This window comes from Cavia porcellus, unplaced genomic scaffold (assembly GCF_034190915.1).
Source record: "Cavia porcellus strain 051 isolate PalLab524CR breed Dunkin Hartley unplaced genomic scaffold, mCavPor4.1 scaffold_2, whole genome shotgun sequence".
NCBI classification, from domain to species: Eukaryota; Metazoa; Chordata; class Mammalia; order Rodentia; family Caviidae; genus Cavia; species Cavia porcellus.
The window spans coordinates 63,032,799-63,104,887 of NW_026947485.1; the positions used below are offsets into that span (position 1 = coordinate 63,032,799).

The following is a 72,089-nucleotide window of genomic DNA, read 5'->3' on the forward strand; positions in this document are numbered from 1 at the left end:
TATACTACTTTATATATCTACTTTTAAGAAAAATTTTCATTTCTAATTCCTATTATATAAGACACTAGAAGGAATTTTATTTATAGTAAATAAATATACCTTTAAAGGGCTCTTCAAATTGAGCATCTTAAGTTTTCATCAGTCTTCAAAACTACTGTAAAATAATCAATTGTAATACCTACAACTTTTGGGATAATTATCAATATAAATTCTTCAGTAGCAACCCAAATTACTTTTTTTTTTTTCCAACAAGGGAAGCTGTAACTGTACTTTTTGAAAGATGAAATTGATAGCACATTAGCAATTTAATATTAACATAAAAACCCCAATTTGTTTCTCCAACACTTGCTAAACTAATACAAGTCCAAAGCCACAAACTCTCTTGATACAATGGCCCTCATTTAGTGTCTAATAAATGAGACTCTGATCTGAATCCTGTAGCATCTGCCTATCCACTCATCCATCTTTATGGGTTTACAATGTAATAAAAAATAAATATGACTTAACTCAGAGGCACAATAAGTGGTTTTGGGTGTGCTTCTGCTAGTGACCCATAAATATGGGAAGGGTAGCCACAGGAAAGAGGAAAGGATGCAGGCAGAACTGAGTCAAGCAAGTGCCTTTTACAGCCAGATGGCTGATTTCTGAATGTGATTTCTATTACAGAAAATCTGAGTTTAGAGAACTCCTGTGCCTTTTCTTCAAATTTAGTGTATCTAAATATTCTGTTTAGCATCTTAAATAATCATACAATTGAGTAGAAGAAGTGGTCAGTATCTAAATCAGTGAAGGAAAAAATTAATAACACATTTATTACCCATATTGTCACTGTGGCAAGTTCCACAGTAGCCACTTACGCATAGTCATTAATCATGTATTTTAATTAGATATAGTGATCTAAAAAGTTTTGCATATTAAACAAGAACATGTGATTGAAGAAATAGGCCTTGCCAATTAAGTTTTAGGTTAGAGCTCAAACAGGAGAGAAACATTTGTGTATTCGCTTAGGCATCACTTCTGGAAGACGTTAAGTGTTTCCAAAACACAGGGAGATGCTGGTCATCTTTCTTTTTCAGTTGTTTCATCACGAAGAATCTTTTTTCAGGTGATAAAACTCCCAAGCTAAATTAAATTGCACTCTAATCACTGGCAAGATACATGAACAAGAATAATGTGATCACAGTACTTGGAAGTGTTTGATTTATAACTATACTATTCTCTACTTATAAGACTGCAGTCTATGAGGCAAGGCAATGAATCATTACAATTGTCTAACTGGGAAACACCAAAGGAGTAAGGGCAGACAAAGAGATGAAGGGAAATAACACACATTTCTGCCCATGAAACATTCTCAATGAATGGGAATATTGTTAGTGGCACACAAATCCAGTGTTCCAGAAATTATATTAAAATTTTTAAATCTTCAAATAAAACTACAAATAGACTGTCATGCTTAAAGTTCATGAGTAGAAGGCAGATTATGCACCGAAACACTGGTATTTAAATTATTCCTTATTCAGCAAAAACTTAATGATCTACCTTTACATATTAAGAGTTTGGAAAAGCAAATTTAAGTTAAGAAAATAATTAGAAATTTAAACCCATCATTAATGGAACCAGTTTAAAAAAACACAATTGTTTAATTGACACTTTGCTAATACAAAAATAAGCATCCACAGAATGTTTATTTACTGTTTAAATTATTTCATATTTTTACATACTGTGAACAGAAAATATAGTTTACCCCACACATAGTAAAAAGAAATAAGTGCAATCTTTCAAACATTAAAAATCATAATCAAATCTGTACAACAGATAAATAAATGTATGCTCTAACAGTTAGCTTATAAAAAAACATGTATTGCCCAAAGTCATCAGTTTACTTAAAACTCTACATTTCAATCATAACAACTTGTCTCTTAACTACACTGCACATGTTTAGACTGATAAATACTTTTTAAAAATAGGAGGGGATAATAGGAAATACCAAAATATCTATAAAGAGTTTTCCAAACATTGGAAATAATATACAAAAATTAATTAGGGAGGCATATTACATGGGTCCACAGGGTAACCAGCGTCACACTGGCATAGCTTACAGAAAACAACAGAAAAATGTTTGGATTGGAAAGAAAATTTGGCCATTTTATAAAAAGAAACAATAACATTAATAATGACAAAACCCTGACATGGAGACTTAAAACATCTCTACGAGAGGAAAAGTGAACAAAGATTTAGGCTTATATTTCTGAAAAACCAGTTAGGACAAAAAATCATGTCAGGAAATATAACATTACCACATGAGTATATATAAATTAAAGGCATATTGTTTATCATTTCACATCATTGCACATATGCTAAGAAAGCAATACTGTAAGTCATTCTTGATTAAAGTATTTTCAGTGAAGTAGGAAGTTTCACGATGAATACAGGTGCAGACTTGTATTACTACAAATTTAGTTAATATCAAAACACTCAGCAGTGTCACTAGGCTGACTAAAGTATCTATAGTCCTTATTGGAAAAGTAATCATTTCCCTGCCTTCATATGTTAACTTAAAATCATTTATAAATGGTAATATACAGTAGAAAAGACTTCACATGCAGTCCTATATGATGCATTCTGATTCATCATTTTTTAAAGTATTTCACATTGGATATGTACACTGCCAATATATACAACCAAACACGTTCAACAGACATCACTAAACTGTCCTCTTGCCACACATTTATATTTACATAAACATTTATATCTCCAGATAATTGTTTTTCTTCCTTTAGGCAAACACAAAGTAAGCCTGAAAAGTTTAAGTTCTTTTAGGATTTTAGCAACTTAATGTCTTGACTTATCTTGAATGGATGATAAGACAAGTAGTCCACAAAAAAATGCAGCTATACATGCCAACCTTCTCAAGAGAGATGAGTTATCTTTAGGAATAAAAATCAGCGCCAGATCATTAGTGATCTGAGAAATCTCATGTGCCACGCAGACGAAGATGAAGGTGCTGATGATGATGTTGAGCACGGGGTTTCCAGGGATGAGCACCAAGATCCCCCTTGTGTCTGCGGCCAGCCATATGTGATACTGGCAAATGAACAACTGGGAAAAACAAGCACTTGAAGTTAGGTATGTGCAGAGAGTCTATTACAAGTCACAATTTTCCTATTTAGGTACCTGACAGCACAGTAACATTTTCCAAAACCATCTGATTTTGTCTCACTCTTGGCCCTGAAAAGTACACTGCAGAATTTACTCCTTAGAACTCATATCTTTATTCAGTTGCTCTTACAAATGAGGCCAAAGAAAGTAAAAAGTCTGATTTGAGAACTCAATGAAAAATTTGGTTTCCATATTTTAAAAGACAACTTAGTAAACCTCATAGTCTATACTGTACGGTGTTACAATATGAAATCTACTGTTTTAACACATTCTATTTTTTTTTTTTTTTTATCGGTACTAGGGATCAAACTTAAGACTGCCTGCTTGCAAGGCAGGCACTTATGCCACTGAGCTAAATCCCCAGCCCAACATTCTATTTCAAATAAAGAAAAAAAAAAAAAAAAAAAAAAAAAAAAGAATCAACATGCATTATGTACAGATACAAACCCCCTATAATGAAAGAAATCACTATGTATACCTCAAATACACTGATAAACTAAATTAAAAAATAAAACAACAAAAAAAGCTCAGACTAGACAAAATAGATTTTGAAGTCTACCATTTAAACTGATTTTGTAGATAAGTTTCATATTATATATCTCACACAAAAGATAATAACTACCTTTCCACAATGTCCAGTTATAACAAAGGTGAATTTTATTACAGTAAACTTCAATAATCTGAATTCCAGTACAGGGCATTTAATTATGGAGATAAGGAATAAATCCGAATTTCCCTAGCTTCATTTCATTTACATCTGGTCTAATATTTTTCTCTCCTCCTGCATCTTGGTTATGCTCAAAAGTTTAGCACAATGTGAAGAAGGTTTTGAAAGTCACACACATGAGGTTACATAACAGAAAGTGCATAATCACTGTACTGACCTCTAATGAAATTCTTCCAAACCAAGCAAAAAATGAACTGTAAACTGACCGAGCATATCCAGGAATGTTCCTTATTAGGATGAAAGCCAAAATCTAAGGAAAAAACATGAAATATATTATTAATATATTTATTAAAACGCATTTTTGTGTGAAGCTTTCCTTCAAGTGGTAACTTTCTTTCTATTCTTGAATTGACACTAATAGGATTTTTAAAATAAAGTATAGGCAAGCTTGTTGTCTTTGCTTAGAGTCTAACCAAACCAACGCAGGCAGAATGTTTTATGGATAAAGGAGAAAACAGAAATCTCCCCGAGTCTCTGAGTAGTAAAAGCTCCCATCACTTAGGAAGCAAAACGTCATAAAATCCTGTTACACAATTTTGCTCCTCCATAAAGTCTCTGTTTAGTCAGCAGTTACGCTGTCTCTCCACCTCCTTCGAAACTGTCTTCCACTGAGGGCCATGTCAGCATGGGAATGGCACAGCCCGCACACCTGCTCAGCGCGGCCTGGCAGACGATGCCTCAAGCTGCATTTTCTCTCCAGAAATGTTTACCTCCAGGAAAAATCCCCTATCCTTTTGAACAGGTGGATCAATCTTGCATTTTCTAAACTTCTAATTCATAACCTCAAATCTCACATCCACTACCTAGTGTTAGTTAGCAAAGAACTCTCCTTAGAACCCTCATGCCTTACAAAGAAGCAAGGCACTGTAAAGAAAAGTCACCATGTTTACAATTCTCTTTCAAAAACTATGTTTTTGAAATGGATTGGAAAACATATCTGTAATTCTGAGAAAAATCCACATTCAGTAATCACCTTGTTGAAAGACCTAGGAAGTCTCTGGGATACATTAAAGGTAAGTTTTCCACAAGATGTGTGGATAACTCTATCACTGGGAAAAGGGAACTGAAGTGAACTACTTAGGTATATTCAACTCAGTAACCCCATGGGCAACCATTTACAAGTGGGCAGGGTAAGGGTATCACTGACAGTATTTGCAGCTCCTTGGATGCTCTGAACTTTTACAATGTGGGACAATATGAGACAAACTTCTTCACTTCTTCTGAAAAGAAGGAGCAGTTGACAAAACTAGTGCTTGCTTCAGTTTATGCTCCCAGTCCATTCTTTTCCTCTGCAGTGGAGCTCTGGCTCTCCCACAGGAAGTAACTCTGAGAACATGAGTGGGTAAAGGCTGGGATGGGGAATGTGAAAGCTAAGCCTCAGGCACGCTTCTGAGAGTGGTGCGCATGTGCAGCCACCCTCTTCCTTTGCTGGCCTCTGATCCTCTGTATTTGTGCAACTTGAGTGCTAATGTTTCCCTTCCACCTGATGACTCCCAGAAATGGAGTATTTGAGAGGATGCACCAAAGCTGCTGTTGTCCACAGGCCTCATGAAAATCTAAATGAACATAGCATAAAGCTTAAAACTGCTATGAATTTAGAGTGTTTGGAGAATTTATTACTTGCCTGGGTGCTACTGAGTATGGCGCAAAGACTTTTAAAAGAAACAAACTAGTCCCTGCATTGAAGAGAAGTGACTCATCTCTCAGACTTTCACTTATAAACTGTGGCTTACAAGACCCCTCCTCTGATAATCAAGAGGAAGAGCTGCCATGTGTGTCCAAAGAAATTCCCACACTTGCTGCAATGTTGTGTGGCATCCTGCACCGAGGTGCTGTAACTCTGGCCACCAGTTATCACCTCACACTTCCCTGGCTCTACGGTCCATCAATGTGCCACACTAGTCCATTCTGGGGCTTTATTTTTTGTGTGTGTTTTTAGACAGGGTCTTGCTATATAGTTCACGCTGGTCTTAAACTCACCAACTAGCTCAGGCTGGCCTTGAATTCTGGTAAACTTTCTTCCTCAGCCTCCTGTGCTGGGATTATAAGCATGTACCACCACATCAAGCCAGGGTTGTGTTCTTGTTGCCTACTGTGTCTTTATCCTTCTATTTTTGGTTAATTTCTTTAGGGAAATCCTTTCTGATCCCTGGCTGCCTTCCTTTGAGTTTATCCTATTCTTGTAAATCATTACACACTTTTACACATACTTCTGTAGTCATTGTATAATTAGTAACTGTAAGAAGAAGGTAGAGTAGGAACTACACCTGATTTGGCATTTACTGAGTCCATGATATAATATCTAACTCAGAATAAGTATCAAAAATTTCTAAAGTGAATAAAAAGATTTAAATGACTGTTTATTTGTCTGTATATCTCTATTAGACTTATAAACTTCTTGAGGACAAGAGCTGTATCTTAACACTGAGCTTCTTCTTCCTGGTATAATTCATAGCACCTAGTAGATAATAACTATAATTAAATAAAGAAATAAATTTAAAGAAATAAATGATTAAAAAACCAAATATGTGAAAGAAATTAACATTTTCTAAGTCACAAATACTGAGATAGATCATTTGTGAACATCTAACATAATCTTTAGAGACAGATTTTTTAGTATCCTTATTACTACAGAGGCTTAGACAATGAAGTGACTTGCCTACATATTCTGGAGTTTGAACTTAAATTTATCTCTAAAGACTTTGTTCTTTTATTGCCAGGCTTGGTGTCACATGCCTGAAAACCTCAGCACTTAGAAGGCAGGCAGGAGGACTGGTGTGAGTTCAAGGCCAGCCTGTGCTACATAGCGGGACTCTGCCTCAAAAAACATCCACATCCCCCCAGAAAGATTATATTCTCATCCAAATTAAGAAGCAACTGGGGATATAGCTCAGTGGTACGAGCACCTGCCTGGCAAGCGTGAGGTCGTGAGTTCAATCCCCAGAACAAAAAACAAAACAAAACAAAAAAAAAATCTAACAATTTCTCTAAATCAAGATGGTTACCTGTACCACAGAAACGGAAGGGTGCAATTCATTGCATTCTGATTTGTTCTTACAACTGCTTGCCCAGATGGAATAGGTCTAAAACAAAAAAAGGATAGGTCAGTTCACAAAACCAGTTAAGCCTTCATGGAAGTAACTCTCACAATTTCTTAACACATTATGTTCCACAATGTAGCAGTACTTTCACGATGCTATATAAAAAGCATGAGTATAAACTGCAAGTTTGTTCCTCGTGGGTTTTGTAGGCTTAACTGCCCACACATAAGGGAACAGAAGTGGTGGGAAGGGGAACAGCATTTCTTCTTTTTGAAAACAGTGATCATAAGGCAGTGAGGACTCTTCTCTCTAACACTTTCCTTCCCCTGGATTTTTTTTTTCAAATTGGTAACTTTGAAAATTACATTTCCCTTGAACTCTCAGTTACTCTTCCTTTTTAACCTACGTATGCATTTCCTTTAAATCTGTGTCCAGTTATGGGCTGACAGTATGACCCAGCAGTGGAGCACTGCCTAGCACCAGCAAGGCTCTGGGTCCCCCAGTACCACAAAACAAGCAAACAAAGAAACGTAAAAAGGAGAAGAAAATGAAAGAACTCATGTCTAATTAGAAAGTAAAAAATTAAAAAGGAGAGATTTATGTATTAAAAGTGAGTGCTTACATTCCTAGATCCTAAAGTTAACTTCCATATCACTTAAGATTTTAGAAAACTAGAAAGTTATATTAAAAACTTACCAAGAAAGAAACTACTGAAACAAACAACAGAAAGTTTGAAATTTTGTTTGAAAAAAGAGGTTCACCCTTTCCTTCAGAAAGTACTTGGTGTTTCTGTAAAGTCAGATAAATGAAAGCAAACAGCATTCCATGGAAGACTACCTGAGAAAAAGAGAGAAAATTTCTTTTTAACAGTTACTTTCAAATACCAGCAAAAAATACGTTGTTAATGAGGGCTGAATTAATATAAGAAAGTGGGGGCTGGGGATTTAGCTCAGTGGCATAAGCACCTGCCTTGCAAGCAGGCAGTTGTGAGTTCGATCCCCAGTACCGATAAAAAAACGAAAAAGACCAAAAAAAATTATATATATATATATTTATATATATAAGAAAGTAAGTTAAAAGTGTAAGGTTCAGAGTTTATATGAAGAACTTAAACTTCAAGAGCATAGTTTCAAACAACGAAATAAAGCAAATGACTTAGAAACCACTGGCAACAGACAAGAAAACTCCTCCCGCCAAATACGAGATGGAGCCAACTCATTTGAAGCAGTCCCAGTGGCAAGTGAAGTGGCAAAGCTAGCGTAGTTTAGTTTAGTTTACTTTAGTTTAGCTGAGATACTGGAGATTGAACTGAGGGCCTTGAGTACGCTAAGCATATGCTTTCCCACTGAGCTACTCTCCCATCCCCAACAATTTAAAAATAAGAAACTCTCCCAAAGTCACGTGATACAAATTTAAATATGCCCCCAAAGTGAAAAAAAAATTGATTTTTTACTGATCCTTTCAGGAAAATAAAAACCATACCACCTTCAAGTCATACATTTAAAAAGGGATATATGCATACAAGAGTGAAAAAAATAGAGCAGAAGAGTATGAACTTTCTTTAATAAGGACATAAATACAGATGTCATGTAAATTACCACTGCAATGGACTGAATGTTTGTATTCTCCCAAAACTTATATCTTGAAACCTAATTCTCAGTGTGATAGTTTCAAAGGTGGAGCCTTTGGGAAGTGATACAGACATGAGAACAGAGCATTTATGATTGGGGTTAGTGGCCTTTCACATGAAAGAGGCCCCCAGATGGCTCCCTTGGGCCCTCTGTTATGTGAGGGCAGGGCAAGAAAACCGCCTGTGAACAGGAAGCAGGCCCTCGTCAGATGCCATCTCTATCAGCACCTCAGCTTGGGTTCCCAGCCTCTGGAATTGTGAGAAACACATGTTAAACATTTTTTTCTTGTTTATGAGCCACCTTATCTATGGAATTCTCCTAAGTATCCCAAACAATCTAAGATGAGCATATCGTGGTAGAGTTCTCTAATGAGACCAGCAAAGATTTCTTTTATTCATGCTTTTTGGAAACTAGTATGTCAAAGAAGAGTGCTAAGAAAACAGTTGTCGAATGAAAAAAAGAGATGAATCTGAGAAAAAGAGTGAAGCAGCTGATAGTTATTTAATGAGGATTATTTTCTAAATGCTGCACTAAACAGATCTTTTACATATTCTCAGACAACTGGGTCTTAATTATCTTTCAAGATGAAGTTCATAACATACTATTTCTTCTTTGTATTCATCTACCACCAAATCCACATTACAGTTTACTATCTCATTATAAACAGTAATCTGAAATTAAAGATTTGAGATTGTTAGGCTTAGAAGATTGGTGGTATGTCTTCTTTCTCTAATAAATATTTCATGATACCAACATCTAAGACACAGAGAGGGCCTCAATAAATGCTGTTTTGAATGGATGAAACATATATATCGCTATAAGTTAAGACTGTACAACATTTTTACAATATTTTCCTGCTGATTGTGTGTGTGTGTGTGTGTGTGTGTGTGTCTCTGTAGGGAGTGAGTAGACTGTTTTAATTTACTAAATCAACAAGTTTCTTTATTGTAAACCAAAATAAAAATAGACTTAAAAATCTCCAAGTCATCTTCTAACAGCGTAATTTAAAATGGCAAAATATTACAAAGTAAATACATACATAACGGTCTAACCTCCATCTGAACCACCATTCATATACATTCCCTTGCAGTTCAAAACACTTGGACAATGGCCAAAGAGAAAAGATCTTCTCAAACGCACCCTGTGAAAAGAAACCCAGAAAAATTCAAATGATAATGAGTTAATGTCTGCTTTGGAATTCTATTAAAAATCATAGTTTTCTAAAGTTAAGATTGTCATTCATAATTTGTAAAAACTATTAATTTCATTTAAACTGTGACTATATCTAAATTTTTTTAAAAAGTAAATTTATCTTATCAATGGCCAAAAAATGACTAAGTTTTTTAAACTGACATGCACTTCACATAAAAGCTACTGAGACTACAATACTTTTAAAACCTTAGTAACTGGAAAATTATTTATATAAAGTTTAAAATCTAGTATACAAGCCACCTAACAATTACTAATCAAAAAAACACAATTACTTCAGCAAATATGGTATCAATATCCTAAAGTGTAACTGTTAAATTATAGTTTTTCTTTTTCTGAATGTTCATAACAATCTCTAATTAAGTATTGCAGTTAACCAAGTTTTCTAAATTAATCACCTTAATCAGTCATACACAAGAGCCATTACCAGCCTTAGAAATAAAGTTTATAATTTTACTCTGATGAAGTTAGTGAATGGTACCCTTTTATTAATCTGACCGCCTGGAAAATCTAGGGATGAAGGAACAGAAGTCTTGAGTACATTCCTGCACATTAATGAAGTCTTTCAAGGAACAGAACAAAAACTTCAATTTCCAAATGAAAGAAAGATGACAAGCTCTATTAAGGAAACCCCCATTGATACACTTAGTACCACAGCATAAAAAAGTAACATCATGGGTTTTTTTTTAAAAGTATTAAAAACCAAAGGAAAATAATGAGAAGTTTCTACTTGACCACAGAAGTTAAAATGCACATAACACATTAAAAGAGATGTTATCAAAATCTATGCCTCAGAAAATGATTCTTACCAAGAGTTGCAATCTAAACTGCTTTAGATCACACACACACACACACACACACACACACACACACCAGTATGAATAGAGGAAATATATATGTAATAAATTTATGATCTTGTAGATACACATTATCTGCAGTATATCTGTGACACACATATATGATGTCAAGTTTTTACAGGGCCAGGGATATAGCTCAGTGGCACAGTGCCTGCCTGGCAAGCATGAAGTCATGATTTTGATTTCCAGTACAAAAAAAAAAAAGCCCAAAACAAAACAACGCAAAAGCTCTACAATTTAGAACTTCTTTTCTACTTAAGGATTTACCTTTTATGTCATCAATAAATAGGAATTTACTGAGCATTTGTTTTGGGGAAGAAAGTGGGATGTGCAGGACTCTACCTTCTTCATGGCTGCCCAGTGGGCAACATTTACTCAGAGTTGGGGAAACCTTCTTATTCCCTCTGCTAACTCACTGCTCGGCATCCCTTCTTCCCTCAGAAGTGCTCACAGAGCATTGGGAACCTTAGCAAGCAGCTCTCAACTATTAGTGGCCACTACCTCTTATACATATACTGGGTATTTGTTTTCTTATTGTTTTACTTATCTCCCATAAAAACCTGAATGTTATGCAGAAAGAAATGTTTTAAATACTTTTAGGTTTGCAAATAAGTACCCAAGCCAATAAAACAACCTTCCTAAAACAGCTTTAAAGAATTACATGTATACATAAAAATACTGCTAGGGCATTTACACCTGATATGGCCATGTAGCAGGACAGTATTGGAGACACAGGGAACCACAGACCACATTAACACTATGGGCCAGCAATGGCAAACTTTTAGAGCTTTCAATGATACCAAACAGCCTGCCTCAGCACACGTGCCATAGGTTCGCCACCACTGCTACAGTATTCAAATTAAGATATTTTGCCATAAATACTACAGTACTGAAAAATATATCTGCCTAATAGATTCGACCAGCAGGTAGCAGATTGTGACCCTGCTAGCACCTCAGAAGGTCTCAACCATCAGATTAGGGGAATAAGAGGTCAGAGGTAGGAAAATGACTCAAAATTTATTAAACATGGGACACATGTACAAACCTCTCTGCAGCTAAGTTGGTTTTACTATCTGCCAAATTTTTACTTTATGTAGTTATAGAAATATCAAGTAACAGTTTGATGCAATGAATAATGCACAAACTTAAGTTGCAAATTCTGTCAAGAGAATTCTGATCCCCACTTAAGAGTAGTATCTCATACGAGGCATTCAATAAACATCTGATTGATCAAAGTCAAGTAAAATGGATCTTGAACAACTGCCAGAGGAAGAGCTTTAAATTGCTCTTACAACAAAAACAGTGGCAACAAAAGTAGATAGGTCTCAAAGAACTCCACTGGGTAGTCAGTTACAGAGTGACATTTTCATTATAGTCATTCAAAAAATGAAATTTAAAAAAATCCCTGACTCTTCTCACATCCTGTAATAGATTTGAACTTTAAAATAGTATAAAATATAGGTTGAAAAGACTGTACAAACCTGAGAATATGCCAAAAAACATATACACAACAGCAAAAAGGCTAGCTTCAACAGTAAGCCAAAATGCCAGAAACAATTTCCTAAGAGAGAAAAAAGTTTACTATGAAATACAAATTTATATCAGAAAATACACATAAAAACTCTCTAACATTTTTTACATCTTGAAATATTTTTTACATCCTGAAGAGTTCTCAAAATAATTTAAGGTTTTCTATAGGGATAAAATAAAAAAATACACAAGTAGTATAAATTACAAGTGAAGCAAAAGGAATAAAAAGCAGAGAATTCTTGCTAGGAATGAGGCAACAGTGTATAACTGATACTCTATACGCTTGCCTGCCGCACAGCTACTACACATATGTTTAAAAATATCTCTCAGATTCACTTATACCAATTTGTTATTAAATGTTACAGCAAAATACAGAGAAACATGTTGAGTGCACTGCTAAAACTCATGTACAACCTAGGCAATCTGTTTAAAATTTCAAGAAGAGTTTAAATTTCCTAGTGGGTAAGATTTCACCATAGGACATGTCTCAACATATACATATTCTAAATTATGCATTCAAAGCTTATGCCTGTTGACTCATTAATACACTGGTTTTGTGATGAGCAATTCTACTGCAGAGGCTTCCACAGACACAGAACAAGGATAAGGCATGGATCTCTACTCTTTCCTGAAAAGTTACTTGATATTAAAATGGAAGTCAATGGAAAGATAGTTTTGATATATAATATTTGGCTGAAAGCTAGGTACATTCTTAAAACTAAAAACTATTTTCCAGGAAGGGAAGATTTCATCTAAATGATACGACCTTGAAGAAAAAAAGCATATATCTTTATGGACTGAGGTCTTACTTTGAACACTGTAACAGCTATGGGAACTTTAAAAATGATAACCCTTTGGCTACTTGCGTTCCTTACATAGAACAGGTTAATAATAAATAACTGCTTAAAGAGTAGTCCAGAGACAAATTCTATTAATGCTTTTAACTTGGAGCTGAAAGCTATTTTGCAAGTGAACATTTAAAAATCAAATACAACAGAACTGCAGCAGAACACAGGGGCCTGAAACTTTGGGTTTCTTTCTTTTTTCCAACTACACCCACCTCGGGCTCTATACAAGACAGTGTGAAAACTGTTTCAATTAGTTAACATGTGAAATTGTTTTGAAAAGTTTAAATTTTAAAAAGAAAAAACGCATGTAATATAAACTACTATTCTGCAATGTTATAAAGGTATTATATCCTCCATGAGAAACTTAACTACAACATTTAGAAATATAGCTTAAGAACAAAACTCAAAATGTCAAAACTACACATGAACTGTATATATCTCTAAACAAAAATCTTTAGCAGCAAAAACAAATTAGTACATTGAAGGAATATATTTATTAACATTAGTAAGATAATATATTTACCGTTTGCTTTCTTTTGGATTATCTGTGGCCATAAGGCTAAAGTAACATATATGACCATAAACCATACAGTGACCAATGGTACAAAGTAATAGAATTGATAAGGCCGATCCATTACTATACATAACACCACTACTAGGAAATTGAGACGAAATAAAACCTATTAAAAAGGAAAAGAAAATGACTTTCATTTCAGGTTATATGAAAAGCAAAGACAGCTTTTCTTTGACAGAGAACTAACATTTAAGACTCAAATAATGACTACAAGTATATTTTACTAATCCTAAAGTTATATTTATTCTAGAATCACTGTAAAGAATTGAATATAAAATATTTGTGCATCATAATATTAACTAAATCTCAGTCAAGTACCTGCCTGAGGTGTCCTCTAGCTATACCTACCTATACCTATACCTGTTAACTGTTAGGGGAAAAACTGCAAACCTCCTTCCTAAGGCTGCAGTTTACAAGCAGACATTAGGTTACCCCAAGAAAGGGTTTGATGTTCACTTATATCACTGAGATTAAACTGAGAGTTGTCATAGACAACAAAATAATGTTACTCATAATCATCTTTGTAACAGTTACTTCAGACATCAATTTGAAGCCATTCTAAGAACATAGAATTTGAGCAGATTTATATTAGGGCTGTACTATGATCTTGGGAAAATCATTTAATTTTTCTGACCTCAGTTTCCTTATTCATAATTAACGATAATGAAGAGGTAAATAAAGTTTAGAAACTGCTCAACAAAAGATAAAAAGTTAATAAATATTAATCATCAGAGAGAAAAAAAATAGCATCTTATACTAATCCCAGGTAATTGTTTACATCTACAAAACTTAAGACAATCACAAGTGTTGTTCCTTTTGTATCAGTGCTTTTACAATTCATCTAAATTATATTTTCCTCCCATCACTAATAAACTATATATCTCAGTTACTAAATATAGAAATACAATTCTGAAGTGTTATTTCATAAATTCAAATTACTCATGGTTTTATAATAGTCAAATTTAGGTTTGGCACAGAGGAAGCTGGATGGCAAGAAAAAAAAAGTAACAGAACACATTCCCACCTGGCAAACTCTATGAATTCCAAAGTCTCCCTTGATCCAAAAGTATGAGAAATGTCCATACCCTGTCTGAAACAGATATGCAGCAACCAGAACTCTAATGTGCATGTACACGGGCAAAAACTGTTGACAAAAAATAAACAAGTTAAATATATAATGGCACGCACTATACCTTTAAATATCGTAACAAATACACCAATTGTCACTTTCATTTTGCATTAGCTCAGTGAAAAGATGGACATCACAGAAGGCATTACAAAACTGTAGACTTAGGAATCACATAGATTTGGTTTCACATTTTAGTTCTGCCAGTTTTTAGCTATCTTACTTAGTTTCAGTTCTCTAACAGAAAACGAGACTAGAATCTTTTTCCTCAAAGGGTTCTTAAGAAACGAGTAAGTTGTGCGGCACTTTGCATATTACCTTGCACTCAGAATTCAATATATGATAGCAATAACTATTAGTCACTGTATGTTCTGATTACTGTGGATTTCAAATTTTCCCAATGAGAAGATAAAAAAGCCCCACTTATTGATAAAAGTCAAATAACTATAATATTTACTTAGCAAAGACTGTATTTGCAAAAACATATGCAAGCATAATTTAAAAATTATTTCTTTCCATTCTTCTACATGAAACAATCTTGTTTATACTCCTGTATCACTGCCTTCATCATGATCAAGCTGCTTAGACCACTTATTATGGTATCACATCTTCATTTCCCAGTTGAAATATAATACATTTTGAATTTACATATTAGAAGAACCACTGGAAATGCTACATCATTCTTAAGTATTAATGCCTGTAATTTTAGAACACTTTCTTTCCACCTGTCCACTTACTGATTGTTCAGATGGATATTCACCATCTCCATGGCTTTTTAACATGATCCTTTAAAGGCTCGTCAGTGTACTTACCCAGCATTAACACTGCTTATGGACACAATCCCTTTAGTTTAATGTGTCTTCCCCATGCAAGATTTTGCAGGATAAAACAATGAAAGCCAACACCTTAAACAGCCTCTACTGCACTCTCAAACTTGGGCTCACAGCCACCTGCTCCATCATTGAATTACATCCCCAGTCCTAGCCATCTATTCGTCTATCCATCTATCCACCTATCTGTTCATCGGTCCATCTGCCCGCCCATCCATCCATCCGTCTACCTATCCCATCCATCCATCCATCCATCCATCCATCATCCATCTACTTTCTCTCTCTCCCTCTCTCCCTTTCTCCCTCTCTCTCTCTCTCTCTCTCTCCTTCCCTACCTACCTACCTACTTACCTATGTATAACTTTTACTCACTAAGTAGCTAAGTTGCCAAGGCTGGGCTTGAATTTGTGATTCTTTGCCTCAGACTCTAAAGTAGATTTTATGAGGCCTTGACTGTACGCATCTTTAGCATGGATGTTGGAACATATCTTTCTTTTTTGAAGAAAAATATTCATGCTGGGAGAAAACAAAACCTTGAACTTAGAATAGATCATAAATTTTGCCCCGTTGCCTCTATCTACTCAAATTTACAGATTCTTGACTCCTGAACTGGTCCTTCATGTGCTTCCTTGCCAACTACCTTTTGTTTACCAGTTCATTCAGCTCCGGAAGGCTTTTCCTCTAACTGTATTTTGTTTATTCAAATTCTATTGTCCTTCAGAGACCAGTTCAAAACTTCATAGCCCAATTTGACTATCAGATGAAAACAATTTCTCCTTAATTCTTATACCACCAACAATCTATGTATCAAACACATGGTTTGATTTATTACCTTTCATCATAGTTCTTTTTTTCTATAAATGTCTTTTGTTTCTATCTTCAGTGAACATGTAACTTTAGAATCACAGACATGCAGGTGGCAAATATAGTACTGAAATAACTTCAGAACTCACAGACACTCTATCTTTATTTCATTCTTGAATGAAATCTAAAATATCCCTTTCTTGGATTATCTAATCATTTTTTTTAACAGCAGAAAATATCCAGACCTCCCCAAAAATCCATTCCATTATCAGATAATCATTAACTGCTAAAACTCTTTTTCATGAGAAGTTGAAACTTACTATCTGTAAAAGCTACCAGCTACAACCCTCTAAAACATTACTGTCCAACAGAAAGAAAATGTGAAGCACAAAGGTAATTCTTATAAGTGGCTATCAAAACATTAAAAAATTAAAAGAAACAGATGAAACTAATTTTATTACACATTTTATTCAACTCAATATAGCTAAACTATCATTTGAACATATAAATAAGATGTTTCACATACTAGGTTTTATAAACTTAGAAATAATTTGTTAGAATTAATCATACTAAACCTGGGGTACTTCACATGTACAGCACATTTCAGGATAGCTATACTTCAAGCACTCAAAAGCCAAATGTAGCAACTGGCTACTATTGTGAAGAGTCTAGTTCCACAGTCACATGTTAGAGTTAAATCATTCTTAAGTTTCTCTACAGTTCTGTAAGTCTTTGAAATCAAGATGTCAAGCCCCTATTAACTATTTATAATTACTTTAATCACTCTCCATGACACCTGCTTGGGATGGGAGTACAAAGTTGGGCTTGGTTATTAAATTAAACAGTAAATGTAATTCACTTAAACTGAATTGAAAACTATCACAATTTTCAAGTTTCTGCCAATGCTGCCTGAATACGAAAGTCATGTACTATTTCTCACTTTTAATGTTAAGGTGTTTTAAACCAACAGAAAAGTGGTACAATCAGTACAAGAAATAACTATATATCATGCTGAAAATGTTTGAAGTGTGTTGTTAAACATATGACAGCACTCTACGTATGTCACCATGTAGTAGTTCCTAGGAAGAAGGGTACTTTCTGATGCGACTATCATTATTATGTCTGTAATGGTTGATACACTGTGTCAACCTGAGAAGTTTAGAAATACAACTAAACCACTCAGCAGGGACCCAGGATCCTCACTTTGTAAAGGTGCTGAGCCTGTGCAGGAGGAGGGCAGGGAGATAGTGTGAGTGCTGCACTTGCCCTAGGGAGTGGCGGCCTGCTTACACTGTAAGGAAGGAGAAGAGGCTTGTTCTCATTTTGCTCTTGCTGCTTTTGCTGTCTTCTGCCACCTTAAGCTGTTGCCCTATGCCATGCCACACTGCCTGAGAGCCAGCTGATTAAGGACTGAAACCTCTACAAAACATGAGCTAAATAAACCCTTCCTTAATTTTGGGTATCTGGTATTTTGTCTCAACAATAAGAGAAAAATAACCAAGACAATGCCCAAGAAGTTAATATGAATATGATAGTATTTGTTCTATAGTCTATATTTCAATTTCTCTTATTACCCTAGTGATATCCTTATGACTAAGATAAGTTTTTTTGATCTAAGAATGCTGAATCAAAGATCACACAGTGCACTTAGTTGTCATAGTTCTTCAGTCTCTTTTAATCCAAACTACTTTTCTTTTGTCTTTCATTAGTAAAATATTACTTACAAAAAATTCTCACATTAAAAATGCATTTTGAATTTTAACTTCATTTATTTAGTAAGTAGGCTGATTTAGAGTTCTATTCATTTTCTAGTCCCCCAAGTTTTCACTCACAGCCTTTCATTCAAATCTGTTTGTAAAATTTTTAAGATATAATGCAAACAAAATGAATAACTATAATGGAACAAAACTCATCTTCCATATATACTAAATTTGTTGCTCTATTCATATCAAGTTCATAGGAATCTAAGTATACTTGATATAAATTATATTTTAAAAGAGTGTTTATACATGCAATAGAAATCTGCCAGACCATCTTCGTTATATTTTATTCAGAGTGCTAAGACTAGGTAACTGGAACAATAATGGTTGTTGAAAAGTTTTTAATAAAGTTGATTTCTCACCTATTCAAGAATTACGTTCCAAAATATGTTAAAACCTATACTAACCATATTTTGCCAATATAAAGACAGGCAACTTTCAACTACAAAATCCTGCAGAGCACAACAGGGACGTGTTAATTAATCATTACAAGTGATCTGTTAATGAAAAGTATAACCATGTAGAACAGGGATTGAAAAAAATTGTAAATTAGGATGTATCACAACGCAGCAGACTATAAAGATATATTAGGGTAGGCGTGGTGGGGCGTGCCTGCTATCCCAGCACCTGGGAGGCACAGGCAAGAGGATCACTGTGGCTTGAAGGCCAGTCTGGGCTACAGAGTGAGTAGCCAACCTGAACTATCTAGTGAGACGCTGTCTCAAAGTACAAAACAAAAAAAGAGGTTATATTAAAACGTTAGGTTAAAAGAATGTTAAATTGGAAAATGATTCAAATAGAATGCTAAATTGTCATCACTGTTTTATAATCAAAATCCTTTCTGGAATCACTGCATTGAGTAACCTAATTTGTCATTAATCTTTTTCTATCTAGTTTTTGAAGTAGTAGTATCACTCTTTAATATGTCAGCAATTACTTTTGTCTCTAAATGGCATGCTCTTAAAGCAAAATTCCCCTCCCCCCCAAATTAAATCACTCTTCATTCACATGTCAGAGATATTTCTAAGACTCAATATTAATCTTTATTTACTTCCAAAGACTCTCTGGACTTATTCTATAAATTCTAAGTGAGGTTTCTAAATGAAGTGTTACCACTTCCATCTCTCCTTGCTTTAGATCCTTACTGTCTTAGCTCAACAAAAAGTTCTCAAAGTACCTAGCAAACTTTCAGCTAAGATTTCACTGTTGCCACAAATACATATATCATAGCTATTAATTTCAGTAAAAATTACACTTTACACTTTTGTCTTCTGCCTTTCAAACTATCTATAAAATCAATAACAATTTTTGAAAATAAAAGAAATAATTAAGAACAATTTGTTTTCAAAATTGCAGAAGTATCTGGACAACTCCAGTAATATATTATTTATCTTCTTAATTAATAAGAAATTTTTAAAATACTCTTTTCTAGGTACTCTTATTTCAACTTATCACCAATTCCAAAATAGTTCATAGATATATGCTTTATATAAGCAAATAAAGGAGTAAAACAATTTGATTGCTTCCAAAGTATGACTCTCTTAAATTTTTAAAACCTATTTTATAGAAATTTTACATATAATATAGATGGACTATTACAAGTCAGAATGAATACACTTTTTTCTAAGTCTGTCATTTCTATGATAGCCACAGATCACTGAAAATCCCTGTGTAAGACTCTTAAGGAAAGAAAACTAGACTAGGTCCAGAAGGTCCTGGTTGACCAAAAGCAGATTCCTTTATGGTGAGAGGAGAAAATAGCAAGGATTGCACACACTACCTGGTCTATGAAGGCAGTCCATCTTTATCTAGATTTTTCTCAACATGGGGCAAGACAATTTTAAATGTTATAAACTTTAAAAATATAAAAAGTTGGTTAAATTTCCTAAATTACAGTGAAGGGTAGAAATATAAAATATAATAATCTAATTTGATTTAACAATCTGTTTATTGGAAATCACTTGTGACCTACAAAGTTTCTTGATAACTGCAAATTAGCTGTTTAACAAGACAATATGAAATAATACCTTTAGATATCAGCTAGTTCTACTACAGTAACATTAAATAAATACAAATCAATTATTGACACCATTTAAAAAGAAATTTCAATTTGTTTTAAAATGACAGAGTCTCAAAGACTTGAGAAGACAGAAAAATTGGGTCAGAAAAAGAAGAATCTCTAATTGGTACAGAATATAAAATACAAAAAAGCCAGTGGCCCTAAGTAAACATTAAAGTGACAATATTTCCTATTTTTCTGAATTTAAATGTATAATACTCACTGTACTTGCTCCAGAGATGTGATAAATTAAAATCACAAGCTGCATCCAGCCTTTCCATTCATCTGTTTGTTCTCTATTTAATACTTTAGTCTGCATAAAGGAACCAAAATCTGTTTCAAACTTTATCAATTATTTGGACAGCACATATTAAGTGTGTTACAAGTTTTCTTAGTGTATATATATATAAATTTATAAAACTAATGTTTCTGCCAAAGAAATCCTGGTGGTAAGGGGAAACAGTTAAAAATTGTCATTTAAAAGATACAACAAAAAAATTTTAAATATAGCATGCATTTGAAAAACAACTATAAGCTAAATGGGTTTTTAATATTTAAGTTGACCTTTATGGTTTTATAGTAAATATCATTAAAACTATGACAGACTTGAGTATAATTCTAAAATTGGCATTGTATAATTTTCCTTAACAAAATTTTACAATTTCAAGTTTAAAAATAATCTTATATTTATCTTAAATTTTATTGACAGAAAAGATTATAGTACTACAGTTGAAATTTTCCCTAGCATACTCTCACTGGAGATGAAGAAGTGATTAATCATCTGTTTTTGAGAGTTATTTTTACAATAGAATTAATTTCAGTTAGTAACTCATGCCTTGAAAACAGTTTACACAAATCTTCTGAGGAACAACAACAATTCTAAATTAGGAAATTCAGAATACTAAAAGTGGTGGTCACATCACTGTGTAAGTTCCAATATGTGTGTGTATATGCCTGGCTGCTAAGTATTTAAATATAAAGTACATTTGTGTATACATTTAACATGAGTTTTACTTTATAAAAGATAATAAAACCATGATAAAATCAATAGTGGTTCCACTTTCTATAGTCTTAAAAGTTATGACATGTTTTCCACAGGTAAAACTTTCCAATTTTTAAATAATTTTCATTCAACCCTTTAAATTTCCTCATTTCCAAAAAGCAACTCTTTTTTTTCTAAATTTACAGAAAAAAAGCAAAACAAAAAAAAAGGGTAGAAATAATACAGAATTTCAAAAAAAAAGTTAGAGATCACTAGTTGGTAAATTACATATTGTAATCTTAGAAATACAAAAAGAAGCTCTTAAGAAGCTACTAAATGAAGTGCAACCACAAAATTCCTACATCCTTGTCTATTTACCTGATTGTATATGCTGGCACAAAACACAATACTTTTTAACCTAGATATTATAATGAGACAAAAAGGATAAATAGACTAAAAAGGAAATGATTCTTACCTCCTTAGTACTTTCATTGTAAAATACTCCCAAAACCAAGATGTAGATAATTGGAATAAAGAAAGATGAATGTGTATAGAATTTGTTTTCCTTCATAAACAAATTTGCACGGTCACACATATAGAAGTATGCCATAATCAGGCCAAGTTTGCAGAAAGACTGTAAAAGTATTTCTAATGGAGATAGGGGTATATTGGTGATATTTTTCTTTTCCTCTCCACTTTCCAAATCACTACATGGCTTATTCTTCCGATGGCGATTACGATGAATTATATAAAAAATTATATATCCAACAATAGAGAAAGTGAAAAAACAAGCGGCTAGCTTCTGTATGAGAGTAAGAGAAGGCCGAGGCTGACAACAGGAACCATCTACGGGCTTCAAAATCTTATTACAATACACGTTCATGAGGATCATTGCACTCTGTGAACAAATCAAGTTATTTGGTTATTATCTTGTCACTGATGTTTCACATTCGATTTTCACCTGTGAATACTGCTGAGTTTTTGACACTGAAACCAAAATGCTTTTGTATTTTTTGCAACAATTTCCCAAACACTCATGAAAATAATGGTATTCTTTCAAACTATAATAGCTATACTAGTTCAGGGTAATTCAAAATTCGAGGGCTATAATCCATAATAAACTCATTTTTATAAGGTGATCCAGAAACAATACTACTACTACTTTGAATGAGATCTGATATGATTCTATTCTTTAAGAAAAAGAAAACAAAACAAAATAGGATTTTATTGAAATTAATGGACTGTGACCTCTGGTTAAAATAAAAATACTGACAGATGTCAGGGACCAAAGAATTTTAATTTGCAGACTTTCAACAGAGAAGATACCAGGATACTTAAGATAGAGTCCCAATCTTTAGATGTTAACGAAGAATGTATAATAATTTCTATTACAAAATTATTAACTCTTTTTTTTAAAATTGGTACCGAGGATCGAACTCACAACCACATGCTTGCAAGGCAGGCGCTTATGCTGCTGAGCTAAATCCCCAGCCCCCAAATTATTAACTCTTATCTAATACTATTTATGCTATGCCTTTCACATAGGTTGTAGCTTATAGAGACCATTTAGCACTCTATAGTCTTAAGATTTCAAAGTTAAATAAAATTTAGTATCAACATGGTTTGATTATAATAAAATTATTCTAAGAAAGCTGTCAAGATTCTGTCTAGTTGAATGAAGGTTCAATCAAACCCCAGTTTTGAAGGCCACAAAATACCCAACCACTCGTATGTAGGTTTAGAAAATCTCATCCTTTTAGCTCTGAAATTGCAGGAAGTGTGATGCCTGGCACTTCTGCTGATCCTTGCCCACAAATTCTACCACAAGTTTCTCAACCCAATTCCACAGACTCCACAAAGCCCCAACATAAATGTATGGAGGACTGTGTGCACACACAAACATGGTATTTTTCCGAAGGAGAGGAATAGAACCACTGTGTGTGTGTGTATGTATGTGTGTGTGTGTTTAACCACATACCCAAAGGACATATGTGACCATCAAAAAAGTTAAAACTAATACTTTATAAGAGAAAAGCAAAACACCAAACCAAACCTAATCTGTTTTTCTATGTGGGAAAATGTATAATTACTCAGTTCTCTTTCACATCTAATTCCTCTCCATCAGCCAACATAGATTTGTTCATTATCTATTTTATACCTTAAGTAATGCTGAGCTATAAGAAAATACAAAATTATTTTATGTGCTAAAAAATGTGCTGTTCACTAAAGTTTAATTTTTTTTCCACTCAGTATTAGAGATTGAACCTAGGATTATCTGCATTGATCTACATCTCCAGCCCTTTTATCATTTTGAGACAAGGTCTTACTAACTTGCTAAATTGCCTAGGCAGGGCTCAAATTTGCAATCCACTTGCCTGAGTTTTCCAGGATGCTGGGATTACAGGCATGTGCCACCACATCCAACTAAGATTTAACCGTGTGAGTTTAAGGCAAGGAGAACATAAAGCAGTTTCAAACATGAGTTTGCAAAAGACTTACACCTTTTATATAACTTTTTTCTCTTCAAGTATATCAGATTCTCATTTATATTTTCAGCTAGATAACAGAACACAAAATTATTTCCATATGATGTATCCTTAGACAGAGTAACTACGAATGATTAGGATTTTAATAAAATAATGTTGTATAACTTATGACTATAACCAATTGATATAATACCATCTACTGACAGAGATAAGAATTCTTACAGTTTCTCTGCTTGATTCAGGAAGATGTAAGCCATCCAAAGATTCCATGATGGTTTCTTGAGCAATTAATTTGGAAACACTGAACATCTTAACATTTGACTTAGAATTTTTGGTGCTGCTATTCAAAATACTGACTGCAGCTTCATTGTAAGCATCTATCTTCTCATTAGTGATCATTTTTCTATTTTCACTTAATAGATCTTCATAAACAGGATCTGTATGTGAAACATATTTTTAAAAATATATTTTAAAATTTTCTGTTTGTAGAAATTGTGACCATACATATTAGTTAATAATAATTCATATTTTGTTTTTGTTAAGATAATACTGTGTATCCCAAAATTCATTTTCACATAAATGTGGCCAAGGTTTATAACATATTTCTTATATTCAATTTTGGAGTCAATCTATCTTCCTCAAATTTAAATAATCTATATCCCTTCTCTATGTACACAGCTTTCGGGGAAACAATTTTACATTAAAGCAAGTCTTAAGTGTTTAAGATTTTTTATATTAGTAACAAGAAGTTAAAACTGAATTATGGAAGATTGCCTAATAAAGAACAGCAGCTAATCATTTTTTCTTGTCCTGTCAATGCTCAATTTTATAAAATCTGTTCACACAATTTGAAGATAGTAACGGTTGATGCCTATTCTTTCATTACATATTAGAAAAATTTAAATCTTTTTCTCACTTTACTAAGAAAAATGTTAACAATGAATCTGTGAATAAAATAAGGATTTTGGAACAGATTATGATCACATTTTTTTTATTCTTTTCACCTTGATATTCAGCTTGGAAATAATCATAAGAGTTTCTGACAAACAACCAGAATTGCTAACATAGCTAAGACATTTCATATTGTGTTAGACATAGTGCTATTCAATAAATTCCTGAAATGAGTTGACCTAATGTCTACATTCTGTTAAAGAATTTCATTACCAAGCAAAAACTATGTGGTGTGAATTTAAATATATTGTCAATTTGAAAGTATATTTATTTTCAAAATAATTGCAATATCCTTAAACAGACTTATTATTTCTCTATATATGCTTCTTAAAACATAAAAAAATCAGAGGTAAAACATTTTGTTTGCCTTTAGGATTTATCTCTTTGTTACATTCTGTCTGTTGAGATTCCTTGGAGGATCTTATCTATTTTTTTACTTATTATATTTACCATTCTGCTCCTTAATTTAAAAAGGAAGTAGTTATTTAATCTTAGAAACCTTATTTCAAAGTTTATTCTCAAAATCAGTAAGTTTGCTTCTTGAGAAAAAGACACTAAAACCCATGCCTCCAAATATATACAAAATGACATATTTTCATTACTCTTTCCTTACCTTGTAAGACCCAATAAACATCACTAGTCTTTGCCAATTTCTCTAGAAGTGGTGCTATGGAAGTAATATTCATTTTATATTGAGAAAGTGCTTCATTGCTGCCATTGTGAATCTTGATGGACCACTAAGGGGAGAAATTAAGCATTAATTCAGTGTTTATCACAGAAAAATTAAAGTATATGAATTATTATAACAAGTATTATTTTAAGATAATTTCTCTCTCTTTTAATCAACATTAGAATAAATTTTACCCAAATTATTTCATGAAATATATAAAGGTAGTTACAAAAAGCTGCAATGAAATCAGACTTCCAAAATCAGCATTTAAGAGTACATAAAAAGCCAAATATAAAATGACATTTAACACAAAGTTTTCTAAGTTCACTGAGATCTATTGTAATTCATCAGTCTAATTATAAGACAAAGGAATTAAATATAAATACAACTAAAAATCCTATTTAACATAAATTAACTTGTTCTTATCATATCCATAAATGTGAGACAGAGATCATTATACAGGATAACAAATAAGAACTTACTGTGGCAGCTCCTGCTACAATCACATGGGGCTTTGCAGCAGAATCCTAAAGGAAGAAAAATATTTAGAATCACACTATATTCAGTTCAGTAACTGAATACAATATAATTTACTTTTTTCCCCCCTTAAAATGTAAGTTCTTTTTTCATTTAAATCATTTTAAGTTTATAGAATTCCTTACTGGACTTCTGATATTACAACATAGACATCCAATGTTTAAACTTTCATATTGCTGCAGGGTTATACCATATGATATGGCACTTGTAAGATTAATTCTTTTGTGTTCTTACAAAATACAAAAACAGTGTGAAAATCCAATGTGACCTAATATTATCCTGAACGCTGAACAAACTGCTTGAAGCTCTAGTGTATTAAGTTGGTCAATCAAGAGGCAGTCAGTGAAGCCTGTGGGGTACAGCAGCTGTAAGTGTTAAATAAAACACAAGGCTCTTTTGGGAAAGCTATACCTAACATTTATTTAACAAAATAAATTGATGACAGCTACAAATCGCATGCAGAAAAAAAGGAGAAAAATTCAGCAGTTGTAAATTAAAACATTTATGGTTATATTACAGTACCAGTTATATTACTAGCATAAAAGGTATATGTTGGGCTGGGGATGTAACTTAGTAGTAGAGCATCTGCCTAGTATGTGTGAGGCCCTAGGTTCAATCCACAGCACTATGAAAAAATAAAAAATATTTGTAAAAAAAGGATATGTGTAAATATAGCATAATAATTACATAGTACCTGGCAGTTTACTAAGCATTTTCTCTTAAATTGTCTCATTTTAATAAAGATTGTTACTATACTGTGAGGCAGGCAGATATTAATCGCACCTTCTAATACAATGATTTAGAATCAGAACAATTAACAGGGTACTGGGACGGCTTAGCAGATATGGTCAGAACTTCAGTTTCCTGACTTTTTGAGTTCAATATACTTTCCATCACACTGAAAAGCAAATATTATAATAAAGTGCCCAGGGAAAAAAACTGACCTAGATTAAAAAAAAAAAAAAATCAAAACAGGGGTTGGGGATGTAGCTCAGCGGCATAAGCACCTGCCTTGCAAGCAGGCAATCGTGAGTTCGATCCCCAGTACCGATAAAAAGGAAAAAGAAAAAAAGAAAAATCAAAACAACCAATATTACTTTCTAATTCTAAAGGCAATACACATTCTGTGTAGAATACTATCAAAATAAAGAAAAATCATAAAATAAACCCATTTTCATTCAGAGATGTGTCCATTTCCAGAATGGCATGCTTTGGTTTGACACCACTAAGAACTTTTCAATGAAACAAATTGTTTTCTGAAGTTTGTCCCCATGTTTAGGCAGCTCCCTCTCTCTCTTCATCGTGGCTAATATATCCACTACACAGATTCCCTCCTCAGCATGAAGTCTAATTTGCAAACTTCCAAGAACAAAAACTGTACCGGACGCGTGTGCACCCGCCTTCCTGCCTCCATCCCATAATCTCATCCATCTCGCCTGTTTCCCTCGGACAAGGCAATAAAGAAACGTGTCCCTGTTCCTGTCAACAGAGAATCCCCTTCTCCATCTTGATCCCCTCACCTTCCGCTCTTGGTACTGCAACCCACAAATAACCTCCTCTGACTCTCAGAATGACAATCTTACTCTCTTTCTCTACTCCTCTTTCTTCACTCTTGATTATCCTCCGGGTTCCTTCAACTCAGACTTACTTTCAGAGTACCGCTCCTCATACCCTCCCCAACAGAGAGTGCCTGTATCTCTGAGCGACCATCACTCTCACTAGACAGATTCCTGGGGTTTGAACTGGCTGAGCCGTAACAGTAACAGAAAAACTGAAATCTGGACAGTCTGGTATAAGGATAATCTGCCCTGGATTTGGAGTGGTGGTAACGGCAGACACTGGATTATACTTGCTCTTTCTCATGAGGTGCTAAAATCAGTCTAGAAATAGGTGGGCATTAGTTTAAAAAGATGAGACAGGTGAGTGCTGGAAGGCAAAATGGTGGTTACTTAAGAGCTTTCAAAATTTGGTTTCTCAAAAACAGGGTCAATATTTTCAGATACAGACCTCTGTCCATACTTTGATACATTGTTTCATAGAACCATTAACTTCTGGGTGCCACAGAAAGTCCTAAAAGAGAGGTTATATTTTGAAAAGTCAAAAGTATTCTTATTTTGATCACTCAAAATAAACATTAACATTCTCTTATAGACTACTCACTTAAAAGTGAAATACCACTTTGTCTGAGACATCTATTTTTTCCCTTTTATACTCCACATTTTAGCCATAGCAATCTTTTAAAAAGTTACAACTGATTCTGTCCCATCTCTGTTTAAAAATACAAGGACTGTGAATTGCTCTCAAAATAAAAATCCGCCTAATCTTTAAAACTGCGAAGTGTAAAGAATGTGTCCACATCTGTTTCTTCTGCCCTTCCTCCTGCTGCTTTCTCATTGTTAAGTTCCTTTCTGGTTCTTTCAGCTCCCGCAAAGTTCCATGGGCACCCCAGCGTCTAGTGCTTTGTATGTATCATTCCTGCTGCCCATAATATTCTCCCTCTTCTGCTGATGTTGGCCAGTTCTACCTATCCTTGAAGCCCTGGTTAAAGCATTACTTCTTTAAGGAATTTCGATTCTTGGCTCTGTATACTCCTACTGCCCTACTTTTTCATTTCTATCATTTATCACCCACTGTATGTGAATGCAGGGAATGATAATGACCACAATTCCACAGCTGATCCCCACTGAATACTCACTGTGATTAATTCAGAAAATACGCATATATTACCTTATAGACATTAATCCTGAATGCATATTGGTCCCAAATCATCATATGAGGTTATTTTTTTCTGAATAAATATTTGGGAAACCAAATTTCCTATTACACAAAGCAATTTACATAAACATTTATTCCACTCTTATTACCTGCATATATTCTTAAGAATATACTAACATCTGTTTAGTATATACACAGCATTAGCTCAACCACAAGTAAATTTGCAAGCGAATGAAACTTCAACATTGTAACATTTATTTTACTAGGATATGAGCTTACCACTTTAACTGAGGCAATCTTGTCTTCAAAAGGAATGTTTTCATGCTATAACAATAAAGGAGATAATAGAGAAACATAATAGATTAAACTTTTGTAACTAAAGCTCCCTTTAGTTGCTTTTGATTTTTATGTACCATATCTCAATTACCTACACATTCACTCTGAAAAGAAAAAAAAAACTAAAAGAAAAAAATTAAATTAGTTGTTTATAGTGATTTTCAATATCTAACATACGTTCAAACATAGGAGATATGTGCAGATATATGAGCACGCCTACCTAAATTTTCTTTCTGCCAAGCTTGCCATGACTCCAATTCAGTCCTAGTATTACAACCTATGGCAGAGACAGACTGCTTCCCTACAATGCTTGAGTTCTCTCCACAGAATCTGGGCTACAGGACTAGTCCTAGGCAACACAAAATGGCTAGATGTGATATGGGTGACTTCCAGGTTGAATTTCTCAGGCAATTCTTTAGTTTCTGGCTCATCTGATGCAGAGACTGAGAAAGCCAAAGGTCCCAAACTACACCAGAAGCTGGTAAAAGTTCCAGTTGTGGGAATATCTGAATGATTCTGAAGCAAGCGTGTTGCCAACCCATCTAGAACATGTGGCGCTAAGTGAGAAGCTAGTTCTGTTTGATGCAGATTGTAGAATGGTTTTTTGTGGTAGAAATATCTCATCCATCTTACCAGCATCCTGGTATTGGTCCTGACCGAACAGGAATGGTATATTACAACTCTGGCTTAGAGTAGCTTTTACTATGAAGTCAGTTGGTGAATAGTCCATTTGTTAAATTTTGGAGACTGTAAGTGTTCCATGTGAAGAATGGAAATTCTATCAGAGTTAGAAATTCTAGAAGAGGTACAAGTGTCAGTAAACAATAAGAAGTTAATTGTGTTTCTAAAACTAAGGTTAAACTGTTTTCATTAATTAGTCAGATAGGTAATATTTACATTTAAATCTCAATGAGATCGAGTTTGTTTTTATCAATAGGCTAACTTTCTAGATTTTTGTTGGTTATCCTAAAGCATCACTTTCCAAAAGGAATCTTGGGACCATGAATTTAAGGGAGTGTAAGTTCTGTCATCTTAAGTTTCCCTGATCAAGTAAGTATGGGAAATTCTGCACCAAACAGTTATAAGTTATATGACAGAGGTGCTCTTTCTTTCCTATCTCCTATCTTTTCAAAATTTGTCCTGAAAAATAGCATATACTATAAATAACAGTTCACTACATGAACTTTATATTTTTAAGTCTGTATAATTTAACTCACTTTCATTTCCTTTATTATTTTAATGTAACATATGATAAATAAAAATTCACATTTACAAAATTATAAAACACAATAAAAGGTAAATAAACACTTATGAATCCATGATACAAACTAGAGTGCTCACAGCGCACTGAATTCCCTGTGTGGTCCTCCCCGCATACTCCTGGCTTCATCCAAAACACTACCTTGAATTTTGTTTACACTTTGTTTTTTTTCTTATATAGTTACTATCATGCATATATGTGTCCTTAAATAATATATTGACTTGCTTCCTAATAATTTTGAAACATTTTAAGTTTACAGTAAAGTTGACAAATTAATATCTAAAACTCTTTACCAACTGTTAACATTTTCTATACCACCTTCGTTTCTTTCTCTCTTGTTCTTTTTCTCTCCATACACATAAACATACATTTTCTGTTTTCTCCAACTATGTAAAAGTGTATTGCATATATTCTAACATTTGATTCTTAGTTAAACGTCTATCTCCTAAGAATGTAGACATTCTTCTAAGTAATCACAATACTATAAGCCCACGTATGAAATTAGATATTTATATATTATCGCATTTAATATACATAGCCCATATTCAAATTTCCCCAGTTTTCCAATATATCCTCTATAGTTTTATAACTTACAATCCAATTAAAATCAGGTATTAAATTTAGTTGTCAAGTTTCTTCACTCTCATTTAATCTGAAAGATTCTTTGATCAACTTAATAATATATCAAATATTATGTTTTGCTCTTACAGCCTAGATCAGTTGATAACCTACACCACAATCTAGATTGTAAACCTTCTTGAACATGTCCCTTAGTACAGGGTAGGAGTTTCTCTGGTAACAGTTCCATAGACTACATGAAATGTCCACATTCACGTGATATATTTTAAAAAGTTTAGAACTCCATTGGAATTGAGATATGCAATCAATTTTTAACAGCTTTATTGAAGTAGTAAAACTATGTTTGCATATTCATCTTATAATCTGCTACCTTATAATATCTATTACTTCTGGAAAAGTTTCTATAGATTCTCTGGGCTTTTCTATATAAATAACTGCATCATATGGACTATTGAGCAAGTTATTATCTATCAATTGATCTGGTATTTTGGATATTTTGGTTGGTCTCAAACTACAATAATCCCCTGCCTCAGCCTCCCAAGTGCTAGGATTACAGGTATGCGCTACCACTCCTGGCTCTGTATTTTTCTTTTCGATTATTGTATCTTTATCTCTCTTTATCTAGGACTTCTAAGATTATGTTGATTAGATACAGCAATAATGAACACCATTGCCTTTTTCTTGATTTTAATGAAAACATATCTAGCATTTATTACGGGTATATCAGGTTCCAATATGCAGTAAACTACTCAGAAGCAAAAGAATGACACCAGTTCTGTGATACAGGATAGAGGTGCTTATGTGGTCAGAAAAAGTTCCACGTATGTTTTAAAAACTATACTCTTTAACTTTAGAGTGTAGCCTCTAAATTATTAAGCTATAAGTTTATAAAATGACATGTTAATAGCTTATATGCTTACCAGTTTTATCTTCTTGTTCTATCATTCATTGAGAGAACAGTGGGAAAAATTTTCCTACAGTGTGGTGACTTCAACCTACACTAATTTTTGTTGTTTTCAAAGCTACTTTATTAGATGTCTACAAGTTTATAATCTTAGTGATTTGACTTTTTCTTTTTCCATTAGAAAGCAGTGTGGGATATAGTTCAGCAGCATAAGTGCCTTCCTGGCAAGCATAAGATCCTGAGTTCAATTCCTGGTACCAACAAAAACAAACAAACAAAGAAATTCAACAACTTAAAAAGGGCTGAGGATTTAGTTCAGTGGCATAATTGCCTGCCTGGCAAGCTTGAGGTCATGAGTTCAATCTCTGATACAAATAAAAAGAAAAAAAAAAAAAAAAAAACGAGAAAGCAGCTTTCTGGATCCCAGAAAATACTTCTGTCTTACACTGTTTAAATAGTTGTATTTTTTCATTTTTAATTAAAACCTTTTAATGTTCTTTTGACTTAGGTATATTGTTAGTCTATTTATTTGAGAGACCATCTTGCCATATAGTTCAGGTTGGCCTTGAACTCACTATGTGGCCCAGCCTGCCTCGCACTTGCAGTGAGCCTCCTACCTCAGCCTCCTCCAGAGTGCTAGAATTATAAGCAATGTGCCACTACACTCAGCCTCAGTACGTCTATATTAAAAGCAATCTGAAAATCTGTGTTTAGCATTTATATTTACAAGTGTTTCTACATTTTTGCTTTTTGATTTGTTACGCACCCATATATAATTTTCACCTATGCATAGTATATATAAAAATAGCCTTTCATGTATAAATGATTGGGGTGCATGCATATGTGAAATATAAGTGTGTATTTGGCACTAGATTCATATTGTGCTGTGCTTTGTTTTTGAGACAGGGATTCGCTATGCAGTTCAGGCTAGGCTTGAACTGGCAGTAATCCTCCTGTCTTACCTCCTGAGTGGTGGTGAGATTATGTACATGTGACACCAAGCTTGGCTGCTGATGTTTTTGCTTCACTCTTTTCTTCTTCTGGTTTGGAATCTGCATATCCTAATTTTACTGCTTTAGTCTTTACCCTTGATTATATCTTTAATGTAACTTAACAGTAACTTAAAGAACACAAAGAGGTCATTAGAACATTAAATTGCATTTTTCTTCTAACTTACATGCTATAAGTAAACTGACCAGTTCTCTAGTGCTGACTCTTCACTAAGGACAAAATGATACTATTATTTTACACAGCTGCTTGGATTTATATACATGCCTAATTACTATTGTTTCTTGTATTTCAGACTATTTTTCTGAATATTTCCCTTCTTGCTGATAAGCAGTCATCAGAAACTCTTTCTAATGTAAATCTATTTGGGAATAAACCCTCATATATTTTGGATCTCTGAAAATGCCCTACATTTCAAAAACAGATAACGTTTTATCCTAGGTACATGACTATAGGCTGAAATTTACTGCCAACATCTCTCAAAGGCCCCTGGGTTAAGCTTGGTCCGGGTTAAGCACTCCTGGGAAGTGGGAGGAATTTTAAGAGGTGAGGTATAGTGGGCAGTCTTCAGGTCACAAGAACATACTCTTGAGAGCAACCGTGTGACATCGCTCTCCTCCTGTCTCTTTTGCTTCCCAGCCAAGAGATGAGCCAGTTACTCAACCACATGCTTCTGCGCTGAGGTGCTCTTCACAAGCCCAGAGCAAAGGAGGCCAGCAGCTCACAGGCTGCAACCTCTGAACCTTGCCAGTGACAGAAAGATAACTCACTCGGTCTCAGCACTGTCCTCCAGCTCTCAGTACTGCTACCGAGAACTCCGCTGATTGAAAGCTCAGTCTCTACCTATGGAAAACAGAGCTATTAGCACCTGCCTCCTGATGACATGAACCTCATCACCTGCCTACCGCCACTGCTCTAATCTCCAGCTTTGCCTCATACTTTGTGTCTTTTTTGAGGAGTGTCTCCCATTTTCTCAAAAGTTCAGAAATATATCGGCAATACTTTTCAAGAACCAGGTTCTAATTGGCTTTGAAACAGAAGGGGTCTCTTGGGTATCCAGTCTAACCTATAGCTAGAAGCAACACAACACTTTACTGCAAAACCACAATTCTTTACTGCAAAAGTTCACAAGTGTAATATCCTCAACTAAATTAAAACCACCTAAGAGGGAGATAGGATAGCAGCTCTGCCCAAACATTTGACCAGAGTTTCCCACAGAACTAATCCTCCACAAAGTATAATTTGACAATATCCACCTATAAAGTCTCTTAAAAAAAAAACACACGATATAAAAAAGGCAACCAACTCAAAGAATTACCCTCAATTCCATTCTACCCAAACATTCCCATACCAAGACTTCCCAGACTAAAAGCAAAAAACAAAACAAACAAACAAACAAAAAAACCCCAAATTTTTACAATATGCCAGACTATCCTAGGAACAGAAATGCATTTTAAAAACCGATGATAGAAATAGGAAATATCTGCCCTTGACATTTTCAAAGATAAGAGGATGTATAAAATATAATTTGGCAAGAGCTCCACTAGCAGTTTGAAAGAACCATTTTCTTGATAACTATCTCTTTAGAACTGGGACACACTATCTTTCCTTCTTTTTTGAAGTGCAAATAAATTAAAATGTGTCTATCTTGTTTGATAATTTTGGATAACTGGGCATCCCTAGAAGATAAAAACTAGAAAATTAAGCATTAAAACTAGGGTTCAGAAAAAGTACACAAAATTGTATCTACTTTAGAAGACTAAGCCTTTATAGCATCTTCAACTATTGTCAAATCCATTATTCTAATTTTCAGAAACTTTTTATCATTTTAAGCCTACTAATACTGACTGTTCTTTGAAATCAGAACTCTACTTTTTAAGTTTACTAGTTTTTACCTTAAAATGTGATAATTTCATGCTATTAAATTGTTCTAACTTTCCTATATAATTTTGTGTGTGTAATTACTAGTGGAAAATACATTTACAGATTCCAAATACAATGAAAGACTGACTTTACAGCTTTCCATTATCCCTGTAAGAAACAGCTCGGAAGGATTAGTGAGCCACTGTCATCATCACTGTATGAACTGCTCCTTACCACAGGGCAAGCTGATGTGCTCAGCCAGGCTGGGGCTATAAATTCATGAGCTATTATTCCTCCTGTAACTCTGAAGTTTCCTGTATTCTACTTTCTTACCCTTCCTATTGCCCTCTTCTAGTCATATGATATTTGAACTGCAATAAGAAGCTAGATCACTTAAAACTGTAGGAAGAGAGGGATGAGAGAACCCACCAAAAATAGAGAACTAATTAACATCAAAAAATAATAATCCTAGTAAGAGTTCAAAGACAGATATATTTTTAAGTAAGAAGCTTTCCATAAAAATAGAAATTTACAGTACTGCTGTTTTAATTTATCGTATGATCATCCACCACCAGGAAGGTTGCCAAAAAAATTAGGTGCCACAATATATTGCTAAACAGAATATAAACAGTTTGGTAATATAATTTTTAAGTGTTTATGATAACCCAATACTTGCATTGTACAAACTCTATCCTAAAGAAATAATTTAAGAACATCTTCACACAAAAATATAAGTGGAAACATCCTTTTAAGCTGAAAAAAACCTATAACCAATTAAGGTTATATAAAATTTCATTATATTCACTCAATGTCTATTGCCATTAAGAATAGAGTTGATTATATAATAATATCAAGAATTATGGTAAGTGCTGGGGAAAAAAAGCAAGACATAAGATTATACATGCTAAAAGATTACAAGTATATTTGAAATAGGCTGATAAATATAGCAAGATGTTAAAATAAAAAGGATATTTATCTTTTTCTTCTTTTCAAGGAATTTTGAGAAGCTTTTCATGGTAAAAAATTTTTATTATTCTGGAAAACTAAATATTTAAGTTTATAAACAGTTTGTCAATATCCTTTTTTCTACTTCTTTCTCTTATTTTTGCATTAATAGCAAATCATCCTTGTCTTCTCAATTTTCCCAAAATCAAAGTAAAATTTTTATAGTTCCTACTATTAATTTACAGAGACACATTCTTCCCATAACTATTCAGTTGGTTAACTTCTAAAATAGCACCTGAGAGAAAGGGGGGAAAAACTACACTTACCTTATTTCCCTCTTCTTTGAACTGGGGATTTATTATTTTTACAAAAGAATAAAACAATTGACGAATTCTGGAGTCTCCAATAAACGCAATATACTTGTCTACAAGGCAGTTCTTTGCTTCACTGAAATCAACACAGAAACATTGTTTAAAATAAGCAAAATCAACATATTAGCATTTCAAAGCACAGTTTGTGGAAAGAAAAACTACTATACATGCCTTTAGAAGTGGTTGGCCAGGTTTATTTAATCTACCGTACATTTACTTATTATCAACTAATTCTCACTAGCTGCAGCCATATTCATTAAGTATGTAAGAAGTGTGTTAACTAGTGCTTTAGATCCATTAACCCGGAATAGCTCCACATGGTAGGTATCCAAGTAGAAAGGAACAGTCCTGTGCTCTGGGGTTAACCTGGGCCTTGTTACCTCTCCCCTGACATAAAGCAGAGGGGCCAAAACTCTGTCTAAAGCTTTAGCATAGTAATCTTCATTTGGAATCAGCCCCAGACCAACCCTTAATCAGCGGGTCTCTATGCAACACACAGAAGAAAAGTGCTATACCCTGCTTTACTGCCATCTCTCCACTACAGAAACAAAACAAACAAGATGAAGAACTCTTACCTGATTTTGTAATTATGCATCATACAACTGTGAGGTTGCCAAACTTTTTCTCCAAGAAATCTGCCACTTGAGAGAAGGTATTCACATGAATCATTGCCTATAACATTAAGACATCACAGAGTTGGGCCTGGGATTTAGCTCAGCGGCATAAGTACCTGCCTTGTAAGCAGGTGGTCGTGAGTTCAATCCCCAGTACCGATTAAAAAAAAAAAAAAAGACATCACAGAGTTGTACTGTAAACTTAATGTTTTATGTCAGTTATCTTGATCCCCTTTAAGCTCCTTGAGATCAGAGAGTACACGAATTTCTAGGCTTCCACGTGTATATAAAGCATTCATGAGAGTGTGATAAATATTCATACATTAATATTCAAGAGGATAAGACCCACTTAGTTTCCACTTCACCCCGGAAGATACTCCAGCCTCCTAAACACTGTCCACTGCTCGGGCAGTTTTTATGCTGTGGTTCACTTTTTTTCCAGGAGACATTATGTCAACCTCAAACTAGTCTTTTTATTTGTTTATAGCTCGTATTTCTGCTTAAGAAATACAAGTTTGGGGCTGGAGGTTTACCTCAGTGGCATAAGCACCTGCCTTGCAAGCAGGCAGTCATGAGTTCGATCCCTGGTACCGATAAAAACGAAAAAGACCAAAAAAGAAAAAGAAATACAAGTTTACAGGATAAAAGACTTTGGAGATGACTTCCTATTCAACTACTGTAATACATACATATTAGCACATCTGGAGGCCCGGTTTTAAACACAAAGGTCCATAGCTAGGAAACCCTCTGTCCCTCATAAACTGAGACAATTACATATCGCTGGGTTACTTCCAATATATTGGCCAAATACACATGACCCAAAGGGTGAACGTGGGGATGGAGGCATTAAAAACCTCAGCTATATCAAATGGATGAGGAGAAATGAGATATTTAGATTACCTTAACTGTGGAATTATAATGAAATATAAATTTAATTTAATCTCTGGTTCTTTAGTGATAGTTAATAGTAAGCTAAGTTTTACAGTTACTTCAGGTCAGGTCAAGGAGTCTGGTAAGAGGAATTCTAAAAAAAAAAAAACAGTACTGAGTTATTCAGGGTGGACATGGGGAAGATTCAAAGCTAAAGTACAAAAACATCTCTTTTTTTCCAGCCAGTTCTTCATTTATCTGGCCAAAATACAGGTAAAAAGTGATATACATAAATGTTAAGACAGGTATGCAGAAGTACAAATTGTGTTGCTGCTTTCATGTAGTAGGTTTCAAACAAGACAAGACCAAAAAGTAAAAATACTACACTGTCTTGCTGGTGGACAAGTGAGGAAAGAAGGCACTGACCATGAACTTGTTGTAACTGTATATGTAGCCTGAGGAAGTTCTTTTTTAATTTCAAATGTTTTTAATAAGTTGTCTTGAAGTATAAGTAGCCCTTGATTCTCCCAAGTATTAAGACCAATTCTAGTGCTAAAAAACAAAATTAAGCTACATAAATAACCAATGATGCATTAAAAAAAAAAAAAAAACTACAGGAATACACAATTCACTTATTTTCCTAAAAACAGCATTCTTGCAGCATTCTTTTATTATTGCCATGTAAGAAAATCGTATTAAAAATCCAGTAAATTTTAAAATCAGGGTGAAAACTTCATAAGTATAGCTTTGTGTGTGTGTGTGTGTGTGTGTGTGTGAGAGAGAGAGAGAGAGAGAGAGAGAGAGAGAGAGAGAGAGACAGACAGACAGACAGACAGACAGAGAGTCTTGTTATATAGTTCAGGCTGGCCTGGAATTCACTAGTTTATTATTAGTGATAGCCTAGGCTAATCTTGAACTTACTATGATTTTCCTGCCTCATCCTCCCAAGTGTTGAGATTACAGACATGTGCCACCACACCCGGCTTCTACCTCTTTTGATAATATATTAAACCAAGTTATAAATTAGTTAGAAAATACACAAATACAAGTTGCAAAAACTAGGTATTAATTCTGTGGAATTTTTCTTCCTTTTCTTTCTTCCTTCCTACTTATGGGAAGGAGGTTTAATTTTTGCTTTCTAAAGTCTCAACAAACACTCTTTGAGAAATCTGAAATGCCTGTGATTATCAGATATTCACATACATGGGTTATCAATATGATCTGTCAAGACAGAAGTATCATGCCAGCATCTTGAAATAATCTTTTCCACCTTTTAAAATGCGAAGTTCCTTTCCTTCTAAATACTATACACCTTTCTCAGTAGTAGAAAACAGAAGCTCTTATCTGAAAATCCATATTAGAAAAATCACAAAAGAGAAGGAGTCACTGGCTGGAAAGGTACTATAAACCATATTTGAAAGACCACTGGTCTTCCAAGGCAAGAAACTCTTCATTTGCTTGAATACTCTCATTCATGTGGACTCTTAACTCTCCTCAACATACTTTGTAATCAGGGTTGGGTTTTTTTTTTTTCTTCCTTTCTAATAAGCCTCTTATCTGAAACTAATATGCAGTATTTGTTAATTAGGGTAATATCAGTTCAGGCCTAGTTGGAAGACAAAAACTACCCAAGATACCTTCATAGAGATAATGAGATATAAAGAATTTTTAGACAAGTAAAAGAACTCCCAACTAGACAAATGAAAAAACAAGAATGGATTTTTTTCCATTCGGTAGCAAAATTTAGTAATAAGTACTATTGTAATCTGATTAAATTGTCCTGGTCTAGAAAAGAAAACTTCCTACAAGTTCATACTCACAAATCAATGATGGCAAACCTTTTAGAGGTAAGTGCCCAAACTGCAACCCCAAAACCCACTTATTTATCACGAAGTGCCAACCCTGCAATTAAACCTGAATACTGAGGTTTTAGTTTAGAAAAAAAACCTCATAATTAACAGCTTTTGCCTTAAAAGAAAAACACAATAACAGAGCTTTCAGTGATACAAACAGCTTTTTTATTGAAAGGTAAAAGTTTGCATGTAGCACGCCGTTACCCAAAGTTCAGCTGCTGGGGCAACCAAAGAGAAGGCTGTGTGCCCGCCGTGGCATGTGTGCCATAGGTTTGCCACTACTGCTGTAAAATTATTTTTCTTGGGAAGGAAACTGAGATCAAACCATTAAATGTAGATCTAGATATTAAAGTAAGGTAAGATATCAGAGTTTTATTATGCATATATGTAAATATTTCCTGGAAAATATCATCAAATATACCAAAGACAAAGCAAAAAACCTTTAGTCATTAGTTTCAATTGTCTAAGACAATTCTGATAGTTGCTTTAATACATTCAATGTGATACAAAAGTTACAAAGTACTCATATAAATCAAGTTAGGAATGCAAGTTTTAAAAAAACAACTAAAGAGATAAGTACTTCAACTAAAGAGAAGTAACCCCAAACAAATCTGATTTCCTCAACAAAGCACAATTTAGGTTTTCCTTTGACCTGAAATACCTCTGGACCTTCCTCCCTGGGAGCAAATCATTCTACTAGAGCTGTGTATTTCCTACCCAAACTAGAAAAATGTTAGACCATAAAGTTATAATATGGTCTGTGGAAAATTCATTTGCCTGAAATTCAGCAAGTTTTATTTTAATCTGTGATGAAAGACACCATTTATGTACTTTTTAGACAAGCTAAGAGTGACTCATTACAAGTAATGTCATCTATGATCAGGATCTTTCTAGCAGTCAAAGAAAATGAAAAGCTAAAAGACCGTTACTTTTTACTTACATGCCTGAAGTTTTCAACTTTTTTGTTAGTTTTTTTGAAAGAGAGGATCTTGTTATGTAGTTCAGGTTGACTTTGAATTCACTTTGTAGCTCAGGCCTCAAACTCAGAGCAATCCTCATGCCTCAGCTTTCTGAGTGCTGGGATTATAGGTGTGTACCACCACAGCCTACTCTCAGTTTATTTTTCTCCAAAACAACCAATAATATTTAGCACTAGTATTTAATATGTTCAGTGACAGAAAGGAATTCAACTTCAACAAGTTAATTTATCAATTTATTAAAATTTCCCCAGATGGGAAATTTTACCCAGATGGGGAATCTTTCAGGCTGCAATAGTGGCCTCCTGTTACAGAACTGTTGTCTTAATTCTGTAATCACAATTAACACACGTTTTGTGATTCCAGAACACAAGAGACTGACAAAATTTAGAAAAAAACACAGTTAAGAGTAATTTTTAAAATGTCATTCACTTACAGTACATGAAAGTAATAATGAAAAAAAAAACTTTTAAAATTGAGATCAGCACACTAGATTCAAGGAAAGCCACAAAAGAACCAAATAAACAGAAGAAACTGGAAGGAAATAAAGACTTTGAAGAGTCACCCAAGAGTTATTCATGGGGTTCCTATTGTGTGTGAGATTCTGGTGATCTACAGATGGAGAGTCCTTGGGAAGCTCATAGCTTGTGTGGTGGAGGGAGACACCAATTGTTACAATACAACAGGATAAACAGACATAAACTGCTGCAGCAGAGTGGAACGAATTCCTACTTTCTCTGACAATGACAACTGAACCCGGCCTAGAGGGAAAACTGCATTGTCTTTCAAGCTGAGAGGTCACAGGAAAACCATGTATCCATAAGTATAAATGGAAATACAATGTTGACTGGGAGCTTTAGAGGTGAAGAGAAGAGAAAGAAGAAAGAAGAAGTCCAAAAGGAGGAGGAGGAAGAGGAGGAGAAATGAAGAAGAAGGAAACCTACAGGTAACAATGAAAAATAAAGGCCTGGCTCAGATTTTAAAGTTTTAGATGTACAAATTCATGACATCACTTCTTGGCTATAAAAAGACAGGAAAACTTGTGGCCAGTACCCTGAGGATGAATTAGTGTTTCTAAATTGTTTAACATGTATTCTTCCCTAGAAAATACTTTCTTACTTATCTTCCATACATTCCCACTACCTGTGAAAGCTCTGGGAAAGGCAGACGGTAACAAACGGCACAAGTCAGACTCACCAGCTCAGTGAACCCACTCACTGCGTGTCCTTATGCGACTTGTTTAACCTCTCTAGCCTTATCTTTAAAATGTAAATAATACTATAATTCAACTGGATCTAAACCTACTGATTATAAGATATATCATTATTTTGTCATAGTAAAAAAAAATTATCAACTAAACTTTGCTATGCAACCAAAGTTTTAAAGACTTATCCTGATCAGAGATGCTAAGGCACGGGGCAGGGGGAGGGGACATGGTGATGAAATCTGCCCCATGGAATAGATGAAAAACAACATGAGCTAAAATATGGAAAATTCTCAGCCTAACAGTGCCTGAAGTATCACTGCTGATCAAAGTTAGCACCCTGGCATTTTCAAGATTGACTTTCTGTGTGTGATGCCTAATTTCTTTTTTCTTTCTGTAGTCTGTAAAGGAAGAGAAACTAAACACGTGTATTTGGAGTGTACCACTGTACCTTGCTTGAGGCACCCATATACCCACCTGCCAAAATCTCAATTCACAGCCTCACTTCTCACTTTCATGCAACACATATGGTCCTTTTAGGTTCTCCAGATTTACAAAGTGGCCACGTGTAGGTCTATCTTAGCATGAAGGGCAATAAACCTGACATTGCCTGACCCTGCCAAAGCAGGAGGATAGCGAAAATGTTCCCAGGAAGCTGTTTGTTTTTCCCAAGCAGTGTTTGGCTCAAGTTCTTGCCACTCAGTGTGGGCAAGTACACACACCAGGTGCACGGCTTCACACTCAAAGCACTGAAGTACCTACAGAGACTGATGATTCGTTTCTGGAGGAGGCTTTACAAACAACCCCAGATTGCTACACTGACTCACAAGGTCCCATCTGACATTCTCTTTCTGCTGCTGACAGATCTTGATAAGATGCAACATGTAATCTAAATATAAAAATTAGTATTCCAAGCTTATCAAAAGATTAAAAAGCACAGTCAGAACAGGAAGGAGGACTCTATGTTTACCTTTAGGACAACAGTATGGTAGTTATAAAACTTATCTCTAACGTCATATACACAAACTTGAGTGAGATTACTGTTGTCTAACACTTAACTGGCATACAATGATTAATAGCAGTTAAAAGAAATGTTACTTAAAATTGACACAAATAAGTGCCTCAACATTGTTAGTGACATTTTGCACCTGAAAATGCTAGATTTCTACTGCCATGGTGGCAGACCAACCAAAGCCCTAAGCTCTACCAGCTCAAATGGCTGTGAATACGCAAGTTGGAGTTGGATGATCAAGGCCAAAGGATATAAAGAATCTCCTTTTTTAGGCCAATGTAGTATACTTATATTATGACCTGTTCATCCAATACAGTATTAAAACATGAGTTTAATACTCAAAAGTTGGAAGAAACAGAAACAAAACTGATCAAACGCTACACTCTGAAAGATTAAAAGAAAACTCTGATTCTAGTATCCATTTATTGGATATTTTGCCAGAGTGGGTGTGGAGTTGAATGACCAGAGATACTGTGCACCTGTCTGTCACACATTAGGTCACGATTTAATCTTGAGGTCACCCCCTAGATAATGGCTTTGATAGTACTAAGAGCCTGAAAATAAAAGACCCTATCATTGTTAATTTCCCTCCACCTGTCAGCCTCTTCCCTGGTGGCATTTTTACACAGGAGGAAAAAATCTACCAACAAGGACAAGTAAATGTTCCTTAATTACTGAAAGATAAGTCATTCTGAACTTTCCTTTTGGCCTCTGGGCCAATTTGCAAACCTTTAGTGTAGGTCTGCTTTCAAACTGCTGCCACCTTGCTCTTGCAGCCCATGGCTACTCCTGTCAACTTCTAACTTCTCTGCAGCGATCAGGGGCCTGTACTTTCTTTGCTGGAAGAGTGTGCACCCCAGGCCCTGAGAGCCTGTGCCGCTGCAGCCAGAGGGGCGGGCAGGCGGAGGCACTTCCAGCAGGGATGACCTCGTCGCTGCCCGAACACAGGGGCAGCTTTTGCCGCTGTCCAGCAGTCGGGCCCAGCGGTTACCGGGAAGAGGCAGGACCCCGCGACGGCTGTCGGGCCGGACCCGACGCCGCAGTGCGGCCCGGCTCCTGGAGGAGCAGCGCCCGGGGCGGCCTCTACTTCGCGCCCGGCCGCCTGCACGCGAGCCCGGGCCACTTAGCCTCAGCACCGGCGACCCCGCGGGGGCGACTGGCGGGTCCCGGCCACGCGCCCGGGTGCGCTCCGCCGCTCGGGGACAGCAGGGGCACGTGGGGACGCAGCCTCCGCGGGCCAGGAAGGTCGGGCCCGGCCGGGCCGAGGCCGCCAGCGTGGGCGTGTGTCGGGCGAGGGGGCGGCCTCCCGCGCAGCGTCGCCGCCTCCCCGGCCGGCCCGGGCAGGGGGAGCACCGCTCACCTCTGTAGCGGCGGGAGGCGAGGTGGCAGGCGGCAAGCAGCACCACGGCCGCCAGCGCCAGCACCTTGGCGCTCCTCACGCTGAAGTAGTGGTTGATCTCCCGCTTGCCCAGGTTGTAGGCCAGAGCCGCCATCTTGGTTCCTCCATGACAACAGCGCGCGGCGGCGCGGGCGAGGGGCGCCGCGCAGGGGCAGCACTGGGGCAGCCGCCCGCCGCCGCCCGCCGGGGAGCCTGACCCCGCAGCCCCGGCGCCCCAGGCCTCGGCTCGCCCCTCCTCGGCCTCGCCCCAGCCCCGCCGCCGCTGCTCCGCCGTGCCGGGTCCCCGGGCGCCCTGAACGCCTGTCTCCTCCCCTTCCTCCTCCTCCTCCTCCACTTGAGCCTCGGGCCTCAATAGCGGTTGCGCCTGCGAGGGGGCTCCGGCCGCTGACGGCCGCTCCGGGGTCACAGGCCCCGGCCGGTCCCCCAGGGTCACCGGGTCGCGGGAGGCGGCGGGCGGCGGCGGCTGCAGCTGCAGAGCCATGGAACGCGGCGCGGGCCTGGCGAGCCCTGGGCTGACTCCCGGTTGTCTGGCCGCTACCTGAGCCCAAGTTGGGGCAACAGAACTACAGTTCCGGGACCAGGGCGCACATCCCCCGGTCCCTCCTTCCTTGTCACACCCTGTGCTGGACTCTCTATTCCTGAACCGCCCAGCGCCCTGGGGTCGGTGTGCGACTCTCCGCCACCTGTCTGACCAGTCTGGCTGCGTCCAGGTGGTGCGGGCCAGGTGTCAGGGTTGCTGCGGGAGCAGCACCCAGCCTTCGAGGCAGGGCTTAGCTCTGGGTCTGGGCCCTTCTCTCTGGAGTCTTCCCTCTTAATGTCCTGTTTGCCCTGTTCCAGGGGGCGTAGAAGCATTAAAGTACAGGGTGGAAAGTACAAAATGAGCTGAACTTCGTGTTGGTGTCAGTAATAAAGACCTCCATTATCATTTATATGGACACAAAGGTTGGGTACGATCTCAGAAAAAAAGGGAAAAAATTAAAAGTGTGCTTAGGAGAACCATCCCTGCCCCTAAATTTGGTTATTGTTTTGCAATTGTCTATAAAGGGAGCATTCCATTTTCTTTCCTGATTGCTTTCTCCCTGAAGTACATTTTGTTTTTCTGGTGATGCCCTTCTGATGGGAATGATTATTTACACTGCTTGGGCTTGAGATGATTATCCACCTGACCTGCTGTGTTTAGCCATCATTGGTTAGTTGAAGGTGTTGTCAAGCATTCTCTAGGGCCTTGCCATTTAGCCATTCCTGTATGTGCCTATAGGCCCCTCTCCAGATTATGGGATGTAAGATATGAATGGACTAGAGAGATTTTTGTCTACTGGTCTCTTTTTTTTCATTCAAGAATCTATTATATTTTCAGCCATAAACTTCAAAGATTTGGTCACTTAAATGAAATCACATATATCACATATATCACTGTCATGGATGTAATGCTAATAAGAAACAAAGTTAATTAAGTGTACAAAGACTTTTTGCTGCTCTTTGCAAATGGTCGCTTAATTTTGACTGTCATTCTTCTGCTTTTGGGTTGATCACATGCTGGCAGTATTAAATCAGATATTGTAAAAACCAGATAACTAACTGCTAACAATATATGGTCTGCCCATCACATCATAGACATTTCTATGATGTCATCAACAGCAAATTCGAATTTCTGCTCAACCTTCAGTTACCAGCATAAGCCCACAGGGTTGATTTAAAGTCTGCCAAAAAGTAAAGAAACTTGACATTTTATTTAATTGCAATTTCCAGAAGGCTTTTGGAAATAGCGTAAATAGCTCGCGAACCTCTTTTTTTGTCCTTTCCTTTAAAGCTAGTGTCTCTACCTCTGCTGTGAACCTCTATTCTCTATCCCCCCTCCTCCTGTCTTGGGTGTTGTCCACACTTAAATTACCTTTACTCTGTGCCCTCTTTACATTCTGTTTCTCTCCTGGCTGTTTGCCTTCTATTAAGTTTGTCTTTTTAATAAAAAGCATCTGTGGATTCTATGTCCCTGTATGTTTACCTCTCTATGTCTTTTCTCCTCTGACAAACATCTAAAAAGAATAATGTTGACTTATGATTTTCAGTTGCTTGGCCTTCATTCTCTCCTTAGCACACTTTGTTGTTCTTCGTTGGAAGCCTTTTGTTAACTCTAAGGAACATTTTATATTCCTTATTTTTCTGGGCTATTTTATCACATCTGACACTGTTGACCACACCACCTAACCATCAGTCCCTATCTTTCAAGTCTTCTTCCTTCCTGTGTAAACCCTTTCTTGGTCCTAAATTGTATTAACCAAGCCTCTGTTGGTCACCCATGTTCTGTTATCCCTTAGTGATAAGATCACATAGCCAGCAGTGTCCTTATCACTCATGGGATCAGTTACTTTCCTCACACAGCACACCCCTATCTGTTATATCAGTCCATATTTTCCTCTTCTCCTCTACATTATTTGTCCATTGGATTTCTCTACTGGGCTGTCCCTCAGGTGCCTGCTAGGTATTTCCTGTACAAACTCCTCACCATCCTTACTCTTCTTTTAAACCTCTTTATAACTTCATAAACCTCATCTTTTTCGCCATCAAGTAATCCCAAGACTTTGCAACTTGCTTACACCTCTGTAACTTCCAATATCTTTTCCCTGCACTGCCTCCATGCTAAAATCCTGAAGACATGATTTCTTCCTTGCCTCTCTTATTTCTTTAACTTGTCTTCCTCAGTTTGGACTCAAAACTCCAATCCTACTCTACTCTAAGAAGACGGAACTTTCTTAAACCTAAACCTGATGTATCCTTTGCTGCTAACAACCATTAAGTGACTCCATACTCATTTGCTTTAATTCTAAACAGTTTAGAATGTTTACTGATGCTGGGCAAGTTGTGATGTCTCCCAGTAATCTGAAAGAGAGAAAAGAAAAGAGACTATCTGACTGAAATTCTTTCAACTATTACTTTAAAATAAACATTATCCCTTCCCTCCTAACTCAGTTATCTGTGTTTGAGACTCTGTCAGCATAGTTAACCTGCTCTCACAATTTTCCCTTACTTTCTACCTCCAGCTTATTGCCTCAGTGTTTGCAAATGCTTCCTACCCTTTCTTTTTCTTTTTCTTTTTTTTGGAAGGGGGGAGAGATTGACCCCAGGGCTTTCCCATTGAACTAAACCCCAACTCTTTTTACAAAAAATTTTTATTTTATTTTGAGTCAAAGTTTCACTGAGTTTTCAGGTTGTCCAGGTTGGGTTTGAATTGGCAATCCTCCGGCCTCAGACCTCCCACAGAACTAGCATTATCTATCTAAGATACATTTCATCTTGTCACTTCCCTGCTTGAAAATTCAGTGAACCCGCATTGGAAGAAAATGAGTTCCCACCCTGTCAACATCTTTAATTTAGTCTGTTTGGTGACCTAAATCATCTCCCTTTTTACTCTTTGCCTTTATTTTATCCAATTATGCTAAACTATGAACTACCAACTTTACACATAAAAATAATTCCCCCGTACCCTGTATTATATTTAACCCTACTCCATATCTCATATTCTATTTATTCTACTTTTGTACATGCATGTATGCATATACATATGTGTGTGTGCATGTATGTATGGGTTGCACTCCTACTCAGTGCCGCCTTCTGCCCATTTTTGCTTTTTTTTTTTTTTCCCCTCATTTTTATTTTTATTTTGAAACAAGTTTTCTCTAAGTCACTGTGTTACCCAGGTTGGACTTGGATTTGCAGTCCTCCTGCTTAAATCTCCTAAAGCACTAGGATTACAGGTATATGCCACACCTGGTTTATTCTACTTATATTTCATGTTAATATTTTATTTATTGTACTTATGATTTTTTTTCCTCTGAAAATTTGCTAGTTTGCCTCTTTCATTAGTTTGTGTCTGTAGCACCTTATGGGAGTATAAATCTCTTCCTCTTCAGATTCCTCAGAGGGACTTTGTTTCTGTCTTTGATTATGCACTCAGCATAGGCCTCCTCTGATCAGAATAGGCACTGGCATTACTTGTGTGTATAACTGTATTGGGAAATGATCATTTTGATCTTTTGGTTGGTATATTAATGCATTTTGTAATCTATGTAGTTACTATGTTTATTTTCCTTTTCCTCATCTATTTCCCTCTAGATTTTATGTATTAAGGCAAGGGATTTAGTATTTTCTGTAATATTTGTAAAGAAAACTTGTGAAAGACACACAAATGAACAAAAATATTACGGTTATCTTCAATAGAAAACTAGGTATTGTCTAGATTATCTAATTCTGTGTATTCTCTGTACAATTTATTGTTTTTGAATTGTTTTACACTGTTGTAAATTGCATAATACATATAGTAATGCAAATGATTCTTGTCCATAGAAATGCAAATTCTGTCTCATTTGGGATTCAGTTAATTATTGCCCTGTGAATACTGAACAGATTTAAAAATTTACAACTACAGTATTAAATTTATTTTACTATTACTTCTGACCCTTATATTTGTAGTTTTTAAAATTTTTCTTTGAACCAGTTGTAATGTCTTACTAGTTGCTTTACATAATTAATGGATTCAGTAAAAGCTTTGACACATGTTCATTATATATCTGATTGAAAGTCATAATTACATTTTCTTTTAAAAATTGTTTTAGCATATTGATATGCCTAAAATTTAGTGAACATTAACATTTCTTAATTTCAGTTTAAAGTTCATTTAATGAAGAATACTACAGAAAACTGACATACTTTTCTCCCTGGAATTTTTAATATTATGGTAGAAAATCTTTCAAAATTGAATTTTTGCTTATCTAAATATGAGGAAAGTTTCCGCTAGAAGATTTTAAAAGTCTTATTTTTATCAAAATGAACTTGAGAAAATGGACAGATTAGAGGCAGATGTTAGAAGTGAAAAAATTTATTGATGGATTGATTGCCTGTGGGAGAGAATGGGGTGACTTCTGGTTCAGGCTTGAAAAACTATTTAGTGGCTGTAGAGATCATTTTCTGATACACTGGGAAGACTGGGGAAGGAACAAGCTTAGGAAAGATTATTGCAGTATTTTTTCATTTTATTCTTGTTCACATTAAAGTTTGTTTAAAAATTAACATTCAGAAAATACAGCACATACTAAATTTTCTTTTTCGAAACTCCACTTTGCCACATCATTCTTAGTATTCTTTCTTTCGTCCACGATAAAAATTGGAAAAGCTCATTCTCTGCATTCCCAGCTCACACTTTTTCAAGTGAAACCCACACTTTCCATCAATAGAAAAGAATGGTAGACAATTACTTTGCCCAGAGTCTTCCTCAAAAGCAAAGACAAATTCTCCTATTTATGAAATAATTGGTTTAGATTATCTGGAAATTCACAGTTCACTGTGTTTTAAAAGCCACTGTGCCTTAGGGAACGTGAATATGAATATCCCCCATTGTTCCCAAGTGAGGGACGGTTTCCACTGAGGGCAGAGGGGGCCAATTGGAAAGGGAAAGCAAAATTCTAAATGACCTGCCTACTTTCAGTCTCATGGCCCAAATGGCACTGACATTTTCATTAAGCAGGTTAAGAAGAAACAATGGCAGTTAATTAACTTAGAGGTGTTTCAGCTGAAATGGCCAAACTGCCCTAGGCCAGGTAAGTCAAATGCTGTTAGCTGCATCTTGGCCTTCCATTTTACGCCATGTCACCTTTGAATGCCCGTAAACAAATTACGGTTGCTTTCTTTGTGTAAGGCTGTGTTGCTCACAGGGATGTGTGAAAATGTATTAAGCAATGTCTGTAAAGCACTTTACATGATTTATTCTTTAGCCAGATTTTCCTCAGGGATACTTTGTCGTGCACACTTCTGATTGCCATCCAGCTAGATGATGAAGAGCAATCTTCTACTAAACACTTAGTGGGTTGACGAGATGACTCATAGATCTTTTTACTCTCTGCACACAGAAAATACACTTACATTCCTAATCATGAAATTCTGTTTTTCTAACTAGCATATTCTTTTGTGACATTTAGATAGCATTTGCAGTTACAGGAGTGGCAGGTAAAACTCGGTGGTTTTAGAGAAAAGTTTTTACTACGGGGGTAGGATAATGTAGTAAAAAGAGCGTAGGTTTTAAAAGAACATTTGGGATCTGACACCTGGATGTACCATGTACTAGCTAAACAATGAAGCAAATCATTTTACCTGTTGAACTTCAACTTTTTTACTTGTAAAATGAAGATAATAACACCTATCACTCAAGGTTGTTTTTATGACTAAATGAGTAATCTATAGTTCCTGACATTTAGATGGTGTTCAATAAAAACTTCTTTCCTCCTTCAAACTTCCTCATCACTGGTGAACTCGAGCAGTTGTTCTTCAAGTTTCTTTCACCACTCTTATACCCACAAGTAAAAATACTGTCCCAGAGATCAAATGCTGAATTAACAGAGGGCAGCAGGTCATAGAAAAATACATTGCCCTAGACAGTAGATAATACTGGATACTGGGCAGAGCTTGTTAAAACAGACAATGCAGCACTGCAGTCTCTCTCTGTTTATTTCTGTCTGTCTGTTTCTCTCTCTCTCTCTCTCTCTCTCTCTCTCTCTCTCACACACACACACACACACACTGCAAGTTTCATTATGTTTTGACCCGATTGTTTATATAGCTCAGCAAATGCTTCCTTGATTCAGTAGTATTAATTGACTTATCAAGGCTGAAGAATTAAATTCTGCCAAGTAAATTTCATTAAGGCATATTGGATTTGATAATTTAAATGTCTCTATTATTTTTCTTTCTAAATAAGAATTTGATTCTGGGTGAGAAGGAAGACAGCTTCTTATTGACCCTGTGCAAGTGACTTTATTTCAATGAAATGTGCGAAGACTCATTAAAGATGTTTGATTCTCGATTCTAAAGGGGATATTAAGAGTTTAAAGCCAGTTTAAAAAAATGTTTCATTTGATGTTGAGTGTTAAAGAGCTAGAAATAAATTATGCAAAGGGAAAGGGCTTCTGCACACACCAGAAAGTAGGCAACACATAAATGCCAAAAGTATTACCAACCATAATAACTATAATTATAACTCATCAATTCTTTAGTTTGCTTATTGGTTGATTGTAGTGCTAAGGATCAAACTCAGGTCTTAAGTATGCTAGACAAGCACTGTACTAGTGAACTAATCCCTGGCCCTTTGTAAATTTTGCTATAAAATAAAACCTTTCTGAACTGCCCATGATGGCCTTAAACTTGTCCTCTCAAGTAGTGAGAGCTACAGACGTAGGCCATCATATCTAGGTATATATTTCCTTCTTATTCTGCTGTGTCTTGGATCATCAAGTTGCTTTATGAGATCATCTACTTCTGTGCTAAATCCTAGAAATCCCAGCTGAATTCTCATGTACATCTGAGTTATATAAACAACTTTGTCATTATGCTCCAAAATTCCTACTTATATATGTAGTCATTGAAATACCTTTCCATGAATTTCTGAGACTGGCTTGTTTTGAAGACTAAAGTTTTAATCCATGACCCCTTTGGGTAAGCATTGAAAGATAATAGAAATCTTCTGTCAACAAAAATACATGATGATAGTTCACTAACCAGGTAACCAAAAGTGTCAAAGATAAAGATAGCAAACTTCTAATTGGGGTGTGGCATGTAATTCTTTAATGAAACTTTGATCTATATGTTTTGGAAAACTAAGTATTGTGGACAAATAAGAGTATGGACACATCTGTAGGACCTTCTGATTTACTTTATAATGGGTGCAACCTCAGAAACATGTACACAGGTTGTATTTTATTTATAAAGTTTATCCTTTAATTTGTTTTGTGGTAGCAGGGATTGAACTCATGACCTCACAATTGCCAGATAGGCACATAGAATCCAAGGCCCTCAAGCAAATTTTTAAAATGTCAAGAATGACAGTTTTGGCATCACTTCTTTTATGAGGCAAAACAAATTTTCTAGAAGGATTATGGAAAATTTAAAAGATAATTTTTAAAGGAAATCTTGAGTTTTGCTGAATCAAAGACACATTCAAGTCATCAGAGAACTTTGAATCACCTATTAAAATAGTGCCAGGTGGGACTGAGGAACAATGATTCCATACCTATTAATTAACATAAAATATAACATTTTAAGTAACAATAAGGTGACACATAAGAAAGAAGTCTTAATTCTTTTAGAAATGAGGAACTTTAAATTTTTGTTGCTTGATAATCAAAGGCTTGACAAAGTCAATACAAGTCACAAAAGCTAGGATGATAATATGGAACTTCTGCCATGGCAGATCAAATAAAATGTAAAAGAATAACTTTTTACTACCCTTTGTTAAAAGAAAATCAAATAGTTGAAGATAAGCTGTCTGTAATGTATAGAAAAAGAAATTCTAGTTTTATATTAATAAATAGTAGACAAGAAATCAGGAGATTTCTGCCCTGTTTTCAAAACTATCTTATAAAGAAACCCATCAAAATGGTTTTGAAGTTTGTCAAATAGGATGTGAATGTTGTCAAAAATAGAATATATTAGGGGCTGGGGATTTAGCTCAGTGGCATAAGCACCTGCCTTGCAAGCAGGCAGTCGTGAGTTCAATCCCCGGTACCGATAAAAAGGAAAAAGACGAAAAAAAAAAAAAAAAGAGAGAGAATATATTTTCTCGTTTCTTTATCAAATTATTACATGCAGTTGAGGCCAATAAACCATTTTTCTCCATACCTATAACTTTTTATGTGTATAAAGATTTCTCTTACACAACCCTTTTTATATTCTAGAAGAACCAGATCTTTGACGTTAAGATAGAAATATTCTCCTTTCTTTAAAACCAAAGTACATTTATGGTCTTGCGTTCATATGTCTGCTTTTTGCTATGCTTGCTTCTGTGTAGTCTTCGATAACCTATATTAATTATAACTTCTAGCCAAATTATCAAGTTTGTTTTTGTGGTTATTTCGTTTTTTGAGACAAGACTTGCCAAGTAGTCTAGGTTGGCCTCAAACCGTCAATCTTCCTACTTGAGGTTTCCACTATCCCAAGGCTATCCCACCATAGGTCAAATCTGCTAACTTCTATTTCATGGAGAAAACTGACAGAAAGTCTAAGAAGTATTTATCATACACAGCTCAGTAAGTTAGAATAAATCATGAATATACTGAGATAGCCCCCTCGAATCATACACATGCATGGTCCAATCTTTTAAAATTTATAAACACAATCCCTAACATGACTAATAGATGTATCGGCTATAAGAAACAAAAGTTTATATGCTGAAAATATATTGGGTGGCCACATTTAAATATTCAATTTTCCTTTAAAGTTATCAAGGTATTCAAGATTATACATTAAATAATTTAAGAAAATAACCCAAGAATAGTCCAAGGCTTATTCAGATTGCAAAGACACTGTCTCTGGGACCATTCATTCCTGAATAATGTTTTAAATGCCTTCAAAATTCTCTACATTTACCATTTTTCCTCTTGCCTCTAGAAAGAGAGTTATAAATTTCTTTATGTTAAGCAAGTACGTAATCACATTCTTGTGATTTTCCTCCATACTATGATTTTTCTTTTTTGTGTTAATAAATTTGTGTAACTTTTCACCAAACATAGGCCAAAATTTTAGAGGTAAATAAAGATCTTGATTCAGTTGCCAGACTACAATTTGGAAGATCATTTATTAATACATTACTAAACTTAAACAACTGAAACATTTTATTCACATAATGATTGGGACTAAGAACTGAGAAATGTATCAATTTTTAAACTTTCTTTTTACTTTTTAAAAACCTTGTATAAATTTCACTTAACTATTTGTCTTAATACATTCTTGTCCAGAAATCTAAAAGTGTAAACCAATAAATAACTTCACTCTTTGCTTTGAGAAATCCCTGAAAGACAATTTATCCATATAGTTTGTTCAATTTGGCCAAACAGCTTTCCTATCAGGATAATAGATAGCTTATCTAGAAAATAGGTAGTTTTCTTAAAAGTAGAATTACCTTTTGACAACTCATGCCAGGAAGCTGACCTTCCTGCATCTCCTAATTTCGACTGTCATATCATGGACTGTCTTCCAGCTTAGTGAGTCTTCTATCTGAACAACATCGCCTTGACCACTGAGATCCAGATGCCCAAGCCCTTGTGAGTATTGTCTTTTCACTTTATTTTGAGACATTACCACTAGAATCTCTCCTTACTGTAGTGGGTCTAATTAATTTAGCTTTGATCAGTCAGTAGAGTTCATAAATGTTTGTTGCTGTAAATTGAGAAGTGTGGGGATGATATTGCTATCTGTGTGACAGTAGGAAACCAATTCAAGCACATTGGAGTTGTAGAGGTGTTTTCAACCAAAAAGTTCTTGAAAAGCCTAATCTACAAGAGATTCACCTTTACAGCGTGAACTTGTGCTTTTATTCAAACCTGCTTCTGATTGTTCCATGAGAATTTTTTTTTTTTGGTCTTTTTCCTTTTTATCGGTACCAGGAATTGAACTCATGACTGCCTGCTTGCAAGGCAGGCACTTATGTATGCCGCTGAGCTAAATCCCCAGCCCCGTTCCATGAGAATTTTAAGCCTAGCTTTAGATGTTCAATTTCTTTACTTCCTGAGAAATTTGTGAATACTAGAGTTAGGCAAGTACTTGTTTTTCTCTATGAAACAGAGTGTAGCTAGATACGAAAGTCTTTATGATTTATTTATATGTGTCATAGTTGGATGAATGTCAAACTCATTTAATGAGAGATAAAGGTTTTTTTGAGATTGAAAATACACTGTCCCACTGTTCTGTATACATTCCTACTGTGCAGTTTCTGTACTACAATCTTATACTATAAGTCAACAGTAAGTAACTGCAGCACCATAAAAATCATTTGGGCTGGTCCCAAGGAGGTGTTTTACTTTCATGAAACATAAAAAGCTTTCTTGATTGATTTTTACTCAAATATATTCAAAAAAGACAAATAAAAACCAGACTAATCAGCTTTTTCTTTTCTTTTTTTTTTTGTCTTTTTCCTTTTTATCGGTACCGGGGATCGAACTCACGACTGCCTGCTTGCAAGGCAGGTGCTTATGCACTGAGCTAAATCCCCAGCCCCCTCTAATCAGCTTTTTTTTTTTTTTTTTTTTGGTCTTTTTCATTTTTATCGGTACCAGAGATCGAACTCACAACTGCCTGTTTGCAAGGCAGGCGCTTATGCTGCTGAGCTAAATCCCCAGCCCCCTCTAATCAGCTTTTTTAACATCTCTAATATAAAAGATGCCAATCCCTATTATATCCCAGAAAAAAATCATCACATGATTACACTATAAAATCAGATTGCCAAATACTATCGTCACCAATTTGAGATAATTTTTGGTTGTGTACAACCAGATCCAAATAGTACCACAAGGTATTTTCTTAACTATGAAATCAGTATTATCTCAGTGGTCTGATATACCTACCATGGGTTCAACCATGGAATTATAAAAAACATGTATATTTGAATACTTTTATCCATGAGCCAGAAAAAAAAGGAAACCAAAGGACCTAAGAATATCTAGCATACTTGGTGTACTCACAGAACAACTTAGATTCATTTAGGATCAAAAAGTCTAATGGGAATTAGGATGGCCATAAGGCAGTATTTAAGAATCCAGTTTTGTGGATTCTTAATCATTTGGTGATGTCTCTCTTATGATCCTGAATATTAATGAGTGACAGTGTATAAGTTTTGAATGTATTAAAATAATTTTTCTTAAAAAGGTAAAATCATGGCTAAAGTTTTGGCTCAGTGGTAGAGCAACATGCTTAGCATGTGCAAAGCTCCAGTTCTACCCTTAGGATCAAACTGAGAAAGCCAAGTCCTGATTTTCATTCTAGTTTAAAAGAAATATGTATTACCGATTTAATCTAACTCAAGAGGACAGAGTGAAATGCTATAAATTCAATAGATTTATTTATTTATTTATTTATTACTTGCTATAGACTACAGGTTTTATTAGGAGCAAGTTGACTGATTCTTAGCTCAATGCACCTGCCACCTGCTTAGTGGGCTTTCTATTTCTTTTTAACTTTAATTTTATTTGAATTTTTATTTCTTGTTAGTCCACATTTGCAGTAGCTAATGATTACATTCTTCATGGGGAATTGGGACAGGTATATAGTGTCTTAATTCTTCATAACCTTCCCTGCCTCTTTCTCCCCTTCATCTCTTGGTCCCTTCCCATTCACAAAAGATGTATTTCCCTATTTTCTGTAATATGAATTTATTTTTTGTTGTTTTTCTTTTTTGTTACCAGGAATTGAACTCACGACCTTGTACTTGCCAGGCAGGTTCTTATGCCACTGTGTTAAATCCCTGGCCTATAATCTGTCTTTCATGTTGTTCTTTGTTTATATGTTGGGTTTTTTCATAAAAGTGAAACTGTATTATATTTAACCTGTGTGTCTGATTTCTTTCACTTAACATTATGGTCTTATGGTGCATCCATTTTCTTACAAATGACTCCAGTTTATCTTTCTTTATGGCAAAATAGTACTGTATTGTATATAAGTATCACACTTATAAATCCATTCATCTGTTGAAGAATATATAGGTTCCTTCCAAGATTTAGCTATTATAAACTTTGCTGCTATAAATATAGGTATACATATATTACTATAGTATGATGTCTTTAACTCTTTCAGTAAGACACCTAAAAGGGGAAGAGCGGCGTCAGATGGAATTTCTAGTTCTTTGAGGAATCGCCCTACTGATTTCTATAGAGGTTATACTAGTTTACATTCCAACCAATGATGTAGCAGAGTTTCCTTCCCTCCACTGCCTCAACAACATTCTTTATTACTTGATGTCTTGATGATGACCATTCTTTCTGGAGGAAGATGGAATTACGGAGTTGCAGAATAGTCTACGATGTTGAGCATTTTTTCATGTATTTATTGATCATGTGTGTATTTCTTCTGAAAGTGTGTATGCATTTCAGTTACCCACTACTTGAACAAGTCTTATTCTTTTTAATTTTTCAAACATTTTGATATTTTTGTGTTCCTTATATATACTAGATATTAGTCTTCTATCCAGGGAATAGCTGACAATTTTTTTTTCTCATTCTGTAGGCTATCCCTTCACTCATCAACAGATAATTTTTAAAAATTAGAAATCAACGGCTGGGAATTTAGCTCAGTGGCATAAGTGCTTGTCTTGCAAGCATGTAGTCATGAGTCTGATCCCCAGTACCAAAAAAAAAAAAAAAAAAAAAAAAAAAAAAAAAAAAAAAAAATTAGAAATCAGGAATATTTTTTAAAATGTGTAAATGAAGGTAAAATTGGTCTCATGCAGCCAGTCAAGAAGGGAGGAGTCTATTTTGATGTACTTGATCAGGAATCATTTATGAAAACACACACACACAAAAAAAATTTAGAAAGGAATTTTGGAAGGGAAAGTCCCAACATGAATCAAGGATGAATTCTTCAGTATCTTGTTTCTCTGGCCTAAGTCTAACAGGTGAAAATTTTGAGTTTTGAAGATGGTAGGAGAAGGTGTTGAAAAAATTGTGTTCTATTTCTGAAAGCCTTGGTGGAAAGGCAATTACATAACCAGGCATCCTTTTTATATTTGAAGATATGAACATCAGATTTTTTATTGCTAGTATTAGAGATTGAACCCAGGGTTTTTACACTGAGATACATCCCCACCCCTTTTTAAACTTTATAAAGTTTGAAAGAGTTTTCATAGGGCCTGGGGATTTAGCTCAGCAGCATAATTGCCTGCCTTGCAAGCAGGCAGTCATGAGTTCTATCCCTGGTACCGATAAAAAGGAAAAAGACAAAAGACCAAAAAAAAAAAAAAAAAAAAAGAAAGAAAGAGTTTTCATTAAGTTCCTAAATTCTCCAGGCTAGGCTTAAATTTGTAATCTTCTTGCTTTAGTCTCCCAAAATGCTGGGATTACAGGCATATGCCAGCACCACCTAGCTCAGATTCTTTCTGTAGCACTAAATTACCGTTCGCTTAGTTTAAGATCATTTAAAGTTAAGTCTTATATCAAAGTAACTCTAGTCAATTTGCTGTACTGGTTTCCTACCATTTAAAAAATTCCTGAAATTAATATAATCTTTGTTTACTCTCTAGGTATGAGCTACTGCACAGTTTTGTTCCCTACTTAAGAAAGAATAGGAAGTAAAAGGGAAATATGAGAAAAAGAGGGACAAAGAATGAGGAATGGAGAGAGAAGGAAGAGGAAGAGGAGGAAAAAAGGATTAGAAGGAAGAGGGGAGAAAAGAAAAATTGAAAGCTGAAGTAAAGAGAAAAGGAAAGGAGAAAAGAATGGAAGGGAGGAAAGAGAAAAGAAGGAAGAAAAAGAAAAGAAAAAGGAAAGGAAGAATATCAAAGATGACTCTGATCCTAGTTCCAGTCTGGGTACAGGGAGCTATAGACGAGTTAACCTGGTTACCAGTTAGAGTCCTGGAATAGCCTTCTCTCTCTCTCTCTCTCTGTCTCTCTCTCTCTTTCTCTCTCTCTCTCTCTCTCTCTCTCTCTCTCTCTCTCTGTCTCTCTCTCTGTCTCTCTCTCTCTCTCTCTCTCTCTCTCTCTCTGTCTCTCTCTCTCTCTCTCTCATGCACTGAACAGCAACCTTCTTTAAACTGGGTAGCAGAGAAGAGCAGCCATCACCTCAAGACTTGTGATTGCTTTGCTGGTTCTCTCCCATTTCCAGCCAGCTTCCCTGTCATCATCCTATCTAATGTCTGTTAGATGGTTTTCATGCAGTGGAGCTGGAGAAATATTTCTTAAAAAGCATGGGAGCATTTGTTAGCCCACAAGGCCAAGTGAGGGGAGGTGGAAGAGAGTCACCCTTAGAGACTGGGTGTATCTGTAAGAAAGTGAGATTGCAGTCTCTGTTCGATTCAGCCATCCCCTTATGCATGTGCTTGCAAATTTACCTCTATGCCATATCAACAGAAAAAAGTGAACCAAAAGACAAAGAAGGTCTGAAAAAATAAGCAGAGGAGAAGGAGAGGAAAGCAGTGGCCTGTTCCTGCACCTTTGCATGGCAGGAATGTGAGGGCTCCCCAGGTCAGATGGACACTGTAATCTGTTGATGGGCTCCAGGTAACCTGGTACCACAATTTACAAGAGCTTTGTGGTGTACCAGTGGGACAGCTATTGCTGGAAGTTTCCAAGAAGCAAACCAGAGTAGAATGGATGCATCAGAGACCCCTTAGGTTTCTCTTGAGTACCAAAAGCTGCTGTAAAGGAGATCAGAGCCAGGTGACTCACCTGGGAGAAGCTCTGTGACCAAAACAGAATGACTGGCCAGTAGCCAGTTCCATAAGATCACTGCTGTCTTTCCAACTTGTATTTTTTCTGCGTAGAAGCTTTAATCCTGGAAGAGATAGAGAAGAGGTGTGAAGGAGGATGCAGGGAAGTTATAGCCTGTGAAAGAGAATGGGGCTGAAAACGAACTAACCTGGATTTTTAGCAACAGAAAGGGGCCTAACAATGTTGAGAGCTTCCCTGAGTTACTTAAAGGAAAATCGCACAGTGCCAGACTGAAGGCAGTGACTGCAAAAACACGAACCTGTTTCAGAGGTCCAACTATAAGTAATGTTATTTACAAATAAGTGGGAGAAATTTGGATTAATGGTAACACTGTGAATCAAACAGAAATGATGAGTCTAAATTAGCTATAAGACAAGGTGGCTAGGAGGCTACTTTAGCTGTGGTGGTCAATGGGGTGGTAGGCTTCTGTGAACAGAAAGAGTCACTTATTTCAAAGTCTGGTGCAAGAACATATGATGGCCCAAGGCAGAGGCTGAAAGGAAAAAAAAACATATGGATGAAATCTTTCAAATCTCTCATGTGCAGAGGTAGAACTTTCTGAAGGATACCACATCATGGCTTTTTAAAGAAAGAGAATCAAGGAGCCAGGCATGGTGGCACACTCTCGTAATCCAGCACTTGGGAGGCTGAGGCAGAAGAATCATTTGCAAGTTTGAGATGGGCCTGGGTTATAAAGCAAGCCCAAGGCCAGCCTGAATGGCATGGCCAGACCCTGTCTCAAAGAGAGGAAAAAATAAAGAGGAGAATCAAGCCACTGATCCCAGATAAATGTGTCGTTAGGATGTGCGTCGTTGAGGGGCATGGTGCGAAGGGGTGTATTCTTATCCCCAGCTCTGCCCCTCTCTGCGTCCCGACCACAGAACTGCAGATTCCTGAAAAGCAAGAGTTTTCTTCTGCTGCCCCTTTTGCTAGTGTCCTTTTTGCTTCTGAGCCAACCAACTGTGGGCTGATCAGCGAGCCAAATGACCCTCTCCTCCTTTAAGTTGTGGTTGTCAGGCAGGTGCTGCGTCCCAGTAACAGGAAAGCTGACTAACAGTGAGGTGAGGGAGGCAGCAGGAGAAGAGACTTCTGGCAAAATGAGCAGGAGCCAAGTAACAGCAGGCCCCATGGGCCACGGCAAAATATTTGGATGGTAATTTAAAAAAAAAATTGTTTCAGACGTTTTCTTGGCCTTTCGGAAGACTCTGAATTTGCTAAACTAACTTTATTTTGGGGAACACATGTATCATATAATTCCAAATAATTTTGGTCCCAGTGGTAAGACATTACTACTGAGAGATCTTACATTTGTTTTGTTATGATCGCCTCCATACTACTATATCTAGATAGCTGTCAAATATTCATTTATGCTATTCTGGTTTTCGTCTCACTAACCTCTTCATACCCAAAGATGAAGTCAGAGTCCATCCTGTATGTGCACATATTCAAGTACGTGATTATAGTTGCCATCCATGGTCTAAAGGGTGTATCTGTTTGCCAAAAGATTGAAATAACAGGGCTGGGGATTTAGCTCAGTGACACAAGTGCATGCCTGGCAAGCACAAGTTTGTGAGTTTGATCCCTGGTATCAAAAAAAAAAAAAAAAATTGAAATAAAAAGTCCAAACGTTGTTACAAAATAGTTTATGCTGATCACACCGAGAGAAAGCCACTAGCAGATAGGAAACATGTAGAAAGTAATGAAAACATGGCAATTTAAAGTTCTGCTCCTTGATATTTATGACTTAATACCCTTAACCTTTCTTCCTTAGAATTTGCTTGAATTTCCAGAGCTAGGCATCTCTTCCAGGAGTCATATGTTTTGACCTTCGTTAGAGTACAGTTCCACAACCATGTTAAAGAATGTGCAGACCAAATGAAAGCCTCTTGCAGCCATGCTCTGGCCTCCTCTTCAACATGAATTACAGCCATCTCTGCACAATCCTTATACCTTTTGGTTTCATCTGCTACACTTTACACTTATGCAAATAGTCACTCCGAATCCAATATGCTACCTTTTCTTTCATCCTGGAGCATTAAGTTTTGCAGCTGTTTTATAGATGAAACAGAAAAAAATTCTGTTCAGCTTGGAAATACCTCCATACAGCTCATGATAAATGAGGGATTATGAGTAGTATATCAGTTATTACAGTCATCATTATAGGAGCATATTTCCCTGGGTTCTTATGGGAAATTGCTTTCTTTGGCACATTCTTGGGAATTATTTCCTATGTTCCATTAGCTTCATGGGATGACATTCTAAAATGATGGATGCGGTTCTATTGTTTTGTTAGAGTACTCTGTAAATGTTCTTAGCACTCTTTGTTTCAATGCATATTCTTCTCTTCGAATATTATTTGAGAATATGATTCATAGTTTAGTCTTAATGTTTTTTAAAAAAAAATCACTTAACGAACAAGAGGGAAGCTTGTTCTAGAAGAAAGTCATAAAGAATGGAACAGGTAATCCTTGTTCTAGTCCTAATTCAACTGTGACATAGCCTGTGGCAAATTGCTTCAGGTAGTTAGCACCCACTTCTTCACTGTTAACTTAGTTTTAATTCTCCTTTAGTTTTTGATTTCAAATATCCTGAGACATTCAGAATTAACTATATATTCACTAGATAACTTAAAATCCTATTGATGGAACAAAATTTTAATATAAAATTAGGGGAAATGTATAAGCACTCGTGGTGTATTAGTGAGGAATACTAACAAGAGAAGTCCATTGATTCAATTAAGTAAAATGGAGGTTGTTTCAAAAACTGTCAGGTGCTGTCAAAACCAGATGGAAGCTAGGTAGGGCACTAGGTTTGGGGGCAGGAGGACTCTGGGAGCGAGCCCTGGAGCAGAGAAGAAAAACTTGCACTGTTGTGAGTCTGGAGCAGTCTCAGGAAGATTCTGATGTCATGTTGATGCTGCTGAGTGCACCAACCATTCCTCCTGTTCTTACCTTGCTTGCTGTGTGGAACAGGAGTGTTCGGCAGGCCAAGGTTAGGTCACATGTCCATCCACTCCTTCTAGACTGGAGGCTGACAAAGTAGCTACCTTCAATTACTCTCCAACTAGAACCATTCAGAAATGGGAAACTATTCCCTATTAGAAGGTTTAGAGTGCAATTAAGATGTAAAATTGCTAATGACAACCATCACCATTAAATCATAGACTAGAGAAAAGAGTTCACTTTGCAGTTGAGAGACCTTATGAAAGAGACTGAGTAACTAGAAATCCAGATGAAATTAATGAAGGGAGATTTAAAATACCACGCCAAAGAAAGAAACAAACAACTAAACTGAGAAAAACATCCGCGCCATGGGAATTCAGTCTGCAAGACTTTAAATATCATTCTAGTCAGCCACATAGCATCTTTTAGTTCTCAGAGGGACATTATGGTCACTCTTGTGAAGTAGGGTGGCTTATCCAGGAGCACTGTTGATATTTCTACCACTGGAAACATACTTTTCTTTCCAGAGAACTAATGGATATACATGACAACAGCAATCCTTTGATTAATAAGTTTCAAAGGATACTGTTGGTCAACAGAACTACAAAAGACTTCTGTGGCTGATCTGTTTGAGTTGTTACAATTTTCTTTTATCTACTGTGCAGTTAGAAGGGAAGCCTTCAGATAATTATTTGAAGTTTTGCAGAAAACACTTCAGCAACAGGAGGAAAAAATGACCTCCACCTGTCTGTCTCCATATAATTTCAAATAAACACATGAAACCTACTTCCAGTGTAACATTTTCATGAATATAAAATTGGGGATTCCTGTGTGCTGAGCATACCTATTAGGGACTCAATAAGCATCAATTGATTTAATTTGAAATGCATCTGGAACCTGATAGAGAGGGACTTCTTCCTCCTAGCTTTCATGAAATTACATTACTATTGTTTATGCTAGGTCTGCAAAGCGGGGATCTCTCTCCCAAATGGTAGGAAGAGCAAACAATCCTCGAGACACCACAATGAACATGAACAAAATATATTTAAAACCTCTGACCTTGATGAATTTACAAACTGTCTATTTTCAGATAGTCAAAGCAGAGAAAACCTGCACAGGAAAAAAATTTTACATATCCTTACCCAAACTATCAAAATTGCTTATATATATAAGCAACAAAATCTGGGATATTTTAAAAATTTATCTTTTTGTTTATATGCTGATGTCAAGGGAAGGTAATGATTATTGACTATATAATTTAATTGTTACTAAAAAGGACAAATGACATGAAGTAGACTGAAAAAACAACAAAAGTTCATTTTCTCACCCATTAGATGTGAAGAATATGTAAATGGTAAATTTCTGCACATAAGGCTGAGATGCCAACAATTACTGGGTGCTATGGTTAACACTGTTACTCAGGAGAGGCAGAACTGTGAAGGCAGACCCTGACTGAGAGTGTCATGTTGCTGGGGCTGGGCAAGCAGCTGGCTTTTGAGACTGCCTGCAGAACCCTGTGAGGGTGCTTTACTTCCGTGAATTTATCGCAGCAAGCGATCTGACCCTGAGTTTGTGGAGGCTTGAAATTCTGAAGTTTTTGTCAATTTAGATGAATGGATGAATTTCAAAGCCACAGATTTACGTAAATGAAACGCACACAATTGATGCCTAAAATTGAGTGTCAATTTATCAAATTTTAATGGGAGATACAATTTTTCCACTAACCAAGAAACTGTACTCATCTGGCTAGTCCATTCTTCCTGTGTAGATATTGAGTGTAAGATATTAAATGTAACCTAAAACTTAGTTGGTTGAATATAAAATCAAAACAAAAGTGTAGGCTGGTCTTGAACTCATTTATGTAGCTCAGGCTAGCCTCAAACTCATGGCGACTTCCTACCTCAGACTCCCTTGTTCTTGGCTTATAGGTGTGTGCCATCGTGTCTGGCAGCAATCTTTAATTGTTATTGCATCTCAAGACACAAACAATTATAGTGGCCTGAGAACACTACTTCTTAAGTTTATATCTCTTTTTATTAGTCACTTGTGATAAGTTTAACTATAAAAGGTCCATCTGGCATCTTAGGAATTTTGTAATCCTTCACATACTGACTACAGGAGAATTTTACTTTGAACTTTGTTCTAACTGGGTATCATTTATAAAATAAAGTATAAATTAAGTTTGTAAGTATAGTTTTAAAAATGTGTCTACACAGTGAAAGTCTTGTTAAGTATTCTTAGGAGCAGAAGAGTTTAACAAAGTTGAGCCATACTAGATGCAGAGAAGAATGACTTGCTATCCACTGTTAAGAGCTGAAAAAGATCCTCCAGCCGGGGATTTAGATCAGCAGCATAAGTGCCAGCCTTGCAAGTGTGTGGTCATGAGTTCGATCCTCCGTACCAAGAAAAAAAAATCCTCCAGTTGTGTTCTAAACTGTCACATATGAGGAAGTATTTGATGGGGAGACTACATCATTACACCTGTGTAGCACAGATGAAATATTCATAAACATTTTCCATGTATTCTAGACCTCTACATACCTTAACAAGAAGTAGGTATCCTGAAACTATGCTATTAAAGTGTGATAGATCTACTGTGTACGTGATGTTCAGTATTGCTGTGACTTATGTATGGCTAATTTCTGAACTGTTGGGAAAGTCATGTCTGATGTAAAATTTCAAATTTCTTCTCCCATATTGTTTAATTTCAATTTTCTCTTACATGCGTACCATTATCTGCTACGTAGCAAAGGCCAGTGAAGAAAAAGAAAGAGTTGAAAGGTTGTCTCTTTTCTTTCTTACATTTCCTTTCTGCAGTGAACCCCTAGATCCTTCAGAGCCAACAGCCATGGACAGTCCTGGCCATGGTTGACACCTAGGCACACAGGTACCACTTTGAATAGACCTAAACCCAGAAGACAGTCCAGAGGTTTGGTTGGTGTTACAGGTAAAAACAATATTCTCTTATTTTAAAAAGCACATTGCAGAAAGGTAAAATATTCCATATTTCTCTTGTATGAGAAACCCAAAGTATAAGTGAATCAAAAAGTAAATAAAGATAAGAAGGAAGCAGACTTTTGAAGATGAGGATGGAGATCAATGGAATGGAGGGAGGAAGGGGAGAGCTAGGGGAAAAAAGGAATTGGAAATGATCCAGACCCTATATTTAGGTTTCCCCGAGAATATGACCTGGCTGGAAAATAATCAGCCTTGAAAACTAGAGATTGAAAATCTCAGCCCCAGTCAGACTATCCTGGCTTACCCGCCTTACAGAGGAGCCACTGGGCAAAGAGAACAGTGATGATAGGTAAGGCCAAGAATGGCTGCTTGGGTAACAGGCAGAGTAAAGGTGGATGGTTTACCACTATAATGAGAGAAGAAGAGATTTCAGTCACATGGTTTAAAATAACATCAAATTAGACCACATGAATCAAGTACCTATCTATTGTGCCTAGCCTACAATGGTATGCAAATGCTAGTTTTTGTTTTTAACTTATAATGTTTAATTGTAACCAGGTAGGAAAAAAAGAACTTCTGAGATATCTTTTCTTCCTAGCTGTTTGAAAGTTTCTCTTACCTTAATGTGATTGCCCTGGTAAAACCCGGAAAGATCTCTGTCCTGCCCGGTCTGCAGACATCCCCACAGGCAGTCTCTCTCTTGATTAGCTTAGTGTACTCACCCTTGCTGTGCTCACCCCTTGGAGGGGGAGATTGGTTCAGCTCTACAGCCAGGAGTTTATTTCACTCTGCACAGCAGCAGTAATGGCCCGCCTGCCCTTGCAGAGAGAGATAATAGGGACGACTGACGTGTTGGAAAGTTTCATCTCTACAGTCTTGTCCTTTTCCACTTCTGTTTATTTGCTCATAAGCTACTTTTTAAAACTGAACATCTCATGAGGTTATCCAAGGGCAGGATATGGAGATACTACTGTACTTACTGTTATATTCTCATTTATTTTGGGAACAGATCTCTTAAGATGGGTACAGTTTAACTTGGCTTTTCCATTACTTTAGGATTAAATAACTCCTCATACCCTTTAGTTTTTGCCCTACTTTGCTTTCTCTGTGTGCCTCGGATAGCATAGACATAGTATTACAGTGGACTGACAGTTCACCAGTAGAATCAAACCTAAGCTTAATAAACTTGCTTTCCAAATGTAAGAGCCCAAGCTGCATCACCTGAGGGCCCAGAGCGCAAGATGAGAATAGGAAGAGTACAAAATAAGGCAGACTATTTTCCAAGAGAAATAGGGATTTATAGTTAAAATAATTTTCATCCTCCTCGGTAAAGCCTAGATTTGGCACAAGACACAATGAATACCTTGTTTCTGTGGCTAATAATGAAATATCTCATTAAATACATTTTCAACTGTATTTTCCTGTACTGCAAAGCCAATAACCTGAACAGGAGGCATTTGGACTGAATAGGATGACTCCATGCTTCTGAACAAACTCTTTTGGGAAATACCGATCACTTGATGTTGAAAGAAGCAGTCATGATTTGCTACAGTTACTATAGCAACCTCAGAAGAAGCCATTGTATGTTTGTAGTTGAATTTAAGATATAGAAAATTCTGGTAAAGGTTTCAGGCTGTATTTAATACATCGAGTGAATCAGAAGTGAGAAATGTTCTAAATCAATAACCAGCATTTTAATGTGACTTTTATGTAATTCCTCAAGAGGGGGTCTGGGACACACAGTGCCATGCGACTTCTAGTCAGGCCCGGACAACTTGCCATCCTGTTCTCCCAGGAGAAGAGAGTGAACACCTGGGGATGAGAAGAGCCTGCCCACTTGGGATTTCATTGCTTTTCACATGTTATTTTCCATCCTGCTCGCCTCCTCCACCATTTTCTCACCCCTGCTATTTCTTCCACTGTCAGCATGGCAGAGAAGAACAAATGTGGTTTCTGGTACATATTGGTGGATCCATAGTGGTGCTCTGAGTGGCGCTTTCTATTTCTGTTCAAAGTGCAAGGGTGCACAGAGAGAACACAAATTTTTCTACAGTTCTAATGGTTGTTTTGGCCAGAAGCTGACTGATACCCAGCTGAATTTAGAAACTGTTATTTAGGATGACCTTTAAATGTGTTGCTTTATAGATAATTAGGACTTAGATTCCAAAAGGCAGTATAGGAGGGCAGGGGATGTAGAATAAGCGGAATGGGATCTTCCTTCTATACTGCCTAGGTGTGTAACTTTGGGTCAATACCTCTTTTTGTCCTAGTTTCCTCATTTATAAAATGGGAGCAACCAAAGTTTTCATTTGATAGGTTTGCTGTGGATCGATATGTTGATTTATAAAGCATTTAGAAAATACCTGGATGATGATAAATACAATTTAAGTGTTTGCTATCACAAATTTACAGTCCCTTATTTGCAATTTTAAATGGAAAAACTGAAACAAAGTAGTGTATATTATAGTCAGGGTTTGCAAAGGAATAGGTTTTTTAATATAGGACACAAAATTTATAGGATTATTTTATAATATTCACCTAAGAAGTTAAAAGCAGAAGAGCACAAGAGATCTCTCCACACACTAAGAATCCAAAGAGTCCAGTTGAGGGCCTGTATCCCATGTTGATATTCTCCACAAGTCCAACTGGGGGCCTAGAGCACGTGACAATGTCTCACACAAGTCTGTATCAAGGATCTACACTGGGAAGGCACAGGGTTAGTGTGGAAGCTGGAAAGTCTGCACCAGTGGGGTGGAGGATCTGTGCCACTAGGATAAGGGATCTGCACTGGAGACAGGAAGCGATACTCAAGGTAAGTACCAAAGCTCCCCCAAAGGGAACTGCAACCACCCTTAGCAACAGGACTTCCTCTGTCAATAACACCTAAATTCCTATCAGGAAACCAGCACTACAAGTTTCTCCAGGAGAATAAACAGCACACTATCTTCCCTTCCCGTTCTCCTTTTATGTTGTTAGTAGCAATCCTCAGGTGGGCCTTGCACATCTAGCACCACATTGATTCAGCTCAGCTGACCACTAAATCAACCACAGTGCATATTATAGGAAACTAGTGGTGCTATCTGATTGAACAGAAGTGATATGCAGCAGATTAAAGTAAAGTGTTTATCCTACTTTGTGTGACTATTCTTAGGTTTGATTGAAAAATTATCAATGTGTTCAATTAAAGCTGTAGCTTTAATTGCACCAGTGGGGTGGAGGTGTAGCTGGACTCCCCTGGGGTTATTATGCAAGCTATCCACAACTTTCTTAAAGACATTCAGGATTCAAAAGACGTCAGGTCCTAAGGGCTTTTCAAAGGGATTGGTGGCCTGTGTTGCTAGTATTTCATCTGATGAGACAGTAATGTCAATCTTGTGTTTTATTTGGTAAACACAAAACAAAAGGTTTGAAAATGACTTTCATGGCACAGGATTCATATTGTCTTGGTTACTTTTTTCTCATTGTTGGGGCAAAATATCTAATAAACTAAAGGAAGGAAAAAAAGGATATCCAAAACAAAGGAAGGAAAAGTTTATTTAGCTCATTGTTGTGGAGGTTTTAGTCTATAATCAGAGGACTCTAAAGCAGGGTAGCATGGCACCACGCAACACTTCAAGGCAGCAGCCAGAGTAAAAAGAAAGAAACAAGCCTGGTCTCCCTTGTATCAGGCCACCCCCCTCTTCAGGGTGTGTAGCAAAATCTCTCTGCCGCCTTTGCACAGGATGAGGATGTTTACAGAATAAGAACCTGGCTCCCTGCTGAGTCACTCAGTTAAACTTCTAAACTTCTGAAGTTGACACAATGTATCAACCATAACACACACAAATATATATACATGTAATATATATGTATACATAATGAATATATGTGTATGAATGTAATATGATACGTATATATTAGCCATGAATTACAAATTTTTAAAGCATTTGCATTAAGTATCAACAATCACAAAACCTAGATAAACTGAGAACTTTCTTTGTGCTCAGTGTTATGCTAAGCAAGTTACATGATTTTCCTTTAATCTTCTGGCAGTCTTATTTAAACTGAATTTTATTATAATCTTGCATAGCACATAAAGACATTAAGAAGTCACATAGACTGTGAAACTCAAACCCAAGTCGCGTGTTCTAACAAACCTATGGACTTCAGTGTGAACTCACTATCCTTTCATGACTGTGTCCCGAAGACAACATTAATAATAATAATAATAATAATAATAATAATAATAGCTTATACCTTTCTTGGCTGTCAAGTACAGTGTGTATTCAGTTTTACTAAATCCCTACTCTGCGGTGAATGACTCAGGATAGAAGCTGAATTAAGACAAAGGTCTTACTTTATTTATGCTTTAATTATGGAAACCTCATAATTCCAAGCAAAGTGATTACTCTGGGGGTTTACATATAAATAAATAACTATATATAATTATATATAATGTATAATAAATTTTCTATGCAAATAATTATGTATAATAATATATTTAATCTTTTACCTTCAATTTAGAGTTAATAATATACTAGCTCATATAAAAATGTAGAAAACTTTCTACCGCATAGTAGTAATATTCTCCTACCTAGGCTTTATGTGATAATTACTATATTTATTACATCAACGTACATATTTACATCTCAATCTACAAGGAACTTTATAATTTTTGACCTAAAGATTTAGTTGTATTTTAAAGATATTTATTGGGAAAAATATTTTATATTTACCCAGGTGTTTACATTTATAAGTGTCATCATTTCTTCCTGAGTAATTGAGTTTTCTCATGGAACTATTTCCTTCAGTCAAACAATTTCATTTAGGATTTCTTTCACTTTTTTTGTTGCACTGTATATTCATTATATACTGAATTCTGAATTGACACATTTTTCTTGCAGCGTTTTGGAGACATTGTTTCCTGAAATTCCAGCTTCTATAGTTTCAAATGAGAAGTTTGTGATAGTTTAAAATGCTGTTCCTTTTTGCAATTATGATATTTTTTTTCTGTCTGTTTCTATGATTTTTCTCTTCAGTTTTGATTTTCCACAGGTACACTGTAATGTGCTTTTGCATATCTTAGTATGTATCATCTTTAGGGTTAACCAAACTTCTTTGGTTTATCTATTTTTCTGGCTATCTGTTTGCATATTGTTTATCTATGTTTATTTATTTTTGAGATAAGATCTTGCTATGGCCTTAAACTCACTATGTAGCCCAGCCTGGCCTTAAACTTACAGCAATCTTCCTGCCTCACCCTCTCAAGTGCTGGGATTTCAGGCATGTACCAACACACTTGGCTGATCTGTATATTTATATCTTTTGTTGATAGTTATTTAAATATTTTTCTGTCACATTGATTCCTTTCAATCCAGAACTCCAATTACATAATACATGAGATCTTGTGGTATTGTCTAACAGTTCTTTGAGGCCAATATATATAATATATATATTTTTTTCCTTCAGAATAGACTATTTCTACTTTATCACTAAGTTCATGGTTTCTTCTGTCATCACTATTTTGTTACCAAGCCTGTCAAATAATTTTTCAAATTCAGATATTTCATTTGAAATTTTAGTATTTCTTTTACGTAGTATCTATATCCTTCCTGTGATTTTCTAATATTTTATAGATTACTGAAATATATTCCTTCACTCACTAAGCATAATTATAATAACCACTTTAAATTCTTTGCCTGCTAGTTACAACTTTTGGATCATACAATATTATCTAAATCATAATTACATATTAAGTGTTATATTATAAAGAATTTATATTAATTTTTAGCATATTATATAGAACATATAGATTCTCTTTTAAAAATATTTTCCTTGGAAAGAATAACTTGTTTTCAAAATATGTTCAATAATTTTTGTGCTTAGTAATATCTGTATTGTACCCATGATTTACCTAGAGATTCAAAATATATATTAAGACATAATTTACAATTTTACATATATCAATTAGCGTCACATAATTGGGACATGTGATAAATTTTAGTAAATGTACATATTTGTGCAATACAACCACGTTATTTTAGAACTGTTCCACTATTCCAAAATGATTATTCTTGCCCATTTTTCAGTCTCCATTTTCATCCTCAGTCCTAAGAAACCATTTTGATCTTTCTGTGTATACTGATTCACCTTTATAGGCATTTTATATAAATGGAATGATACATTATATTGCCATTTGTTTCCCTTCACTTAGCACAATTTTGAAGTTTATCTGCATTTTTGAATATGTCAGCAGTTTGTTCCTTTTTATGGCCAACGACTATTTCACTGTATAATATGCTACATTGTATTCACCCTTTCAAAACACAAAAGTGGACTGTTTCTAGCTTTTAGCTTTCTTAAATAATGTTATGAACATTTCTGTAAAGTTTTTGTGTATATATGTTTTTATTACTTGTCTTTGCTTTTACACCTATGTATTGGATTCTTATTTTAATTGTTATCTTTTTTTAATTCAACTTCATGTTTTCTTTTTAGTAGATAACTGTTTTCTTATAAATTTTCCTCAATTTTCTCATTATTTTCTTGATTTTAATGAATATATCAAGCATTGTTATTTCACAGTCATTAATGGTAGTTCTATTATGTGGATCATCCTTAGGTTTGCTTCTGCTCCAGATTTTTTCCAGTCTTCGGTTACATGTTCTAATTTCTTGTCTCACCTCACAGTATCTAGTGGAGCTTTAGATGTTTCCTACAAAACGATAGAGGCCTCAGATCATGGTGTTTTCCCCAAAGATGATTTAGTTTCATTTTAGTGATCAGGTAGAGATAATGACGGACTAACTGGATTCTGTATTTTTGATAAGAGCGATCTAGTTCTAACTTGTTCATTTCTAGGACAGGGCACTTATTTGGAGTAATATATCCAGTCTGTGGTCTCACGTGAACTCGTGCTGATGTTAGCAGCCCCCCTCTAATTTTTTGAACCTTACAGTATGACCTGTGTGTCTTCCATAATCCCATACTACTAAGGATTTTTCCCAGCTCTTTGGAATCCTACAACTTTCTCCAAAGTTTCTGAGTCTTATTTCATGTATGTGCAGCATTGAAGCTGGAACTTCTTAAAGGGAAGCTGAACGCAGAACTTTGAGCTTACCTATCCTCAGACCTTAACCATACTGGATGGCCCTATGCCAGTGTGATAAGCCAGGTCTGTCTCTCTGCTCAACCTCTGCTTCTTTCTGCTGCAAATCTGCAGGTGCCTTGAAGGGAAATGGACAGAAACTCCCTTTATTGTCCATCCCTTCTTTCTAGAGCTG

At 35.8% G+C, this 72,089-nt stretch overlaps 1 protein-coding gene across 1 annotated transcript; it reads right to left on the bottom strand.

Moving 5' to 3' along the window:
• Positions 1-1,666: 1,666 nt before the first annotated feature.
• On the bottom strand, positions 1,667-44,325 carry Casd1 (CAS1 domain containing 1). Its single transcript, XM_063242638.1, has 18 exons — positions 43,654-44,325; positions 36,339-36,435; positions 35,719-35,839; positions 28,776-28,820; positions 27,789-27,851; positions 25,727-25,771; positions 25,188-25,311; positions 23,846-24,060; positions 21,613-22,035; positions 20,379-20,468; positions 14,601-14,720; positions 13,526-13,682; positions 12,106-12,185; positions 9,598-9,699; positions 7,624-7,764; positions 6,892-6,969; positions 4,044-4,136; positions 1,667-3,099 (listed from the first exon to the last, which is right to left on the bottom strand). Exons 1-18 carry the CDS (start codon positions 44,171-44,173, stop codon positions 2,833-2,835), a joined length of 2,781 nt encoding a protein of 926 aa, XP_063098708.1. The 5' UTR covers positions 44,174-44,325; the 3' UTR covers positions 1,667-2,832.
• Between the last annotated feature and the right edge of the window lie 27,764 nt (positions 44,326-72,089).

Excerpts from the sequence above, each read along its gene's own strand:
- Casd1 (XM_063242638.1), bottom strand. The coding sequence starts at position 44,173 with ATGGCTCTGCAGCTGCAGCCGCCGCCGCCCGCCGCCTCCCGCGACCCG. Across the intron at positions 7,765-9,597 it reads GATGGAGGTTAGACCGTTAT|GTAGTCTTCCATGGAATGCT; the intron begins GTATGTATTTAC and ends TCTTTTTCTCAG. Across the intron at positions 4,137-6,891 it reads CTTCCGTTTCTGTGGTACAG|ATTTTGGCTTTCATCCTAAT; the intron begins GTAACCATCTTG and ends TTTTTTCCTTAG.